The sequence below is a fragment of the Nyctereutes procyonoides genome, unplaced genomic scaffold (assembly GCF_905146905.1).
Source record: "Nyctereutes procyonoides isolate TBG_1078 unplaced genomic scaffold, NYPRO_anot_genome, whole genome shotgun sequence".
In the NCBI taxonomy this organism is placed as follows: Eukaryota; Metazoa; Chordata; class Mammalia; order Carnivora; family Canidae; genus Nyctereutes; species Nyctereutes procyonoides.
Genome location: NW_026575133.1, coordinates 48,410,736 through 48,482,824, shown reverse-complemented (window position 1 = coordinate 48,482,824; position 72,089 = coordinate 48,410,736). Strand labels below are relative to the sequence as shown.

The window sequence follows — 72,089 nt, the reverse complement described above, 5'->3', positions numbered from 1 at the left end:
TGTGTTCACTCCAGTTTTGTTCTAAGTAGTTTCAGAATTCTTCAACAAACTTCTTTGCATTTGAAGTCTCATTGTTTTTATCATAATCCCTAAAGGTGTTATATTTAAATGGATGGAAGCAGTGCTGCTCTGGGAGACCTCGAAAGCCAGAGGCCTGGGACAACGTTGCTTTGAAGTAGGGTTCAAAAGGAAGAAGAACAGATCGAACTCAGAAAAGAGACTGGGCTCCGGGACCCAGCTCTCTCTCTGAGAGCCTGCTGATCTGAGACAAGCAGCACACCCACCTCTTAGTGGCTGGTAGATCCTTGTCCTTCCTTTCATTCATCTAGCACCATTACTGAGGACCTACAATGTGCCAGATGCTTTCCAGGTGCTAGCAAGGTAATCATAAGTGACAAAGAAATCGCCTTTGTGGACAGAATGCTTTGAAAAGCTCAAAACCTGTGTATAAATATGAGGTGTCATTGCAGCAACCTCAAGCATGAAGGAAGCAAGGATAGTCTGAGGATTTCAGACCAGGAACCCATGTCTTCAGGGAGCACTCACCTATGAGCAACTGACTATTCACTTAACTTGTCCTTGTCCCCCTTACAGAGAGATCGTGGCTTTGAGGAAAATTTCTTGGCAATCAGCTCATGCATGATTTACAAATTTATGGTTCTGGGAGGCATCTGAACGTTGGGGCATAGATCTCAGTAATTAATCCTAGGAGGTCCCTAATGACAGAGGAGACTTTGCTGTGTGAAAGTTGCTTCAATACTAAACAGCTTGTGTTATCTAACAAATGAGAACATTTCACACCCAATAAACGTCACTTTTGATAGTGCTACTAGCGGTCATAAATCTAACAAATAACACACATGCAAAATCTCACCCACACTTGCCCTTCCCCTGGTCATCTTCTACAGGGTGCTCTCACTCTGGGTTCTCTGAGAAGGGCAGGGCCAGAGCCCACCTCTGTTCCCACGGTAACCATGGAGCTTTGGCAGGGGTGGGGGGCATGTCAGGACCCACAGCCAGTTTCTCCTTCATGCCAACAGCACAGCACCTGCATCCAGTAGAAGCCTTGCAGTTGCCTGGAAAATTTAGGTCATTTTAAGTGCAAAAGTGGATAATTCACACAGATAAATAAAGCAAAACAAACCAAAACAAAAAGCTCCTGCCCCTGTTTCTTCTCAGTTCTCTTTTCAGGACACATTAGAAATTGTTGGGAGTTGGCCTAAATGATAAAAAATCACCCCTAGCTCATCATCAAAAAGCATTTAAGTGATTAAATGTGTTTTACTGAATCAAGGAAACTGCAAAGATCCAATCTTTCTCCTCTGGGGTAACAGTGGATCTATCCTACTTGCTAAGTAGAGAAGATTTTACTTTTATCTTGCACATCACTGCCTCTCAATTATACGAATGGGCCCCTGTGACCATGACAGGACAGAGGCTTCTGGGTTTCATCACTCTGGGATGAAGGTAGCAGCCAAACTAAACAGAATCAGAACAGAATTGCTAAAAGAGAAAGTCCTATATGATTCCAAATCCATGGTAATTTAAGAAAGGCTCTAAAATTATGGAGACAGTAAAAGGATCAGTAGTTTCCAGGGGTTAGGGGTGGGGAGGGATGAATAGGTGAAGCACAGGGTTTTTTAGGGCAGGGAAACTCTTCTGTATGATGCTGTAATGGTGGATGCATGTCATTATACATTTGTATTATAGAATGCACAATTCAAAAAATGAATCTTAATGTAGACTATGGACCTTAATTATTAATAATGTATCAATATTGGCTCATTAATTGTAGCAAATGCATTCCAGTAATGCAAGATGTTAATAATAAGGGATATTTGGGGTTGGGGCAGGGGGATAAATGGAAACTCTCTGTACTTTCTGCTCAATTTTTCTGCAAACCTAAAATTGCTCTAAAAAGTAAATTATATTAATTTAAAGGTGAGAGAGAGAGAAGTTGCATGACTCTTGGGCTCAGGACCACAAGATTTCCTGAATATACTCATAATGTTCACCTTTAGGGAACGTGGTCCTCCATGAGCACAGGCTATCAGGGGCATAACCAGACCCCCTTGTCACCATGATGGCGGAGATCCAGATGGCTCACACATGATTTTTGGTAGGTGATCTCCTAACCCACTGACCACTTTCTCCATTTTCTCTTTCCACTTGTGCCTCTTCACACCTTACATGCTTCATTCCCCTGCTAGAGTGTGAGCTCTATGAAAGCAAAGTAGATTTGGTCTATTCTATTAATTACTGTATCATTAATGTCTGGAACTCTGCCTGGAACAGAGTAGATACTCATTAAATAACTGTAGAATTAATGACTATAACCATATGTCCACTCCATCACCAAATATCTCTCAAGTTGCTCTGATACAGTATCCCAGGAACGGTAGAGAAAATGCATATTATAAAACACAGTCTCTATATTTAAGAGACTTAGAATCTATTGGAAAGAGATCATCTGATTCTAAATCACAGTTCTAGGCAATACATGGCAATCCTTCTAGGAGTCACAGTCTACTACTCTCTGCCTGATATCTTGATACACCTCTGATTGCATAAAGTGTCTGCCAATGCCTGGCAAGTGGAGGTCCCCACAAATGTTTAGCAATTTCCTATTCTAAAATTGCCAACAACAAATTGATTATTAAACCCTATTTTCATGATAGAATCCTGCCATATTGGCTCCACCCTCGATAAATAACAGTAAGAACAACATCTTTTTAATTGCACAGAATCTTACAGTTTCCAAATTTAAGGTACTTTCATATACATAATATGTAATACAATTTCATATATATAAAAATTATGTATATTTACTATATGTATCTCTATATGTTACCTATACTATGCATATATTACATGTCATTATATGACATGAATTCCCAGCCCTGGATATTAGGCTGATAGGGAATTGCTTATTTGGGATCTAGAGTCATTTCAAGAGGAGAAGAAGCACTAAGAGTGTCAAGGACTGTGCTGAGTGCTTCATGCAGCTCTCCCACATGTCCCTCACAATGCAACACTAGAAAGGTGTCCAAGCTACTGAAAGGGAACTAAAACCCTGAGGAAATAAGACACATTGAGCTACTAAGCAGCAAGCCTGGGATTAAAATTCAGGTTACTCTGATTTCAAAAATCAGACTCTTTTCAGAGACTGATATATTGGCTCTAATCTAAATGATCGAATGTCTCTAAAAATCTAGAGGTTCCAGGACTTCTTCTAAGGAAGGAGGATTAGAATTTGAATTGTATACCAAAGACCAATTGTTTCATGCTTCTACTTCCTTTAAGTAATGAGATGTCCCTGATAGCCTCCAAGACTGCCCCCCGAAGTGCTTAATGTGCAGTAAGCACTTTAAATGTATTTTCTCATCTTGTTTTCATAACAATTATATGATCTTGATAGTATTAGTATCTCCGTTTTACAGATGAATTAACTAAGACTTAGAAAACCTAAGTAACTTGCCTAATTTCATAGGATTTAGGAGACGCTGAGCTGACACTGAACCCAGATTCCTTAACTTCAACAACTAAATGCAAGAGCCTCTATGGGGAATGGTTTTTCTCAAGGTCTCCGTTTATACTAGTCAATATTACTATTACTATTACTATTACTATTATTATTACTATTACTATTACTATTACTATTACTATGAGTAAGCTCAGGTTGCCATAACAAAACACATAGACAAAATATTTCTGCCAAGTTCTATAGGCTAGAGAGGTCTGATACCAGAATTCCAGTATGGTTGAGTTCCATCTGTGCTACAGACTGACTATTTGTCTTTCTCCAAAATTCACATGTTGAATCCCTAATGCCTAATGTGATATGTGGAGATGAGGCCTTTGGGAGGTAAATAGGTCAGAGGGGTAAAGGCCTCATGATGGGATTAGTTCCTTTATAAGAAAAGATACAAGAAAGTTTGCTTCCTTTTTCTCTGCTCTCTGCCAAATAAGGATTCAAGATGGCCATTTATGACTCAGGAACCGGGTCCTCACCAGACACCAGTCAGCACCCTGATCTCAGACTTCCAGCGTTCAAACTATGATAAATAAATTTCTGTTGTTTAAGACACTAGGTGTATGTAATTTTTGTTATAGTAGCCCAAAGGGATCTCACCTTCATGACCTCATTGAAACTTAATCACCTTCCAAAGGCCCCACCTCCAAATACCTTGAAATTTAGGGCTTCAACCTATGAATTTTGAGGGGACACAGTTCAGTCCATAGCACCTACCATTGGCTTAATCTCAGTATCCCTTGCTGCAAAACGAGGTCATTCTCTTTCCAGCCCATTTTTTAGTGGAGCCAAGAACAGCCACTTAAGTTAGGCTCAGTGTTGCGCTGAGCCAAGCCTGGAGCCTGACTCATTAGGCATTTGCAGTCTTAAAAGAATCAACTCAGATTATTAACAGGAGGAGACTATTGCCTTTTATTTTTTTTCCCCTCTTTTATTCTGAAAGGGAAGAGTAACAAGTTGGCTTCTGTTGTCAGAATAACAACAAGGGCATTTTCTGGCAGTAATTTCATAAGGAAATTTGTCTTGTAATTGGAGCTTCAGAGGCTCACTCAGCATTGATGGCATCCATGGTATAAATTAGCCTCCTCTCTACATTTACAAATGTTATTGCAATTATTGCAGCTAAAATGCATATAGTCTGGCCAAATTCTTCATTTAAAATCTAACCATAGCCAGCAGGGTATCTCTAACCCCAGGGACAGAGCAGGCCTCAGTGCCCTACTGACTCACAGTAAAACAGTGCTGTGAGAGAACTAGTCCATCCAGCACAGTGTTAATACAAGCCTGGTGGCAGGCTTCTCTATGAACCTGCAAAAGCCCTTTCCCTGCCCCAGCCAGTGGCTTCTGGACTGACTTCTGGCTCCTCCAGACTTCCCTCAGTGCAGAACATACGCCGGCCCATCTTTTGCTTTCCCTCCACAACACACCACAAAGGACCTACAATGCAGCAACTTGCAATCTCTCCAGTTTCAGATTTTTGGCTCCCTCAAGGCCCCGCCCAGAGCTGCCAGTTCCTTCCTTTCTTCTCAGGGCCAGTGATCCCAAGGGAAGCCAAGGTCCTATAGCATCAGGAGCAGGTCTGTCCTGCCAACTGAGGACTCTGGCTCAGATGCTCCTGGACCTCAGCAATGGTCTGGCAAAGAATCCAGTGCTGGCAACGTGCAACAAGAAACTCTCTTGAAGGAATGACTAAAATTAGTAACTCAAGAAACAACAGATGTTGATGAGGATGCCGAGAAAGGGGAACCTTCTTACTTTGTTGAAAGGAATGCAAACTGGCTCAGCCACTCTGGAAAACAGCGTGGAGGTTCCTCAAAAAGTTAAAAATAGAGCTACCCTATGACCCAGCAATTGTACTACTAGGTATTTACTGTAAAGATACAAATATAGTGATCCAAACAGGCACCTGCACCCCAATGTTTATAGCAGCAATGTCCACAAAAGCCAAAATATGGGAAGAGCCCAAATGTCCACTGACAAATAAATGGATAAAGAAGATGTGGCATATACACGCAACGGAATATTACTCAGCCATTAAAAAAATGAAATCTTGGGCAGCCCTGGTGGCCCAGCAGTTTAGTGCTGCCTTTGGCCCAGGGTGTGATCATGGGGACCCGGGGGATCCCTGGGTGGAAAAGGAAAGCCGTATATGTTCATGGAACATTCCAGGAAATTGAAAGCAATTAAGTATCGCTGTTATATAGAAAATAAAGAGGAGGGCAGCCTGGGTGGCTCAGCGGTTTGGCACCACCTTCAGCCCAGGGCGTGATCCTGGGGTCCCAGGATGGAGTCCCTCATCGGGCTCCCTGCATGGAGCCTGCTTCTCCCTCTGCCTGTGTCTCTGCCTCTCTCTCTCTCTCTCTCTCTCTCTCTCTCTCTCTCTGTCTGTCTCTCATGAATAAATAAATAAAATCTTTTTTAAAAAATGAAATCTTGCCATTTACAATGATGTGGATAGAACTAAAGGGTATTATGCTAAGTGAAGTAAGTTAGAGAAAGACAAATACCATATGATTTCACTCATGTGGAATTTAAGAAACAAAACAGATGAACACAGGGGAAGCGAAAGAAAAATAAAATAAGATAAAAACAGAGAGGGAGGCAAATGATAAGAGACTCTTAACTCTAGGAAACAAAGTGAGACTTGCTGGAGGGGAGGTGGATCAGGGGATGGGACAATTGGGTGAAGGGCATTAAAGAAGGCACTTGATGTGCTAAGCACTGGGTGTTATATGCAACTTATGAATCACTAAATTCTATCCCTCATACTCTATATATTAACTAAATTTGAATTTAAATCATTTATTTATTTATTTTAAAGATTTATTTATTTATTCATGAGAGACACAGAGAAAGAGGGGCAGAGACATAGGCATAGGGAGAAGTAGGCTCTTCATAGGAGCCCGATGCAGGACTCCATCCCGGACCCTGGGATTACGACCTGAGCCAAAGGCAAGTGCTAAGCACCCAAGAGTCCCTAAATATTTTTTTTTAAAGAAATTCTTTTAAAAGAAAGACATGTGACCAAGAAACCCTTTTGGAATCCTAGGAGCAGAGTCTGCTGGCCCTCAGGCAAGCAAGCAGGCAGGCAGTCAGGGAATTCTCATCCCAGAATGGTAGTACTCGAAAGAAACCAAAAGATTAGCTTGTCTAACCTTTGCCTTACACAGAGAAGAAATCTCAGGAAAGAACAGGAAGTGACAGGTTATACAGTCAAACAGAGTAATACCCAGCTGTACTAAGCCCGTGGCCAGGCTATTTCCCCTACAATCTACAGAGCCACAGAGACCAGGCCAGGGAGTGAGAGGCCATGTCTGAACGCATACGGACATGGAACATCCTGAGCTAAGCTATGTGGGAACTCAGGTTTCCTGCCTCCAGCTCCATGTACTTCCTTAAACCTCTCTCTCTCTAGAGTTTTTGTTTTTTTGTGTTTTTTTTTTCTCTCTCTCTCTTTCTTCTTTCCTATTTCCTCCTCGCTTTCAGATGAAAAGCTGAAATCAGGGTTGGAGAATTGGCTTCCCTGGACTTTCCTAAGAAGATAAAATTGCTTTCAGATTTGGCTCTCTTTAGTAGAACTAACTTGCTTTTAGCATAAGGCTTGGGAGGGGCGAGAAAAAAAGCAGAAAGGTAGGTCTTTCCAAAACTCATTACCCCCCACCCCTTTCTCTCTGTCTCTGTCTCTGTCTATATCTCCATCTCTCTGTGTTTCACTCTGTTTCCAAATGGGCCTGATTTGGGCTTCATATCACCCTCCACTCCATTTCAAACAGCTTAAACCCCATTCTGGCAGCAATGAAGTTCTTACTAATAAATGCAACCCTGGCTCCATCGTTCATCTCTGAAGGGAAGGACGCCTTTCCTGTTCTAAATTCCAGGCTATTGTGCTGTCTGTGTTTTGTTATATAAAGTCTTGGGCTTGTTAACAGCTTCGGTATCCTATGCAGTTAAAGCCCGGACAATGGAATGAAGATGGGCAAGGATAGGCTCTGGACTGATGAAAATTGAAACTGAGAAGATATTAGACTGTAAGAGTCAGGAAAAATATAAGAAAAAAGAATCTCCCACATAAATTGGGGCAGTGCTGCTCTGCCAGGAATGCTACTATTTACCAAAGTGAAACCACGTATGTAAATTTTAGTGCTGGCTAATGCTATGGCCCCACAGCCTTCTTTTTGAAAAGAGCCACATAGTAATCATAGCTAACACTACTGAGCACTTACTGTGTGGCAAGAACTGCTGAGAGCTTTACATGCAGTATCTCCTTCAGTTATTATAGCAACCCTATCCTGGAGGGGCTGTTATAACACCCATTTCACAGATGAGTTAACTGAGGCTTTGGGATTTTAAGAAACTAGTTTGGTTCACAGAGCCAATAAGTGGTAGGTCTCAGCTTTGAGAATCCAGTTATCCTGACAAAACGGGCTAACCCCTTGATTCTTTGTTTGATTTCTCTATGTAAATTTTCTGCTCCAGTGCCTGGAGAAAAGGCTAGGAAGATGCTCTGGACCTAGGATGGGTAGAACAAGGCAGCAAGAAGAAGCGAATAAAAAACGCAGTAATTTTGTCATTCCATTTCAAGCTGTGGGCTCTAGTAATAACACTGTCCTCCCTGCAAACCAGTTTCCATATATGTAAATGAAAGAGGCTGGTTGGAGGGTCTCCCTTCCACCCTCAGTCGTTTCCATTTCTGGTCAAGGAGGGAGTCATATAAAAATAATATTTAGGCAAGAGCGTGAAGCTGGCGATATCTACCAGGCCACTTGCTACCCCAGGCCACTTCATTCAGCTGCATAAAGTGAATAAGAACTCTACACGAAAAGGAGTAAAGCAGAACATAAAGAGTTTCTCCTACTTCACATATTTAAGAATATTAAAGTGTAGAAAGCTTTCAGTAACAAGGTTCTTTTTTTTTCATACTCATTGTTGATTAATTCCATGTTTTCCCAGGAACAGTAGTACAATATCGCTCAAAATGCAGATGGGAGGACACAGCAGGGAAAGCATGAATGAGGAGCTCATGTCTCAGGGGTCTGATGACTCAAGCTTTGTTCTCATGGTTACTCTGATGTCAGAGAAGCCCTGGTGGGTGTGAATAGCCTGGAAAACAAAATATCTGCCCAGGACCTCTTAACCTTCTGGATACATAATTTTACTAATCTTACAGGATCGACACCTAGCTGGTTTACGTAGAATAGGGAAAGCTAGACAGAACAGCTGTTGTGTTGGCAACATGAAGACTTCGTAACGGTATCACATACTGGATGATGGAACTCTCCAGTAGACAGGTCACAAAGGAACTTCTACTGTTCAGTGCCTCCAAGGAGCCCTTGGAAGATGGAAAGTTTGATGACTTGATTTCCAAGCTCATGAGCTGAATGTTTGAAATTAGATTTAGGGAGGTAAATGGAAATCTGTGGTCTCTAAATGGAAGGTCTGCATTTTAGGGCAGTATTTCCCACCTGAGATGATTGGAATTATGAACATTTGTCTCAATTGTCATAGAATCACTGGTCTGCTAATTTTGCCAACAGAGTAGACAAGCCTTTTTTGTCATGTATGATGGAGGCACCATAATCTCCCAGCCTTGGAGGTGAAGAGTCTCAAAGTGGTGAAGCACGGATACAATTAAGGAAAGACTGACTGAAGCAGCAGAGAGCTGAGGAATTCCAGGGTAAAGAGGGAAATGGAGTGAACACACTGCATGTATCACAGCATAATTATAAATTCATTGAGATTCATTCATTTGTTCATTCATTCATTCATTGATTCTCTGACTCATCATTACTATTTTGTATCAGTCACTCTGAAAGGGACTTGAGGCCACAGCAGAGAATTTTATAGGTGCCATCAACCCCTGCCATCATAAAGCTCAGAGTCTGGACAAGGGTACAGACAAAGAGGGAAACAGCAGGCAGACAATTAAGTCTGTTGTGATGTTACTGGAAGGAGAAATGGAGGGTCTAGTGGTGCTACCTACACCCGAAAGAGATGTTATCAGGAAGACACAATCCCACGCTGCCACCACACCCTCCTCACCACCCCCTCAATTTGTTTCTCCAGTATCTCTTGACCACACCTTCTATTCTTTTGCCTCCCACTTACTCCTCCTCAGTGCTCCCTGCCTCCTTTCTATTCCTCAAACATGTCAGGCACTCTTAGAGCCTTTGCACTTATTATTTCTCTGCCTGGAACACTCTTCCTAGATAAGCTGAGTGGTTTGCCCCTCATCTTTTCCAGACCTTGTCATAAATATCCTCTCATGAGGTCTCCCCGGTCAATCTACTTAAATTGCCAAGTGCCCACTCCCTATCTCCTTTCTTGTTTTATTTTCCTCACTGGTACTTTTCACCATCTGCCATGTGTATATATTGACCTACCTCTCTTGTTGGCTGTTTACCTCTCTTAAGCACAAAATTTTGTGAGAGTAGGGATTTTGTCTATTTTATTTACTGCTAAGAACTGTGTTTGGTAGATACTCAATAACTATTTGAATGCTGAATAAATGCTGATTTAAGGAAAACTAAAGAATAAGTAGGTGTTATCCTTGCAAAGGGACTGAGGGATGAGAAGGTAGAAGTAAAGGAATGTGATGGGGGAAGAGTTCAGGAAGATGGAATCACAGGGGCCAAGGTCTAGAGGCAGAGAAAGTGTGGCACATGTGAGAATGTGCTCTGCTCTCTCCTGTTCTGCTCAAACTGGTTGAAAGGCAGAATGGGCCAGAGTAGAAAAGTTTGAGGCAAGAAATGAGGCATAAATTTGAACTGAGGCCAGATCGATACCTTCTTATAGAGCATGGACTTAATCCTCTGGTAAATGGGCAAATATTGAGGCTATATTATTTTATTATATATTTACACATTTGTTATTTTATTAAAATATGTTAAATATAAGCATAAAATTATCAGATTTATGTTGTGGAAAGATCACTTTGGATATACATGACAAGTGAAATAAAGTAGGCCATCAAGGGCAGGAAGGCCAGTTACGAGGCCATTGCAGAGGTTCTAGCAAGACATGATGGCAGCATAACTAGGGTGGTGTCAGAAATGTAGTGATATGAGTCTGTGTTCAAGAGATATTTAGGACACAGAACTGATAAGCTTAATAACATATTGGCTATGAGGGACGAGACATGGGGAGGAGCCTTCATTCTATCACAGACCTTGGGTTGGATAGCAATGGTATTCATTGAGCCAAATCAGAAGAAACACAGACACCTGACAGAGTCAGAGTTGAAGTCCCAGTGTGGCATTCGGTGGAGATATCTGGTAGAAGTTTGGTCACAGTGGCAAGCAGTTCTAGGAGAGTTATAGGCTGTAAGCAAATATTTGAGAATTGGTACATACATAGGGAATGAAGTCCTGAGAGTAAGTGAGACCATCAGAGGGCAAAGGACTAACCCTGGACTATACCTTAGGGTTGGGTCTGAGGGATGTTTCCCCACACAACCACCAGAGAAAGTCACTAGTCAGGATTCACAGGGTTCTCAGAGACTAAAATATTTTCTTATGGTAGCGAAGTCTGACACTGTTGGGTAAGAAGCCAGAGTTGAATAGAAGGAAGAATTAAGGCAGGTAAAAAGTATTGACCTTGACCTTGGAGAGACACAGTCCTGACTTCAAATCTCTATCCTACTGATTATGCCCTTAACAGCTCCATGTTCCAGGTTCCCTATGGAAAAATAGGGATCATGGTGCTTTCTTCATAAAGATAACATTGGACTTGAATGAGAAAATGGAAATATACATGAAGGTGTAGTGTCTGAGCCTATGCAAGTTTACTCAGCAATTCATTTAGTAAATATTTGCTGCAGACAAATGAAGAGTCAGGCACCAAGGAGGCCATGATCCAAGCAGACACAGGCCATCCTCAGGGCACTCACAGTCTAGAGAAATTCAATAAGAGCTTTTTTCTTCCTTAGAATTTAAGGAAGGTACTGAATAGTTCTTGGCCAGGTTGATGGCTCCAGACAACAGAGTGATATGGGAAACGATCTGCCTTCACTTTCTGGTTGTTCTAGGGGTGTTGTGCTAGACTCCATCAGTCACTCTTCCAGGCCTCCCACCATGCAGCAAAGCTTGCATTTTCCTGACCACCTCCTGTCCCAGGAGCCAAATTCTCTAACTTCTTGGCCTGACCCTATTTCTTTTTTTCAAAGCTTTACTGACTGATGGAATGAATCTACTTATTATAATCTGGCCTTGTGAGGATAGGGTTTTTTTGGTTGTTGTTTTTTTTTAATTGATAAAATAGGTGTTTATTCTGAAGGCATAATGCCAGGAATAAACCCAATGAAACCAGATTAGGAGTGGGTGAAAACTGTTGCCCCTCAGCACTTCTCTGCATCCCAGTCTTTCAGGGAAGTCTGGGGCAGAGCTCATGAGTGAGTTCTGTGAAGCCAGAGGATTTTGTTTTCTTCTGTTTTTATGTATTGACTGCAGTTTACCTAGTACCTTGTTTTGGGCATAGGGTAGGCACCCAAGGAATTCTTGAATCACTGAATGTCTTATCCATATCAAGGAATTGAATAAGTGAAAACTTAGATGGTTTGCATAGCAACCAAGGAGTGAGAGACCTGAGTAATCAGTCCTGGGATCAAGAAGTCAGTTAAAGGATGTGCTCTGAAAGGGGACCCTCCAACTCCTGACAAACATAGCTGCTTTCTACCTGTGAACAATGCCTATATGTGCACCCAGGCTGAGTCAAATGCAGTGAAGGCAAAGAAGCACTAGTGGGAGTTTGAAGGTTAGAGAGTGTCATGACTGCCTGTGATTTCCTCTCCCTACTTCTGGCTTCACTTAAACAAAGGCCATGACTTGGATAACAGTCTTTGAGCCCCCAGGGTGCGCTCTCTGACTTCTATTTACTTCTTAGGAGACTATACCATCACTCTCTCAGACAATTAGGATCTTACTTTAGGAAGGACAAGGAGTTGGAAAGCAAGAGCAAGGCTGATCTTCTGGCACACTGGATAGAAATTCAGCTCTGCCACTGACCAGTTGTGTGACCTAGAGCAGCCCACAACTGCCCTGGGCCTCAGTTTCACAAGTTTTCAAAGGCAAAGGATTGCTTTGAGAATTAACTAACGTTGCATGTTTGACAGTGAATATGAAGTCGATGACTGGAATAACACATGTGTACCTCTTGTCCACATACCAGATCCAATGGAAGATGTCCTGTGGTACAAATAATCTGTAGCTGTTAATTTTTGCAAAATTACCTCATTGGTATTTGCCTCTTTCAATGTTATAAAGCCAACAGAATTTAGGATTCAAGATAGCCATATTTGTATCTGACATAAAATAAGTACTCAATGAATATGTTAAAAGATTAAATGAATGCATAAATGAATGCATGGCCTCATAGTACTTTTCTGATTTTATCTCTTAATGCTCCTTCACCCAGACTTTTAGACCCAGAAACACTGTCTACTTACTTCTCCATGTTCATATCTATTTCAAGGCTACCTCCATGATTGTATTTCCCATGAACCAAACAATAAATATCTAATACGCTCCTATATTATGTTCAGCACTTTTGTCCACAGGGGGTTCACAGGTAATAAAAAGAATAACGTGGTCCTATCCCAAGGAACTTATAATTTGGTTGGGGTGAAAACTGCCAAGTGAACAAGGCAAACAATACGTGGAGGAGGAGAACTAAGGTGAATGGGGGTTTCTTGAAGGTTGTGGTATTTGAGCGGAGTCTGGAATGACATATGGCCTGAGGCTCCCCAAGCAAATGTTACCTTAAAATGAGACTTTCTTTCTTTGGTCAGCTAATTGTCCCTAAAATAGTTGAAGCCTGTCAGCTTTAAATATAAAGCTAAGTGGTGCAATTTAGTGATAATACACAGTTTGAATTTAGGAATTATGGCAGAGTCTACTCACTGCCTGCCCAATATCTATTTTTGCTTTTTTCTTTAGTGGTAGAAGCACAGTTCTGTTTGATGGTGGCAATGTGCCTGAGTAAAGGTAGTCAATTTTCCACACTTCCTCCCCAGCAAGGGTATCTATGTGATATAGTTCTGGACAAAAAGATAAATCAGAAGTTACTGGTTGGAGCTTTTAAGCAGAGGTAATATTCAAAGTAAGAAACAACCAATTTAAAAAGCATACTTAATGTAACCTGCTGGTATATATAGCTCTATTTCCAGAAAAGTTCTGTAAAAGGAACGGTCTCAATGGTATGTGCTTTGCCACTTTACTCTTCCCTTCTTCCTGCCTGGAACATGATCCAATGCCTGAAGGTATAGTAGCCATTTTGCAATGACAAAGACAAAAGCTAAAGATGCTAATAACTGAGAGTATAGGCAGAGAGAGAAGTCTGGTTCTTAAATGGTCTTTTTGACTTTCAGCTGCACTTGAAGATTGCCTATTTCCAGAGCACATGTTGAATTTAATAAAGTAATCCCTTACCTATTTAAGCCACCCTTAGTCATATTTTCTGCTATTTTCACCTGAATGGAATTCTAACTGATACTAGCACCAGACCATGTTTAAATGTAAGAATGTGATTGACTTTTAATCGGAATATTGTAAAAGGAGTTGTGACTTACTTGGGCTTGGATGCTCAGCTCCCCAGTGTCTGGCTTGTCTTAGTAAAAATAGTCTCAACACCCAGATGACCACAAAACAGCATATACATAGTCTAGGGCCTAGCATATACATAGTCTAGGTGGTTACTGATGCATTTTTTAAGTGCCACTGACAAGTGTGCAATCCTGTCCCAACAAGACAAGGAAAGATGTTATTTCATTGATGAGCCGCAGACTATCAGAGTAAAATATCCCCTCTCTACTTTCAGGATATGCCAAACCCTGCCTTGAATAGTGAGAAATTATAACTTTTAACTCTCTTCTTTGGTCAGAAACCTGTTTTTTTTTTCTTCCCTGGATCATTTTTTTTAAAGATTTTATTTATTTATTCATGAGAAACAGAGAGGGGGGGAGAGAGAGAGAAAGAGAGAGGGAGAGACACAGGCAGAGAGAGAAGCAGGCTCCATGCAGGGAGCCCAACATGGGACTTGATCCCAGGTCCCCAGGATCATGCCCTGGGCCGGAGGCAGCGCTGAACCACTAAGCCACCCGGGCTGCCCTCTTCACTGGATCTTAAAAGGCCAGCAAGCAGTTTGTTTGGACTATATTGTGTTCTGTCCATTCTCTGTGAGCCTATGTCTCTGTGCAAAGACCTTTTTAGTTGAGGATAAACCAACCTAGAGAATTAGCTCTGGAACTGGAAATCATTCTCAGTTCAATTCTTACTCTGGGACAAAGTTCAGGGAGCTGAGAAAAGGACAAAGGTACTTGATGGTCAATAATTAAAAGCATAGAAGCATGGAAAGATTTAGATTTCTGCATGGGATCTTAAGTAGAACAGATATCTAGGGTGGAATGGACACTATGGGGCAACTGAGGAAACAGCTGGGAAGATAAGGTAGGTGCACCATTGGATGCTGGGCTAAAAAGACTGGGTCTTATCGCATAGTAATAAGAAAAAGACAAGGTAAAATAATAGAATTCTTCTCAGGTTTCAAAATGCTTTCACATATTTAGGGTCATATGATCCCCACAACAATCACTGAGATATGTGTAATACTGATTTATCTTTGAGGGAAAAGACCTAAAGAAGTTAAATGTTGTCCAATGACCCACAAATAGAATCAGTAGATTGAGACTCTAAATTGGATTGAGTTTTTAGCTTCTTAATCTAGTGTTCTTTTCACTCTACCCCACTGAGAATGGGAAAGACATGGTTTGTGTAACCATGCATTTATGCAGACAATAAGGGGTAAGTGTGGAGGCAGAGTGACCAGCAAGGATGCTTTTGTAATATAGTTCAGTGTTAGGTAAAAGGAGTTGAATTAAACTTGTGTCAAGAACGTGATAAAAGAAAAAAAAAGAATGTGATAAAAGAAGAGAGGATTCAAGAGGGCAGTGTAGGAAGATCACACACACACACCTTCTCCCAAAGACCTAGCACAACTACAACCACATATGGAATAATTCCCTCTGAAATTAGATGAACAGAGCCTCCACAGCAAGGGACAGCACCAGGATGGATAGAAGAGGCAGAGATATTGTCCATTAAGGGGAAAAAACACACCCAGGCACAGCATTCCATAGTCATAAGGGAGCTCAGTAGTACACAACTGTCCTCTGAGGAGAAAGAGATTCAGGCTCTACATCAAGCACCAATCCTTAGATCCTGCATAGGCAAGGCAAGCCCCCAAAACACTCGGCTCTGAAAAATAACAAGGAGTACATTCAAGAAAACTACAGAACTATAGGGAAAGGGAAATCTTTTTTTAAAGTCTTGTACACAGACTTATTCCACCTGGCACAAAAATACCAGATCAAAAAGTATATAGACCATAGGTGAAAAAGACTCACTACTCTTTTAGCACCTGCCTAAAAAGAAAGACATAGCTGGGATATCCCCCTGGGGACTGAGACACTGGTATTAACCATTTTTGCTATCTTGTTCTTCTATGATGATTCCAGTACTGATGGATTCCACTTGGAAATCCTCCCTCTAATCTGTCCCCACACCATTCACCTTGGCTGGGCCTTGCAGCTGACAAGAGGATCACCCCAACCAGGAGTACACTCACAGTAGTTGCTGCCAGGCCTCACAGACCTGGCTCCACTAACACCCACACCCACAGCAATCACAGCTAGCTGGATTGGGACCCACCCCACCCCTACTTACCAGCATGCCTGGGGCAGTCACACCTAGGCCTTCCAGCCAGCCAGGCTAGGGGCCTCCCCACCCACCAGTGCACCTGCAGCAGTAGCAGCCCCATGAGGGTACATGCTTCCCACAAAGGGGATATCCCTAGAATACCTGGCTCTGATGTCCAGAAAAAAAAATATCTTTTGCAGACCTACAGGACATCTTTAACATAGGCCACTTTTTCAAGACTGAGAGACATAGCTGAACTACATTATACATAGAACCAGACTCAAGCAAATCAAGGAGACAGAAGAATATTTTCCAAATGGAAGAACATGACAAACCCTCAGAAAAAGAATAAACACCATGGAGACAGGCAATCTAGCCAATAGAGAGTTCAAAACAATGGTTATAAAGATGTTTACTGAACACAAGAGGAGAATGGGTGAACACAGTGAGAATTTAAACAAAGAGAAATTATAAGAAAGTACCAGTTAGAACTGAAGAATACAATAACAGAAATGAAAAATATACTACAGGCAATAAAAGAGATTTGTAACACAAAATGTCAAGTCAGTGATATCTAAACCAGCTTTGCCGGAAATATTAAAGGGACTTCTTTAAGTGGAAAAGTAAAGGCTGTAATTATAAGTAAGAATAAAGAAGAAAATATATGAAAGAAAAAATATCACTGGTACCAAGGCAAACATATAGTAAAGGTAGTTGATCAAACATTTATAAAGCTAGTATTAAGGTTAAAAGATAAAAGTAATAAAATCAATGATAACTATATTTGTAATAAGTTAAGGGATATGCAGAATGAAAGTACATAAAATATGACATAAAAAAACAGAAAACATGAAGAGAGGAAGTAATATAGTGCCTTTAGAATGCATTTGAGCTTAAAATAGACTGCTGTATACATAGATTGCTATATATAAAACACATGGTAACCACAAACCAAAAATACCTAGATACACAGAGAGAGGGGATTTTAAACAAAACACTAAGAAAGTCCACAAATAATAAGCAAAGATAAGAAAGAAGAAAGGAACGGAGAAGGACTATAAAAACAACCAGAAAACAATGAACAAAATGGCAATAAATATGCACCAATCAATAATTACTTTAAATGTAAATGGTCTAAATGCTCGATCAAAAGACATGGCATGGCTGAATCCATTAAAAAAATAATAAGCAAGGTCTATCTATCTGCTGCCTACAAAAGACTCATTTCAGAGCTAAAGACACACACAGAGACTGAAAATGAACTGATAAAAAAAGATATCCCAAGAAAACAGAAATGAAAAGAAAATTGAGGTAGTAATACTTACATCGGATAAAATAACTTTAAACGCCGGGACACCTGCACCCCGATGTTTCTAGCAGCCATGTCCACAATAGCCAAACTGTGGAAGGAGCCTCGGTGCCCATCGAAAGATGGATGGATAAAGAAGATGTGGTTTATGTATACAATGGAATATTCCTCAGCCATTAGAAACGACAAATACCCAACATTTGCTTCAACGTGGATGGAACTGGAGGGTATTATGCTGAGTGAAGTAAGTCAATCGGAGAAGGACAAACAGTGTATGTTCTCATTCATTTGGGGAATATGAATAATAGTGAAGGGGAATATAAGGGAAGGGAGAAGAAATGTGTGGGAGATATCAGAAAGGGAGACAGAACATAAAGACTTCTAACTCTGGGAAATGAACTAGGGGTGGTGGAAGGGGAGGAGGGCGGGGGGTGGGGGTGGGGGTGAATGGGTGACGGGCACTGGGGGGGGACACTTGACGGGATGAGCACTGGGTGTTATTCTGTATGTTGGTAAATTGAACACCAATAAAAATTAATTTATTAAAAAAAATTAAAATAGTGGTTGTATTAAGAGAAGGGCATTACATAATGATAAAGGGATCAATCAAACAAGATAAAATTTGTAAATATTTATGCATCTATGTACAACAATTAGCAGATAGAAGGGGAGAAAATGACAGTAATACAATAATAGTAGGGCACTTTAACATCCTGCTTACATCAATGGACAGATTAGTCAGAATGAAAATTAATAAAGAAACATTGACCTTAAATGATATATTAGATCAGATGGACTTAACAGAAATATACACAACATTCCACCCAAAAACAGTAGAATGCACATTCTTCTCAAGTGCATATGAAACATTATTTAGGATAAACCACAGGTTAGGCCACAAAACAAGTCTTAATAAATTTAAGAAAACTAAAATCATATCAAACATCTTCCCTTACCATTATAATATGAAACCAGATATCAATTACAAGAAGCAATTTGAAAAAACACAAACATGTGGATACTAAACAACATGTTACACTAAAGCAAATGGGCCAACCAAGAAATAAGAAGGAAATCAAAAAAAGTACCTTGAGGCAAATGAAAATGAGTGCACAATGTTCCATAATCTATAGGATGCAGCAAAAGCAGCTCTAAGAGGGAAGTTTATAATGATACAAGCCAACATCAAGTAACAAGAAAAATATCAAATAACTGATCTAATCTTGTACCTACAGGAACTAGAAAAAGAAAAATTAAAAAAGCCCAAAGTTAGTAAAAAGAAGGAAATAATAAAGATCAGAGTGGAAATAAACAAAACTAAGAAAAGATCAATGAAACTAAGAACTTATTTTTAAAAAGATAAAATGATAAGCTTTTAGCCAGATTCATCAAGAAAAAGAGAATTCTCAAATTAATAAAATCAGGGGAAAAATTACAACTAGTTCGACAGAAATACAAAGGAACATAAGGGATTACCATGAAAAAGCATATGTCAACAAGTTGGACAACCTAGAAGAAACAGGTAAATTTACAGAAACTTAACATGATTCAGGACTAAATCAGGAAGAAATAGAAAATCTGAACAGACTGATTACAAATAACAAAACTGATGCAGTAATCAAACATTTCTCAAAAAAATGTCCAGAATTAGATGGCTTCGCAGGTGAATTAAACCAAACATTTAGGGATCCCTGGGTGGCGCAGCGGTTTGGCGCCTGCCTTTGGCCCAGGGCGCGATCCTGGAGAACCGGGATGGAATCCCACGTCGGGCTCCCAGTGCGTGGAGCCTGCCTATGTCCCTCTGCCTGTGTCTCTGCCTCTCTCTCTCTCTCTCTCTCTCTGTGTGTGTGTGTGTGTGTGTGTGTGACTATCATAAATAAATAAAAAAATTAAAAAAAAAACCATTTAAAAAAATAATAAACCAAACATTTAAAGATGTTTAAACATCTTGGTTGAACATTTTTACCTATCCTTCAAAAACTATTTCAACAAGTGAAAGAGGAATGAATACTTCCAAAATCATTCTGTGATGGCACTATTACTCTGATACGAAAACCAAAGACACTACAAAAAAGAAAAAAGAAAAAGAAAAAGAAAATTATAGGCCAATATCTCTGATGAATATAGTGTAAAAACTCAACAAAATATTAGCAAACCGAATACAATAAATACATTAAAAGGATCATACACCATGATCAAGTGGGATTTATTCCAAGGATTCAAGGATGGTTCAATATCCACAAATCAATCAATGTGACATACCACATTAACAAAATGAAGGAGAAAAATTACACAATAATCATAATAAATGCAGAAGAAGCATTTGATGAAATTCAACATTCACTTGTGATAAAAATTCAGCAGAGTGTGCATTCAAAGAATGTATCTCAACATAATAAAGGTCATATATGACAAACTCACAGCTCACATCATAGTTAATGATAAAAATCTGAAAGCTTTTCCTCTGAGATCAGGAAGGAGACAAGGATTCCCACTTTCATCACTTTTATTCAACATAGTATTGGAAATCCTAACCACAGTAATTAGGCAAGAAAAGTTAATAAAAGGCATTCAAAATGGAAAGGAATAAGCAAAAATATTACTATTTGCAGAAGACATGATACTAGATAGAGAGCCCAAAAGCCTCCACCAAAAAAACTATTAGAACTGACAGATGAATTCAGTAAAGATGCAGGATATAAAGTCAATATATAGAAATCAGTTGCATTTCTATACACTAATAATTAATTATCAGAGAAATTAAGAAAACAATTCCATTTACATTTGCATAAAAAAGAATAAAATACCTAGGAATAAATTTAACCAAGAAGGCGAAAAACTTATACTCTGAGAACTGTAAGACATATATGAAAGAAATTGAAGGTGACACAAATAAATGGAAAGATATTCCATGTTCATGGATTGGAAGAATTAATATTTTTTAAATGTCCATACCACCCAAAGCAATCTACAGATTAAATGCAATTGCTATCAAAATATCATTGAAATTTTTCACAGAACTAGAACAAATTTTTATGAAACCACAAAAGAACCTGAATAGCCAAAGCAATCTTGAGAAAGAAGAATGAACTGGAAGTATCATACTCCCAATTTACAAACTATATTACAAAGCCATAGTTATCAAAATAATATGGTACTGGCACAAAAACAAAACAGACACATAGATCAAAGGAACAGAATAGAGAACACATAAATCAACCCACACTTATATGGCAAATTTGTCTATGACAAAATAAGCAAGAACATACAGTGGAGAAAAAAATAGTCTCTTTAATAAATGGTACTGAGAAAATGAGACAGCTACATGCAAAAGAATAAAACAGGACCATTTTCTTACTCCATGTACAAAAATAAACCCAAAATGAATTGAAACCTTATATATAAGACATTAAACCATTAAATTCCTACAAGAAAACATAGGCAACAAGCTCTCTGACATTGGTCTTAGTGACATTTTTTTTTTAATCTGTCTCTTCAGGTAAGGACAACAAAAGCAAAAATAAACAAATAGGACCACATCAAACTAAACAGCTTTTTCACAATTATGGAAACCATTAACAAAATGAAAAGGCAACCTACTGACTAGGAGAAGATATTCATAAATGATGTACCTGATGCAGGGTTAACATCCAAAATATATAAAGAACTCACACAATTTAATAACAACAAATTAATAATGTACTTAATAGATATTTTTAAAAGAGTAAAAGAAGAGTTAAACTGAATTTTTTTAAAGACATACTTTGATCAATAGGCCTATGAAAATATGCTCAATATCACTACCATCAGGAAAATGCAAATCAAAACCACAATGAGATATCACCTCCCACCTGTCAAAATATCCATTATCCAAAAAAAAAAAAAAAAAAAACAAGAAAATTTTTAAAAAGACAAGAAACAACAAGTGTTGCTAAGGACATAGAGAACCCATGTGTGTTGTTAGTAGAAATATAAATTGGTACAGCCAATATGGAAAACAGAATGGAAGTTCTTCTAAAAATTGAAAATGGAATTATCATATGATCCAACAATTTCACTTCTTGATATTTATCTGAAGAAAACAAAAATACTAATTTGAAAAAAAAAATCTGTATGCTAATGTTCACTGCAGCACTATTTGCAATAGTCAAGATAGGGAAGCAACCTAAATGTCCAAAGAAAATGTGTGTGTATGTATATATATAGAGAGAGTGCATATATATTTGTATATATAGAATATATATGTGTGTGTACATAGGTATATATGTGTAAATGTAAATATATATATTATTGTGTGTATATATTATTGTTAATATATATATATATTCCACTTTTCTGTGATATCTAAACACAAAACAAATGAACAAAATAAAACAGAAACTGACTTTTACATACAGAGAACAAACTGATGGTTGCCAGAGGGGAGGAGATTGGGGAACAGATGAAATAGGTGAAGGGTTTAGGAGGTACAATCTTCCAGTTATAAAATAAATAAGACACAGGGGTATAATATTCAGCAGAGGGAATATAGTCAATAATATTTCAACAACTTAGTATGATGACAGATGGTAACTTGGAGTTATTGTGGTGACCATTTTGCAATGTATACAAATATTAAATCACTATGTTGTACACTTGAAACTAATACAATATTGTATGTCAATTGTTCTTCAATTTAAAAAAAAAAGGAATGCAGTGAAAGAGGGGGAAGAAGGCAAGAGTTCTGTCAGGGAGGAATCAGCAGTACGGGGGAAATTTTCTTACTCAATTCACTCAACCAACTCTCCAGATGGACCAATGTTCTTCATCTTCCCTGTAAAACAAAACATTTGATGCCTACAGCAAAGTGAATGCTCGTGATGAGTAGATAAGTGACTGTGGTTCACTATGCCTTCTGCTCCCACCAGATGAATTTGTTGCTCAGCCTGTTTATTCCAGTTATTTTTGTTATTGTAATGATATAACTTAATTAAATATTACGAGTATTGTTGTTATATAAACCAACAAGGCAAATGCTTCAGGAATAGTCAATAAAGATAAGTCACTAAAGTGAACTGTTTAGATTCTCTTGCAAAGTCTTTAGTGCTTGCTCTGCTTTAAGGAAATCTGAAAATCTTAGCTCATACATTAAAGATGTGGTTTATCTTTTTCGCATAAACATGCAACTTTTTCAATTGTCATAGAAATCCAACAGATTCATACTCAAGGAAAAGCCTTGACCCATATCAAAAGATTGAATTTCCTTCATTAAAATAAAGTTTCAAGGATATAAGTAGCATTTCTCAATTTTAATTGATTCTTTCCTCAATTAATTGACTATTAATATGGTTCTGTGGAACAAGAGGGCTTCTTCTATGGTTAGAATCCATAAAGCTGAAAGGAATTTGGAAACCAACTATCTAAGGGTTCTGTAACCTTTGTGCATATCAGAATCAGCTGAAGGACTTGGTAAATAGAAACTGTTGGGTCTTGACCAAGCATTCTGATTCAATGGTTTAGGGTAGGGCCTGATAATTTGCTATTCTAACACGTTTTCAGGTGAAGCTGATGTTGGTGGGCCAGAGACCCACTTGGAGAACCACTGAACCCACCTATCACTGAGTTAAATTCTAAAGTTTGGTGATTATAGAGTTCCCTCAAGCTCACATGGTGGGCTAACAGAAAAGCTGAGACCAGAACCCAGGTGCCCTGGATGTCAGTCCAGAGATCTTCCCATTATATTCTGCTGTCAAAGTTAAAAGTATATTTTTGATAAATTATGGATAGCCACAATTTTCTCACAACTGTTTCTTTCCAGAGGTGACATCTACATCCCCTCCCATGATCTGGGCTCGTTCTGTGATTGCATGACCAGAACCATATGCAGAAGTGATGCTGCACCTGATTTGAGACTCAGTCTTAAGACATTTGTGGCTTCCACATACTGATGCTTGGAACTTTTGTTCTGGGAGCTCTGAGCTCCCATTTAAGAAGTCTGACCACGTTGCACTCTGGTTGATAGTTCTTTTTTTTTTTTAATTGGAGTTCAGTTTGCCAACATATAGCATAACACCCAGTGCTCATCCCATCAAGTGCCCCCCCTCAGTGCCCATCACCCAGTCACCCCCACCCCCCGCCCACCTCCCTTTCCACCATCCCTTGTTCGTTTCCCAGAGTTAGGAGTCTCTCACGTTCTGTCTCCCTCTCTGATATTTCCCACTCATTTTCTCTCCTTTCCCCTTTATTCCCTTTCACTATTTTTTTATATTCCCCAAATGACTGAGACCATATAATGTTTGTCCTGCTCTGATTGACTTATTTCACTCAGCATAATACCCTCCAGTTCCATCCACATCGAAGCAAATGTTGGGTATTTGTAATTTCTAATGGCTGAGGAATATTCCATTGTATACACAGACCACATCTTCTTTATCCATTCATCTTTCGATGCACACCGAGGCTCCTTCCACAGTTTGGCTATTGTGGACATGGCTGCTAGAAACATCGGGGTGCAGGTGTCCCGGTGTTTCACTGCATCTGTATCTTTGTAGTAAATCCCCACCAGTGCAATTGCTGGATCGTAGGGCAGATCTATTTTTAGCTCTTTGAGGAACCTCCACACAGTTTTCCAGAGGGGCTGAACCCACCAATTCACATTCCCACCAACAGTGCAAGAGGGTTCCCCTTTTTCCACAACCTCTCCAACATTTGTTGTTTCCTGCCTTGTTAATTTTCCCCATTCTCACTGGTGTGAGGTGGTATCTCATTGTGGCTTTGATTTGTATTTCCCTGATGGCAAGTGATGCGGAAGCATTTCCTCATGTGCTTGTTGGCCATGTCTATGTCTTACTCTGTGAAATTTCTATTCATGTCTTTTGCTCACTTTGTGATTGGATTGTTTGTTTCTTTGTTGTTGAGTTTAATAAGTTCTTTATAGATCTTGGATACTAGGCCTTTATCTGACACGTCATTTGCAAATATCTTCTCCCATCCTGTAGGTTGTCTTTTAGTTTTGTTGACTGTTTCTTTTGCCGTGCAGAAGCTTCTTATCTTGATGAAGTTCCAATAATTCATTTTTGCTTTTGTTTCTCTTGCCTTCATGGATGTATCTTGTAAGAAATTGCTGTGGCCAAGTTCAAAAAGGATGTTGCCTGTGTTCTCCTCTAGGATTTTGATGGAATCTTGTCTCACATTTAGATCTTTCATCTGAGTCCTATCTTTTAGCCATCCCCGAAGAGAAGACAGACATAAGAGAGCACAATCTTGCATTTTCCAGACTTGCCAACACTCCAGTGAATACTAGTAAAATGACCTCAGTTGATACTGTGTGAAACAGAATAATCACTTGGCTCAGATGCCTGACCCACAAAATCATGAGGCATATTAAAATGGCTGTGGCTTTAAGCCACTAAGTTCTGGGGTAGTTTGTTACACAGCCATAGATAACTGGAACAATATTGGAAAAGACAAAAGCTGTGAGGATCTGGGGTTCTATTTTCAGGCTGAACTTAGAGACAGAAGCAATCTGTGTGAAATGTAATAATGGGAGGCTGATTACACAAAGGCATCAGTGCAAGCGAGAAGGCAAACTTGACTGGATTTTTTGCTCTGAAAACTATGAGTACACTTGGTGATATGTACCAAAATAAGTATCATGAGGTACGGCTAATTTTTAGAGGAGATCTGGGGAGTAGAGAAGTTGAAATGGGTAGTGAAATCGTGAGTTACAATATTAGACACTTTAAGTCCTCCAGCCAGAATGTCCAATCTCCCACTCCCATTCCCTGAAGTCTCTTGGGGACCCTCTCAGTTTGCACATCTGGCCTTTCACACTGCTCATTTCCCACTCACATGCTTCTCTCCCTAAATTCTGGTAGTTCTTCTCATCTGGGTGGCTCATTTCTATACTGTTTCATGGACTTTTTTGCATTATTACTTGATTTTTTTTTCATATGATTCCATCAAACGTAGTTGTAAACTCATGATGAACACGATTTGCCTTTTACCTTCTCCTCAATGCTGAACGCAGTCCTGTGGAAACTGTTGGTGTCCCTGAAACTCCTGCCAAGTGGAAATTTTGTAGATTGGCTCATGTTACAACAGCAGGAAATGAAAGGGGTGGGTTGGAGTGGGAGCACCAAGGGTTGGGATCTTCTCAATGCTAATGGTGTGTTTAGTGGCAGCCTCGGTGAAGTAGATCTCTGGAGGTGACTATTTTGAAGAGTAGCTCTCATCTCAGTATGCTACATTTTAGGTGATTTGTGAAAATACCACTATCACGTATGGCTATAAACATACATACCTTTAAACACTTACTATTTTGTCTTTTTTGGCAATTCGGTTAATGTTTTCTTGTTTTAATTTTCAGAATTGCTCCCTAAGTTCAAATTTCAAACCGAGTCTTCTTTCTACCACTTTAATATTGACAATCCCATAGGACCCTGAGAGCCCTTTTAACCCTATTAAATTAGTCAATCAGCAAATGTTTTTAATTTCCCTACTTTGTCAAGCACTATCCTTTGGACAAAGCAAGAGAAATACAATGTTCTGTGGAAGATTGAAAAGAAGAAAGTCTACTTTCAACCAAGGCTCAAATCAGGGCATGCTTCATAGAGGAGGCAGTATTTGAAATTAACCTGTAAAAATGAATAAAACTTAGACAAAAATGATGGGGGTAGAGATCTGACATTACAAGGAGCATTTATCCTTAGATCAAAGGAATGTGAGTTAATCTAGGTTAGCAGGAGCATAGAGCATGTGTAGAAATGTGGGTTGGAGCTGTTTACATGAGGCCTGGGATACAAAGCCAATGAGTCCAGCTTGAATTTTGTAAAAAGTGAGTTTTGAGGGTTAGAGACACAAGATTTTATTCAAATTTTATATTCTCCATAGTCACTAATATTATGCTTTACATGTGGTAGGCAATTATCAAATATTTGTTAATTGACCAATGAACTGCCAAAGCCATTTGGATGCATTGCGGTATCTGAATCTTTCAGAAATTTAATTTTCCCCCTTTTTTTCTTCTCCAGTGTTCAGGCAACATTTATTCTAGGAAATGGCTCTAGCTTTAAAGACAAAGGAGAAGAAAAACTCCCAGTAACACAGAAATTGTCAAAGCAGAGCCATTTTTAAGTGAAATGATTTCTCCCTACCCAAACTTTACTGCAAGACCCCATTAAAAAACTGCAGAGGCCCAGCACGAAAGAACTATAAATTATGAGACTCCAGACCTCAGGGACAGAGAGTCACAATTCCCACAGGAGTTTGCTGTACATTTCTCCTTGCAAAGCATCCAAAGCAGATTGAAATCCTGGCTGAGAAACTTGTGGAGAGAGAGAGCTGAGGCAAAGGGCAAAGGCATTAAATAATATATAGATTTTCACAAAAGATCATTTCTGCTTAAATAGCTGACTACTCATGCTGGTGGCCAGGTTCAGAAAGGATGGAGCCTGGCACTGCTGACAGTGGAAGGTGTAGGGCTGATGCAATCAATAGTGGCACAATGACTATGTTTAATGGGCTTTTAAGTGCCCCAAATTGAAAGTCCAAATTTCTAGGAGGGCTGTATGGTAAAGACAATTTGTCCTTGTTTTATTAATCCACATGAAAGCACTTCTCTCTGCTTTAAGATATAATCATCTATCTAGTAGAAGTTAAAATTCCAGACACACCCACCCCAGCCCAGGAAGACTTTCCCACCTCCCAAGATTTCAAAAACAAGCTCTTCAGTGAGATTCTCCTACCATGCAAAAGCTCCCATTCTCCACCTTCTTCAAGAACACCATACCCATCAATCTGCCAGTACTAGTGCCTTCCCACTGAATGGGAACCCTGGCCAGCATAGGGAGAGAAGGACCACAGGCAGCACCCATACCAGCGGCATGATTTGATTCAGCCTTGCAAATAACTACCTGCCCATTCACCCAAGGCAAGCACTGATTTATGCTGAATGCTAAGTGAGTGGGAAAGAATGATGACTCACTTTCACTGCATGACCTTTCTACTTTCATAAGGAGAAAGCAGACAGTTTAAAAAGAAAAGCAATTTGTCTTCTACTGATTTTCTCTTGTATGAAGTCTGAATTCCTCTGCCTAATGTTCAAGGACCTACCTTCCAATACATGTCTTAACACTCGCTGAGTCCACACTCTTTGGTGTCCTCTTCCACCTCCAATACATCATGCTTACTTTTATTTCTTTCCTCATAAAGTTCTCCTCTCCTCTCTGCTTTCCAAATGTATCTCACTAGAGAACATGGTCAAGCCACACCTCTTCTATGAATCCTTCGACTGTTACTCTCCCCATGAACATTCACAGACTCAACAAAGAAACACAGAATGCTGTCAGGCATTTATTTTCCTCTCATTGTTTGGAGAGCTTACACTTTTTATTTCTCTCTAAATCATAATTTTTTGAGGGGGGAACCCTGCCTTTTTAGTGAGCGCTGTTCCTTGCACAACGGAGGGCTCAATGAACATTTGTTAATAGCAAGACCAACCCTTGCAGAAGCCAACAGATAGTTAAGGGGAACATCGATTCATTTGAAGATTTAAGAGTTTTTAAACTAAGAATGTACTAACCACCTCCATCTTTCTTCTTTATTTCATTGCTGTTGCTGCTGTTTCTGTGACTATTCCTTTATTTGCTGCTGCTGCTGCTTTGATAATGATGATGATGATGGAGAAGGACAAAAACAAGATGACAACTTAATATTTACTGGAGTGTATTAAATACCAAGCACTGTTTTTATCAGTTAACTCATATTGTCTCATTTAATTTTCATTGAGTTACAGCAGAAAGTATTTCCATTTTAATACTGAGGAAACTGAGGAAGGGACCATTAGTAACCTGCCCAAGATCATTCCTATAGAAAGGGCACAATTAAAATTTAGATCCCAGCAGCTCAACTTTAGAGCTTGAGCTTTGAGTGATACATCATTCCTCATACTTTCTTTCACCTAGCTTGTACAGCACTTAAAATGACAGAAAAGTCATAACCCTTTTCCCAAAGACATTAAAAATTATTTAGCACTTTATTTTTTCTAAGCACTTTCACCTGCATTAACTCATTTGCTCTTGACAAGAGATCTCTGTAGGTTAACCACTTCTATACTTATGAATAGAGAGGGAAATGGATTTCTTGCCCAAAGTACAAGTGGGTCAGTGGAGTCAGGAAGTCATTAGAGCAGAATCACAAAATGCTAGAGAAGAGGCAAGAGTCAAGATCATACAACCTGCCATTCATTCTATAGCAAAACAACTGGGGCACCCAGAGGCAACTAGCTTGGGATAAACATCAAATGAGGGAAAAGCAGGTCTAGAATAGGACTGTGTGACTTCTCATCTGTGGTCTTCCATTGCAGTACTATGGCTTTGAGCACATTCTCCAAAATGAATGATGAGGGGCACCTGGATGGCTCAGTTGGTTGAACGTCTGACTTTGACTTATGTCATGATCTCAGGATCAGGATCGTGGGATTGAGCCCCAAATCGGCCTCCTGATTCAGTGGGGAGTCTCTGGTCCCTTTGCTCCTCCCCCTACTTGTTCTCTCTCTCTCCCCCACTTCTCTCTCTCTCAAATAAATAAATAAAATATTTTAAAAATAATGATGTAAAGGGAGCCCTGGTCAAATATGCTGGGACCTGTTGCAGGCCATGTCTTCCTCTTGGAGAGCCACAGTACACAGTCTTTGAAAAATTATGCAAAACACTTCATAAACTCACTTAACCAAATAAAAAAAAAAAAACAAAACAAAAAACAAAAAAAAAACACCTTCCATTAACACCCCTTTGCAGAACTTGTATTCTATGGAAGTCGGTTTGGGAAATGATATATAACAGATATATTGGGATATGAGCATAAAGATAAATGTAATTCCTTTTTTTTCTGCTATTGGGCCCAGATGTGAAAAGAAAAGAAAAATAATTAATTTTCCTTTCTTCTCATCTCCAGAACCTCCCCTCCCATAACTACCAAAAATCTATGCATCACACTCTTCTACTCTACATTAAAACATATATGGGAAAACATTTCATCCACTTAGATGAAACATAATGGAAAATTAACACTCTCCAAAGAACGAACACCTGTACTCTTGCCTGTATACACATCACATACACATACATGCCTTGAATTCTAGTTTTATTTTTGTTGTTTTATTTCTTCAGTTTCTTAGAGTTGTTATGTTATTGATTTTGCATATGTGAAGATCAATTATATCCCTCGTGTTCCCTTGGGAATTGTTTGTTTATAAAAGATTAGCCTGTTCAGGCTGCCACAGATTGAGAGACTTAAACAACAGAAATTTATTTCTCACTTTTTTGGAGGCTGAAAGTCAAAAAGATCAAGGTACTAGCAAAGTAGGTTTCATTCTGAAGCCTCTTTTTTTTTTTTTTTTTTTTTACTTATAGGTGGCTATCAGTTCACTGTGTGCTCACATGACCTCTTCTTGGGGTGGAACGACATGGAAAGAGAGAGGGAGAGGAGAGGTTGGGGAGGGGGAGAGAGAGTGTGTGTATGATTGAGAGCTGTCTGGTATCTCTTCTTGTAATGACACTAATCCTATTGGATCTAGTCTCTACCCTTAAGACCTCATTTAGCCTTAATTACTTCCTTACATGCCCCACCTCCAAATATAGCAACACTAAGGGTTAGAGTTTCAACATATGGATTTTGAGAGAAACAATTCTGTCCATAACAAAGATGGGGGATATAATGATGACAGCAAAGGTTCTGTTTGTGGTGACCAGAGAGGTCTCAGAGATAGAGTTAATATTATTTTTAAAACTAAAGGAAGAAATTTGGAAAAGCTATCTGCACACTGCTGTCTCACATCCTTTTCACGCGTTGAGGGAAAAAATAAAAAACGTCAATGGATCATAACAGCTATGTCTGAAAACGTTAATCTCTTATGAGCTGAAGTAAGGTGGCAAATTTATATTAAGACATAAATAACTGACATTCTTCCTTCTGAGCACATCTCTGTGACAGAAGGGAAGTGGAAATCCGAAGTGGAGTAAGGACAGAACTGCCCTCCACACACCTGGTGTGCTACTGAGGAGGCCAACCGCAGTCTCTGTGGCCAGAGCCCCAGGACCACTACCTCTCCACACCATCCCCAACCTCCCAGGCCCCAGAGCCGGCAGCACTGTGGGCAACCACACCCACTCCCCTGGGATCCACCTGCCTCCCCCCAGCTCCCCACCATCTGCCAAAGGCAGCCAGCTGAGTAGAAGTGTAAGAGGTAGAGGAAAGGGAATGTGGGCTGGAAAGGGCACAACTCTCTGGGGGGCTGAGGGCGACATTCACAAGAAGGACCTCGCTGATCACTTCCTTCCTTATTATTTCAGGATTATTGTAATTTCATGCAAACACTCCTTCTTCCCCACGCAGCTTCTGATGGCCACGATTCTTGTTTGGTGCTGGCCCCCAGCAATGCTAATAAACGGCTTCCGGATCATTTTTATTCATTTTGCGCATTTCACTCACAGTACTTCATGTGACTTATGTAGCCCCTGCAGCTCATATTTCTATTTGAATTGCAGGGCAAGTAGTGAGTTTTAACATTCCAACTGCACACACATTCTTCTTTCCCTCGAAATGAAAGATCATTTGAACTTTGAATTGCATTAGCATGACATTTTTCTACTAAATTACCCTGGCTGCACTCAACAGCCTGAAAAGAAACAAACCTCTTTTAACTCTATAGGCTATGTGAGTGAATAAACACCAGAGGAAACGCCAACAGAGAGGAGGAGGGAGGACAACCAGCAAGGCTGGGCATTGCCCCTGCCTTGGGGCGCCCTTCTGTATGCTAGCCCGGCAGACTGGGGGTCACTGCTGTTCCACTCATGTCAGGCCCAGGTCAGGGCATTTGGATAGATGGAGGAGAAAGTTAATGGTTCTCAGCAGCTGTTGCTTTGTTAAAACAAAACAAAACAAAACAAAACACACACACACAAAAAAAAAACGAGGTGCAGCTTTTGATACCATTTTTTAAACGTAATAATGTTTGCTTTTCTTTGTATTATAATGGTGGAAAATGTTCATTGTGGGAAATCTGGAAAATACAAGAAGAATAAAGAAGAAAATGAAAACCGCCCATATTCTCACCACTTAGACAAACTATAGCTATTGGGAGTATAGTTTTCCAAATCCTTTTTAGGGAAGTGAGTAGAATTCTATTCAATATATGTGTGTAGCATCATTTTGTTAATTTTGTATAAATTAGGCTATACATATACATACATATAATTTGAATCATGTATATGATTTGAGTCTCTTCTTTTACACATTTGTGAACATTTTCCCATTTCTTTAAATATCATGATTTGCAATGGCTACATAATATTTTATCATAGGAGTATATTATAATTCAGTTAATCATGTCTTTTTTTAAGATTTACGTATTTATTTGAGAGAGAGAGAGAGAGGGAGTGGATATAGTGGGAAGAACAGAGGGAAAGAGAATCTCAGGCAGACACCCTGTTGAGCAAGGAGCCTCATGCAGGGCTCAACCCCACCACAACCCCACCCAGATCATGATCTGAGTGGAAATCAAGAGTCAGAGGCTCAACCAACTAAACCACCCAGGCGCCCAAATTAATCATGTCTTTATTGGCACACGTTGATGCCATGTTTACAATCAATGCTGTGATGAACGTCTTTTTGCACATAACAGATCTGATAACTGAGAGTAGCTCCCAATTCTTGAGCTCTTACTATATGCCAACTATGATAAAAGACCATTTCCAGAGAATATATTACATATATAGTATTAAAATAATATATAACAATTAAAAATCATAATACATAGCATGCAAGTCTTTGTGATCTCTCTTAGAGGTGGTCATTATTCTCCGTGTTTGATAGGCAAAGAAATTATAACTGACTGGTTGAAGCCATCAGGTAGTAAGGAACAATTCCAGGATTTGACCCTAGCATTTTCTGATTCTAATGTCTGTGCTCTTTCACCTGTGTTCTGGGGTGCTATGCACTCCCAACTCCCAGGGCTTTTCTCTGAAGTTTGCAAGAAAAGGTATTCAAGATCATCCACATAAGGGGCACCTGGGTGACTCAGTTGGTTAAGCATTTGCCTTCAGCTCAGGTCATGATCTCTGGGTCCTGGTATTGAGCCCCACACTGGGCTACCTGCTCAGCAAGGGAGTCTCTTTCTATCTCTCTCCCTCTGCCCCTCTCTACTGCTCATTTCTCTCTCTCATAAATAAATAAATAAATAAATAAATAAATAAATAAATAAATAAATAAATAGTAAATAAATAAATAAATGAATGAATATTTTTTTTCTTTTTTTTTATAAATTAATTTTTATTGGTGTTCAATTTACCAACATACAGAATAACACCCAGTGCTCATCCCGTCAAGTGTACCCCTCAGTGCCCGTCACCCATTCACCCCCACCCCCCACCCTCCTCCCCCTCCACCACCCCTAGTTCATTTCCCAGAGTTAGGAGTCTTTATGTTCTGTCTCCCTTTCTGATATTTCTCACACATTTCTTCTCCCTTCCCTTATATTCCCTTTCGCTATTATTCATATTCCCCAAATGAATGAGAACATACACTGTTTGTCCTTCTCCGGTTACTGTGGCCAAGTTAAAAAAGGGTGTTGCCTGAGTTCTTCTCTGGGATTTTGATGGAATCTTGTCTCACGTTTAGATCTTTCATCTATTTTGAGTTTATCTTTGTGTATGGTGCAAGAGAGTGGTCCAGTTTCATTCTTCTGCATGTGGATGTCCAATTTTCCCAGCACCATTTATTGAAGAGACTGTCTTTCTTCTAGTGGATCGTCTTTCCTCCTTTATCGTATATTAGTTGAGCATAAAGTTCAGGGTCCACTTCTGGGTTCTCTGTTCTGTTCCATTGATCTATATGTCTGTTTTTGTGCCAGTACCACACTGTCTTGATGAACACAGCTTTGTAGTACAACCTGAAATCTGGCATTGTGATGCCCCCAGATATGGTTTTCTTTTTTTAAAATTCCCCTGGCTGTTTGGGGTCTTTTCTGATTCCACACAAATCTTAAAATAATTTGTTCTAAGTCTCTGAAGAAAGTCCATGGTATTTTGATAGGGATTGCATTATACGTGTAAATTGCCCTGGGTAACATTGACATTTTCACAATATTAATTCTGCCAATCCATGAGCATGGAATATTTTTCCATCTCTTTGTGTCTTCCTCAATTTCTTTCAGAAGTGTTCTGTAGTTTTTAGGGTATATTTTGAGAACCATTTGAATGGTAAATGGTTCTCCAACCTTTTATTTTCAGGTTGTAGGTGTCCTTCTGTCTAAAATGAGTCTCTTGTAGACAGCAAATAGATGGGTCCTGTTTTTTTATCCAGTCTGAAACTCTGCGCCTTTTGATGGGGTCATTAAGCCCATTCACGTTCAGAGTTACTTGAACTTCTTCTTAAAGGGGAGTTTTAAGAGTCCCCCTTAAAATTTCTTGCAGAGCTGGTTTGGAGGTCACATATTCTTTCAGTTCCTGCCTGTCTTGGAAGCTCTTTATCTCTCCTTCCATTTTGAATGAGAGCCTTGCTGGATAAAGTATTCTTGGTTGCATGTTCTTCTCATTTAGGACCCTGAATATATCCTGCCAGCCCTTTCTGGCCTGCCAGGTCTCTGTGGAGAGGTCTGCTGTTACCCTAATATTCCTCCCCATGAAAGTCAGGGACTTCTTGTCTCTTGCTGCTTTAAGGATCTTCTCTTTATCTTTGGAATTTGCAAGCTTCACTATTAGATGTCGAGGTGTTGAACGGTTTTTATTGATTTTAGGGGGGGATCTCTCTATTTCCTGGATCTGAATGCCTGTTTCCCTTCCCAGATTGGGAAAGTTTTCAGCTAGGATTTGTTCAAATACATATTCTGGCCCTCTGTCCCTTTCGGCGCCCTCGGGAACCCCAATTAAACGTAGGTTTTTCTTCCTCAGACTGTCATTTATTTGCCTTAATCTGTCTTCATGGTCCCTTAATTGTTTGTCTCTTTTTTCCTCAGTTTCCCTCTTTGCCATTAACTTGTCTTCTATGTCACTCACTCGTTCTTCCACCTCGTTAACCCTCGTCGTTAGGACTTCTAGTTTGGATTGCATCTCATTCAATTGATTTTTAATTTCTGCCTGATTGGATCTAAATTCTGCAGTCATGAAGTCTCGTGAGGCCTTAATGCTTTTTTCTAGAGCCACCAGTAGCTGTAGAATAGTGCTTCTGAATTGGCTTTCTGACATTGAAGTGTAATCCAGATTTTGTAACTCTGTGGGAGAGAGGGCTGTTTCTGATTCTTTCTTTTGAGTGAGGTTTTCCTTCTAGTCATTTTGCTCAGTGCAGAGTGGCCAAAAACAAGTTGTATTGGAACACGGGGGAGTATCACTGGTCCGTCCAGCTGGTCTTCTGGGGGAGGGGCCTGCTGTGCTGATTTTCAGGTGTTAGCACTTGGGGGAGCTGCTCTGCCCCTGCCTGCTGCAGGGCTCAGCGGGGGTTGTTTACCCCGTGGGGCCCCAGGAGGAACAGTCGCAGTTGCTATGGCAACTCTGGAAGCCTGGATTCAGCCTCCGCAGGAACTACGGGGCTCGGGGCTCTCGGCTCTCCGTCCGCAGGGCCTGGAGGCTCCGGGGCGGGGCCGCTGATCTGCTCAGCTCGGGGCAGGAGCGTCCTCGCTGTCCTGGGCCCTCCCGGCCTCTGCCTGTCCCGGGGGAGGCCGGATCCTGGGCTGTGTCCCGGCGCCCTGTGCTCCGGGGCCTGCGCTGTGGGATTCGCGCTCCCGCCCCGCAGCTCCCTCCCTGGAGCCGCTCCCGAGCCCCTCCGAGCTGCTCCGGTCCCTCCGTGCGCGCTGCAGCCCTTAGGGAGCTCGGAGCACTCTCCCGGGGCGCAGGTGTCTGTTAGTGTCCCCGGGAGCCCGAGGGCATCCCCGCCCTCCTGGGTCCTGCTCCAACTCCCTGCGAGCCCCTTTCCGCCCGCCCGGGAAGGTTGGTGCAGCTCCTGCTCCTCCGGGACGGGACGGGACGGGGCTCTCCTGTCCTGGGGACACTCGCCCCGGCCTCAGCCCGGCTCCTCGCGGGGCCCCTCCCCCTCGGAGGCCTTTTGTTCCTTTATCTCTTTTTCCCCGTCTTCCTACCTTGATAGAAGCATGAACTCCTCTCACTGTAGCGTTCCAGCTGGTCTCTCTTTACATCTCAGGCCGAATTCGTAAATTTTCAGGATGGTTTGAAGGTTATCTAGGTAATTTGGTGGGGACAGGTGATTTGGGGACCCTGCTCTTCCGCCATCTTGCCCCTCCCCTCCAATAAATATTTTTTTAAAAATAAAAGATCACCTATGTAAAAATTTAACTCCGCCTCAGAAATCTATATCCACACAGGTCAGAATCCTAGGAGGTCCGCAGAGTTTGAGGTTTTCCTCCATCAGGAAACAGGCATTTCTTTTTTTTTTTAATAAATTAATTTTTATTGGTATTCAATTTACCAACATACAGAATAACACCCAGTGCTCATCCGTCAAGTGTCCCCCTCCGTGCCCGTCACCCATTCACCCCCACCCCCCACCCTCCTCCCCTTCCACCACCCCTAGTTCATTTCCCAGAGTTAGGAGTCTTTATGTTCTGTGTCCCTTTCTGATATTTCCCACACATTTCTTCTCCCTTCCCTTATATTCCCTTTCACTATTATTCATATTCCCCAAATGAATGAGAACATACACTGTTTGTCCTTCTCCGATTGACTTACTTCACTCAGCATAATACCCTCCAGTTCCCTCCACGTTGAAGCAAATGGTGGGTATTTGTCGTTTCTAATGGCTGAGGAATATTCCATTGTATACATAAACCACATCTTCTTTGTCCATTCATCTGTCGATGGACACCGAGGCTCCTTCCACAGTTTGGCTATTGTGGACATTGCTGCTAGAAACATCGGGGTGCAGGTGTCCTGGCGTTTCATTGCATCTGAATCTTTGGGGTAAATCCCCAGCAGTGCAATTGCTGGGTCGTAGGGCAGGTCTATTTTTAACTCTTTGAGGAACCTCCACACAGTTTTCCAGAGTGGCTGCACCAGTTCACATTCCCACCAACAGTGCAGGAGGGTACCCCTTTCTCCACATCCTCTCCAACATTTGTGGTTTCCTGCCTTGTTAATTTTCCCCATTCTCACTGGTGTGAGGTGGGATCTCATTGTGGTTTTGATTTGTATTTCCCTGATGGCAAGTGATGCGCAGCATTTTCTCATGTGCATGTTGGCCGTGTCTGTGTCTTCCTCTGTGAGATTTCTCTTCATGTCCTTTGCCCATTTCATGATTGGATTGAAACAGGCATTTCTTGAGGCAGGTTAGGAGAGTAGAGATTCCTCTTTGGACAAAACTCAGACACAGGATTCCTAAGTGGCTCACTGTCTGCAGCAGGGGCTTGATTTGATAAAGGACGTCACAGCCTGTAGAAGCCACCTGGACCGAGGCTTCAGACCACACTAACTGCTGGGTGTGGGGCAAAGGTGGGCACCAAAAGTGGGAAAATTGAAAAAAATAGATCATATCTTCTCCATGCTTATTAGCACAAAAACCCAGTGATATGTTTGGCATTTTCTGGTTAAAGAGATCATATGGATCTCCTTGTAGGTGACACATAAGTGCACTATTCTTACTGAATGAGTTGCTGGTGATTAGCAAGTATCTGATTGAATATATTACAATTACTCTGGTTATGGCACACAGATCCATGTACACTCACAAACCCCCACGACCAAACCATTGGTCTCAGCACTCTCCTCCTCTCCAGAATCTATACAAGGAAGCCTAGGCCACTGTGATAGAAACAGAGCCCACAGGTCTACCCATGTCTTTATCAGCCCCGAAAGGTGAGGTCTTGGTCTGAGCTCCAAGGCTGCATACAGTGTAATGGTATAGGCATTAGACATGGGATCAGCAGGTGCTCTCATAACTCATAGACTGTGGGCAGGACACCAGAATAGCTCAACTATATCTCAGCCTCTGGTTTCAGGCTATTTCAGGGTGCCTCTTTATTCCTGTCCCAAATTTTATGAGAAAGGAAGCAACATCTGGCACAGAAACATAAGCTTCTCCTAAGCTTATGGAAACCTTTCTTGAGAAGTTACCACAGTGATTGGAGCAGAAAGACACAGAGAGAAGCATCCTGACCCTGCCAGTTATTAGTCACATGGCCTTAGGAAGTCAGTGAACTTCTCTGAACCCATTTCTTCATCTACAAAATTCACTCATTCATCAAATTAACTTGTTCACTTAATGTCACTTATTAACTACCTGCTGTGTTAATAAGTAATACCTATTAAGTGATCACTACATGCTGGCACCATGATAAGTGCCCTTTAACAAGGGGCAATGAAGTAGGCATGGTGTCTTCCTTCAGTGAATTTGCTATCCAGTAGGAGGTCACTGAGAAAGCATGTGTGAGCAAGTAGGCATATAAAACAAAATGAGGTGAGCAAAATACCCGCAAAATACCTGACGTTATTAGTACACAAACAATAAATGATAGTTGTGATGATGATTATTATTATTATTAACCTGATGTCACCTGGACATTGAAATCTTCTGCCCCTTGAAATCTTCTTACGGAAAACCCAAATTCCATTCTTTATGGACATCTAAAATCCAAAATGCCTGCAAAATCTGTGAGGGAAATTTCTCTGACCATCTCAGCTCTGTGCTCTTGTTCACTCAGTTTATGGATCATCCATTTCACACATGTTCCTTTTGTAATCCTCCACATTGACCCAGATGGGAAATCCAACCCCTACCTTGATTTTTATCATAAATAAGTAAATGACTGAATAACACTTAGACACAACAATTTGTGTATTTAGTGGTTACTGAAGGTGTAGTAGAAGAGGGATTTAATGAGAGCAAAGCAAAGAACTTAAAACTGAATTCTAGGCTCTTTCATTCTAAATGGTTCTTAGACCTTTCATGGGCCACTTGATTGCATGTACATTACAGCTTACTATCAACTTACTTTTCAGGAATAAAATCCATTTTTCTCTTTGATTGTCCTTGTAACTATTACTATCCATGTTCCCAGAATTTCAGCTTTTACCCTATCAAGATTCTCTCAAAGGCATCATTCTCTCAAAGAAAAATTCTGCTGAAAGCTAATAAAATTTTAGATATTTTCACCTCTGCTTCATTATTATTGTCATGATTAGGGTCATTATTAGTATTAATAGTAGTATTAGTATTAGTATTAGGGTTAGTATTAGGGTTAGTATTAAGGTTAGTATTAAGTCTGACCTCTTAGGAAAGGCTTTCACAGATGTAGACTCCAAAAATCCATTTCCTTGAAGTATAAGGGTGATGTCACCTAAGATCCAAGACACCTAAGTATGTCCTGGTGCAGACTATAGGCATCCATATTTCTAGTATGAATCTCTTCAGTATCCCACATATACCATAAAATGGAGAACAATGAAGTTATGCCTGCCTCACTGTGGCTCATCTCCACCACTGGTTCTCTCCAAGTTTGGCCACTTAAATAAAGGACCCAAAACTGTAGAGCTTGAGAATCCAATCTTCCTTACCCAGTCTCTGCTTTTTCCTTACCCCAAGTATTAGTCCTGATTTTTTTTCCTGAGAACTCAACAGTATATCAGTGTAGAACTTACTGCATCTTTTCTGATTCTAGAGCTTGCCAGAACTACTGGACAGGAATGCAGAAATAAAAATGAGCTCCAGATACACTGACTCCAGAGGTAATGGTGAATTTCACCCAACACCTGCCACTGTACTTCTGGAAAATGAATTCTTCAGAATTCTTTAGGACAGCAAAATTTGTCCAAATGTCCTGAAAACTGGAGGGTGAGGAGGGAGGGATCTGAGGGTAGGGGTCAAGGATTTGTTTTTTGTTTGTTTTCATTAAAAAAAAAAAAAACAAGAAAAAGGAGACAAATTTACTGAAAACTAAATCAAAATACACCTTCAGTTGTATTTGGGACTCTATTCTCTCCAAATAAGAGGTTAGATAGTATTACTTTTCACATGGCAACACCTTCCATAATGAGTCGCTGTCCACATGAATGAGTAGGTTTGCAAAGGTTTACAAGAAATACTCAATCCAAAATGGAACACTACCAGGCCTCCAGACCCAAGGCAATTTTAGCTAGTGAATTTTGTGGCAATAACTGAGCTACTTTACTGAGCAACAGCATATTCACTTTTATCCTAAAACATCATGGAATCTCCTTTCTTGACTAAAGCATGGAAAAATTTGGTGTGTTTTACCTTCTATCTTTTTGATGTGTGGTATTGTGCAATTTTTGTGTTCACCTCTGTTATAATTTTGAGTGTTCGTAGGAAACTTAGTGGCCAATATTTTGTGACGTCCCCTTTCAGATGGCATAGTCCCAATATTTATTTTTGGATATTATATATCATGACATAATGAACACCCCTGCACATCTTTAATCATGTTTAACTTTATCAAAATATAATTAACGTGCAATAAGCTGTACATATTTAAAGTGTACAACTCGGTAAGTTTTTACTTATCACTCAGGCACCCATGAAACCATTACCTCAATCAAGATAATAAATCTATCACTTCCAAAAGCTTCTTTCTTCCACTTTGTAATCCATTCCTCACACAATTTCCCATTCCTTTTGTCCCCAGGTAGCCACTGATCCTCTTTCTTTCACTGTAGGTCATTTTTCATTTCTAAAATTTTATGTAAAAGAAATCAAATAGCACATATTTTTGTGTTTCTGGCTTCTTTTGTACTGCATATCGCTTTGTAATTCATCCAAGTTGTAACTTGTATCAGTACTGTGCTCCTTTTCATGGTTAAATAGTATTCTGTTGAGTGAATATGCCATTGTTTGTTGCATTCATTCACTTGTTGATGGATAGTTGGGCTGTTTTCAGTTTTTGCCTATGACAAAATAAAGCTGCTATGAACATTTATGTACAAATTTTTGTATAGACATGTTTTCATTTCTCTTGAATAAATATCTGGAGTGGAATAGTTGGACCATATGACAGGTCTATAGTTAACTCTTTAAGCAACACCCAAACTGTTTTCCAAAGTGGTTGTGCTATTTTACATTCCTGCCAGTAGTTGAGAGTTCCAATTCCTCCACCTCCTTGGCAGTACTTAATATGGCCAGTCATTTTAATTCATAATATTCTAACAGATGTGCAATGACATCTCATTATGCTCTTATTTGCAGTTCTCTAATGTCTGACAATGTTAAGCATATTTCCATGTGTTTATTTGCCAACAGTATATTCTTTGGTGAAGTGCTAATCTGACCATTTTTTAACTGGGTTATTTGTATTTTTATTGTCGAGTTTTGATAATTTTCCATAAATTCTGGATATAAGTCATTTATCAGACTTCTGATGTGCAAAAAAATTCAGCAGTATCTTTCAAAGAGCAGAAATTCTCAATTCTTATTTGTCAAGTTTGTCTTTTATGGGTATTTTTTGCATTGTATCTAAGATATCATTCCCTAATTCAAAATCATGAAGATTTTCTTCTGTTTTCTTTGAGAAGTAATATAGTTTGGGAGTTTATATTTATATATATGATCCATGTAAAGATTTTTTTATGGTGCAAGAAATGAGTTTTTTGTTGTTGGGGTTTTGTTCCTTTCTTTGTCTATACATATCTACCTATTCCAGCACAATTTGTTTAAAAGACTACCTTTTTTTCCACCAACAAAATTGCTTTTGTTGAAAATCAATTAACCATTTATGGGTAGTTTATTTTCTGACTCATTCTGTTCCACTGATATATTTATCTATGTATATATCGTATTGTCTTAATTACTATTACCATGTAACTCCTAAAATCAGGTCGTGACAGTCCTCCAAATTTGTTTTTCTTTTTTTTAAAAAAATAAAAAATAAAAATTTGTTTTAGCCCTCATAGTTCCTTTGGACTTTTCTATGAATTTAAGAATATACATCAATTTTTACCAAAAGAAAAAAAAAGTCTTCTGGAATTTAATTGGGATTATGTTGAATCATTAGATCAATTTGGGGAAAATTAACATCTTAACAGTATTGAGTCTTCCTATTCAATGGCATGGCCTTATCTCTCAATTTATTTAGTCTTCATAACTATCCTTCAGCTCAGTTTTGTAATTTTTAGTGCACAGGTCAATTTTCCCAGAATTATCCTTAAGTATTTCATATTTATAATGCTTTTTAAAGTAGTATTTTATTATTTTTTTAAAAGTAGTATTTTTTAAAACATTATTTCAAGTTCTGGTTCCTTGTCACTAGTATATAGAAATAAGTTAGATTTTGTACATCAGTCCTACATCCTGTAATTTTTTTAGACTTTATTTATTTATTTGAGAGACTGAGAGCATGAGTGGGAGTAGGTGCAGAGGGAGAGGGAGAGAATTTCAAACAGACTCTGCACTGAAGAGGGAGCCCAACTTGGGGTTCGATCCCATGAGCCTGAGTTGAAACCAAGTTGGAGGTTTAACCTACTGAGCCACCCAGGTGCCCCAATCCTGTAAATTTTCTAAATATACTTTCATTTCCTTAGATTTTTAGTCGATTTCATAAAATTTTCTTGAAAGATAATTATGTTCTCTAAGAAATAAGATAGGCTTATTTCTTCCTTTCTGATCTTGGTGCTTTTTATTTCTTTTTCTTCTTTATTACCTTGGTTGAATTCTCCAAGTACAATGTTGAATAGAAGTGACAAAAGTACACCTCCTTGCTTTTTTTTTTTGATCTTAGAAGGAAAACATTCAGTTATTTGCCATTATATGTAATGTCTGTGGGTAGGCTTTTTCATAGATGTCTTTTATCAGGTTGAGAAAATTCCTTGCTATTCCTAGTTTGGTGGGAGTTTTACCAAGATTAAAATGCTGGACTTCCACCTTTTTTTTTGTATGTTCATCAAGATGATCATGTGTTTCTACTCTTTTAGTTAGTCAAAATGGGTAGTTATATTGGTTGATTTTTCAAATGTTAAACCAACCTTTCTTCTCATTATCAATTTTATTTTCCTGTTTCTCTGTATATAATTTTGTTTTTATTGGATACAAGACATTATGATATTTACTAAGTTGTTACTGGATTTCTTATATCTCTATTAAAGTTCTTGAGCTTTGCACTGAAATGCAGTTAATAGAAAGAATTTGATCCTTTGTATGTCTTGCCTTTAAATTTTGTTAAATGAGACCACAGCAGCATTAGGTATAGATTTAATTTTGCCCTACTACTAAATCAAAACTTTCTGACTACTCTACCCAAGGCCCCGTGAATTATGAAATTTTCACTCTGCTGCTGTGAATAACAATTCCCAGAGCTCTTTGCTCTCTGGCATATATTCCTCTAATACTTTTGGATGGTTCTTTCCTTGGCCTTGAGTACTTTTCCACACACACACTGATCAGTACTCACTAAAGCCTTCAGTGGAAACCTCTGCATATTTCTGGAGTCCTTACACTGAGCTTTCTATTCTCTGCACTCTACTCTGTCTACTCTCTTCTCAGTCTCCTCAGACTCCCAGCTTCATCCCCTCAACTCAAGATCTACCTGGATTCTCTTTCCCTGAGCTACCATCTGGCAAATCTCTCAAGCTAGAGCAATCACAGGGCTTACCTAGTTTTTATCCATCTCTCAGTGATCACTCTCATGTGTTGTCTGATGTCCAATGTATTGTTTCATATATTTTGTCTAGCTTTTAGTTATTTTAAGAGAAAAAAATAGTAATAGGGCATTGACCACACAGAAAGTTACTATAGCCAGTCAGTGACACACAGGAAGCAGCAATAGACAGTAGAAAGGGCAGAGACTATGTGAATACTGATGGGAGAACCACAGATCTGATCAACAAAGAAGAAAACAGCCAACACGCTAGACAATCATATGTATCGTTCTCCTTTTCCCCAACTCAATTCGAGTGAGTAAGTAGAGGGAAGACAGAGACAACCATAGATAGAGTAGCAGATAACCCCTTCCATTCCAAATTCCGGAGTCACACTCACTCAAGGAAAATAAAATGGGCTTTGAATCAAAACTTAAAGTATTTAAATAGACAAAACTAAGTCTTAACACCCAAAATGATACTGTTTTAAATGACTAAAAATTATGGAATTAGATTCAGATATATTAAGGGAGTCCACTGCCCATAGGGAAAAGGGATTTGGGGAAAACACAACTTAGCAACTATTGAAGAAATATAAGTATTTTATGACTACACCTCAAATTAAGATGTCTGTCAAACTGGTCATTCATATATTGGTTAAGATTCTTTTAAAAATAATATGACAGGGCAGCTCTGGTGGCCCAGGGCTTCAGCGCAGCCTTCAGTCCAGGGTGTGATCCTGGAGACCCAAAATTGAGTCCCACGTTAGGCTCCTTGCATGGAGCCTGCTTCTCCCTCTGCCTGTGTCTCTTCCTCTCTATCTGTGTCTCTCATGAATAAGTAAATAAAATCTTTAAAATAATAATAATAATAATAATATGACAACCAATATATCAAAAGCTATAAACAAGTTTATACACCTTGGTCAGTTTCTTGCTAGCAAGCCAGCTCTCCAGAAACAAAACTAAAAACAAAACAAACAAAAAAAGCCTGAATTTGCAGCCTTTGTCAATCTTTGTGGTGCAAATAGAGGTTCCTGAATACAGAGATTTGCAAAATGTGTTCTCACAAACCGGTATGACCCAGCTCCAGCACACCATTGCCTTTGATTCTTCTAAAAATTATTCCTAGAAAAAATAGTTTAAGCAAAAAAACTATATAAACAAAACTGTCATTGAATGGTTGCTTATGATAGCAAAAAATAATGTAAATAATTTAAATAGTTTGTTTATCCACTTGATGGAATATTATAAAGTTATTAAAAATAGAAAAAGAATAGAATAATATAGAGAAACACCGAATATAATGTGAAGTGAATAAAGAAGAAAAAGCAAAATTTTATGTTCACTATGATTGTATTAATGTAAAATATGTATAATTATGGCCCAAGTCTCCAAAATACACAAAAACAGAACTCATTTTGTTATAGTCCTGTGATAGAATTACTTTCTTTCATAGATGTACATAGAAAGTAATTCTATCACAAGAATTTGTTATTTATTACTCTTCTTTCAAAAGGCCTATAAAGTTATAATAATATTCTTTTTTATATATAACAAAACAAAATTAGCAGTAGTTTACTTAACCTATCTCTAAAGACATATTGGCACACTGGATTAAGGCTAAGAGCATCCAGGAAGTTGACTGGAGCACTATTTTAAAGGGCATTTCTCTAAAGAAAACATACAAATGGCCAACAGACACATGAAAAAATGTTCAACATCACTGAGCATCAGGGAAATACTAATCAAAACCACAATGAGGGGCACCTGGGTGGCTCAGTCAGTTACATATTTGCCTTAAGCTCAGATCATGATTCCAGGGTCCTGAGATGGAGTCCTGCACTGGGCTCCCTGCTCTGCAGGGAAACTCCTTCTCCCTCTCCCTCAGCCCCTCACCCCATCACTTGTGCATTCTCTTTCTCATTCTCTGTCTCAAAATGAAATAAATAAAATCTTAAAAAAAACCACACACACACAATGAGATACCACCTCACAGTCAAATGGCTAAAATTAACACATCAGGAAACAACAGATGTTGGTGAGGATGCAACAAAAGGGGGACCCTCTTACACTGCTGGTGGGAATGTAAGCTGGTACAGCCACTCTGGAAAACAGTATGAAGGTTCTTCAAAAAGTTAAAATAGAGCTACCCTACAACCCAGCAATTGCACTACTAGGTATTTACCCAAAGGATACAAACAGAGTGATCCAAATAGGCGTCGTATCCCAATGTTTAGAGCAGCAATGTCCATAATAGCTGAACTATGGAAAGAGCCCAGATGTCCATTGACAGATGAATGGAAAGAAGATGTAAAATATATATATATATATATATATACACACACATTATATTATATATATCATATATAATGGAATATATCATATATATACCATATATATATATAATGGGCTATTACTCAACCATCAAAAAAAAAAATGAAATCTTACCATTTGCAATGACATGGGTGGAACTAGAGGGCATTATGCTAAGTGAAATAAGTCAGTCAGAGAAAGGCAAATACCATCATATAATTTCACTCATATGTGGAATTTAAGAACTAAAACAGATGAACATAGGGTAAAAGAAGGAAAAATAAAATAAGACAGAATCAGAGACGGAGATAAACCATAAGAGACTCTTAACTATAGGAAACAAAGGAGAAAAAAAGAAAATAAACTGAGGGTTACTTAAGGAGGTGGGGGGATGGGGTAACTGAGAAGTGGGCATTAAAGAGGGCACATGATGTAATGAGACTGGGTGTTATATGCAACTGATGAATCACTGAACTCTACCTCTGAAACTAATAATATGCAATATGTTAATTAATTGATTTTTTTTTAAAAAAAAGCGATAAATAAATAAATAAGTGACATTAAAATAACTCTGGAAATCCAGTGACAAAAATATTTACCAGAACTCTTATGAAGGGAACCTCCAGGTTGAGAACCCTCAAAGGGCAAGCTGAAGTAACAATGGATTGTTCAAATGCCTCTAAGGTGGTTGAATCTGTTTAACTGCCAGTTTTTATGTAAAGGGGTTAGAAAATGAATGGGGGTTGTTCATCCTTAGAAGCCCTCTGCTCACTCAGCAATTCAATTTCTCTAAATAACTGCTGAGAAAACATTTAATAATATTATTTAAAGTAGTGCCAAATTGTTAGCTTTTCTGGGGCAGCCAGGTGTCTCTGGCTGTAAACATAACTCTACCAATTTCTGTCAATTCCATTCAAATCAGCAAAAGTTAAGTGAGTCCTGATTTACCACTAGACCCTGGCTAAACTTTGTGGACACACTAAGGGATAAAGACTCAATTCTACCTTTATGAAGCCTGGTTGTCACAGAACAAAATAACAGTACATTGGTATAAGTACTGCTACATATAGGGAGTTTACTAGAGCCTTCCTGGAGCCTCTCCCAAAGTGCCTAGTAAAACATGTTGAAGGGATCCCCTGGTGCCCATCAGTGAAGATTGTCCCAAGTCTATTAACCTCTCAAGCTTTCTTCTCCATCTGTGCTCCCTTTGCCCTTTGCCAAGATCTGGCCATTTCCTGCACCAACCTGTTCCAAGGCAAAGCTAGCCTAAAAGACTACAGCTTGCTCAGCTTGGCATCAGGTTGCCAGGTCAGCCTGCCAATTGGCAGGATCATCCTTGCCCTCCCTGCCCTTTTCTGTCTCCTCCAATCAGAACAGGTGGCAGAAACCTGGCAGCATGGAAGGCCCACATCATAAGCAGACCCAAAACTTGCCAGAAAGGCCCAGGTGCTTCTTGCAACCAGTGCAGTGAGTAGGAAGAGATAGAGCTTTGTTGGCTCCTGGAAGTCACTGGGACTCTCCAAATGAAACTTGCCGAATAGAAGAACATAAGCACTGATTCCTAGTACTGGAGGCTGGAGGCTAGAGGCTGGAGAAAGAAAAGGTATATTCGCATTTGAAGTATTTGGTTTTCTGAGTTGTGAGTCTGAGCGTCAATGATCTTCCTGCCTTATCTGAACAGCCCAGCCTAAGTCATACAGGAATCTTCCCAGTCCTGCAAGGCCTAGAAAATGTAAGTTGAAGAAAGGATTCTCTTTCTGAGGATAGGAAAATATGAAGATAATGGTTATCCAGCACTAGAAAACAAGACAGATTGAGATAAGAGAGTCCTTCTACATTCTTTTCTGAAGAAAGAACAAAGAAAGCAAGAGCTCTGCAGAAACATGGGGAAAACATCTTGAGTGGATAACAAGACAATGCATTGAACAGTGTCATTCAAATGCAATGCAATTAAATGGCCAAATCAAAGTTCCTAAAATGTGTGTGTTGCTCTCAGATACAAGTGAAGAAATGTGCTCTATGTCATCATCTTGCAACTCCTCTTTGCTATTTCTCCCCCCAGAAAGTTCACCAACCTGTGGTTCCTCAGAAAGACAACAGAATATCAGATCCTAGATACACAAGCTGCATAGAGTGTTTGGTGGAAACTGATCCTTTCACGTCTGAACTGCAAGTGAACCAAGTAAACAAAGAATTAATCCCAGCAAATTCAAGTGTGTACTCACTTGACAGAAGTTGACTGATGTTGCAAATGGTAAGTTACCCGCACTTGCGCTGAGCTTGGTAAACCAAATGAAGAACTCATTAGATGGTACTTAGAAAACTTTCAGACGTCAGTAAATGGATTTCAATTAGATGGAAGAGAAAGCAAAACTAGTTCCCATGGAAACCAGCTTTTATCTGTCTAGGTTATCTGAAGTCTGGGACACCAATCCTGATGGTTTTGAATGGCCCTAAATGGTACTACAAATGTGGATATAGTTAATGTTCTAAACATAAATGGACTTATTTTTACATTTGGGCCATAAAACATGTATTTTATAGCTGCTTTCAACAACAAGCAAGACATTAACTGGCGATATTTCAGGTAAATCAAAACCTGCTTTCCCACACCCCCTACAACTGTCGAATCATTGATCATGGTACCAACGTAAGGAATGTTCTCTCTTCAAGTGATTGTTTACATTGTTTTGTACATTTAAAGTAAAAAACATTCAATTTCTAGGCCAGAAATTAAACATTGTAATAATAACACAACATTTAATGAATTCGTGCTATGTACTATCTGCTTTCCATGCATTTTCTCAATTTATCTTTCTAAATACCCTATGAAATAAATTCTATTATTATTCTCCATTTGACATATAGAAAAAGAGAGGTTCAGTAATCTGCCCAATGTTTCATAGCTGATAAGTTGTGGAATTGCAAATTGAATTTAGGACTTTGTTATTCTGTTTCCTAGAACCCATAGATATTACTCATCTGCCCAAATAATTTTCCACATTTATTTTCACTATTTCTCCTCAATTCTTACTCCACAGCTCAAAAGATTGATTTAAGCCTCACTTTTTATTAAATTGTACATGTATTCAACAATAATATATTAAGTGCTTTCTCTTTGCTCAGAACTAAGTACATACAGAGAGAAGACGTGGTTCATGTCCTTGGCACACTTACAGTCTAATAAGAAGACAAATAGTAAATAAAAATTTTAATCTACTTTTCTTCCTTTGAAAATATTGGGCTACTGGGGTCAACTTACAAATGTCAATTTTTTTTTTCTGATGGGTAGCCCCATACTGTAGGTCAGTAATACTTATCACTAGCCAACGTGACAGGCACATACCCATAAGGACCTCCACCATGGTATCCAGGAGTGATAGCTAATAATGTCCAGAACTACAAATAATTAGTCCGCCTGGATTTCTAATCCTGCCTTCTTATACCTTCTTGTGGAAATAGGCTGGATCCAAGATTTCCATTATGTGATTATACATGGTCTCCATCAGTTTTCATTTTAACTTTGACCACCTCATCATACCTTACTGCTCTGCACTCTCACTGCATGTATTTTGAACCTGCCTCATCATTATAACCATCTTTCCTTTCATTCAGTCGTGTAGTTCTCATTTATTATTGGTTACATTATATGATTAAACTAATGACCAAGTTCCTACTTTCAAAGAGTAAACATAAATGAATACAAAAATAAAAATACCTAAATATTATGATAGAAATGATTCAGGTAAGGCTAATACAAAAACATATTCAGCAGAGTTTTATACTTTCCAGGGCACACGTTTTTCACCTCCTTGGTTAAATTTATTCCTAAATATTTTATTATTTTTTTATATTTTTTTATTTTATTTATTTATGATAGTCACAGAGAGAGAGAGAGAGGCAGAGACACAGGCAGAGGGAGAAGCAGGCTCCATGCACCGGGAGCCCGACGTGGGATTCGATCCCGGGTCTCCAGGATCGCGCCCTGGGCCAAAGGCAGGCGCCAAACCGCTGCGCCACCCAGGGATCCCCCTATTTTATTATTTTTGATGCTAAAATAAATGGAATTGTTTTCTTAATTTTTTTGATAGTTTATTGTTGGTATATAGAAATGCAACTGATTTTTGTATGCTTGATTTTGTATTCTGCAATTTTACTGAATTTGTTCATTTTAACAGTTTTTTTTATGGAGTCTTTGGGCTTTTCTATATATAAGATTGTGTCACTTGCCAATAGATAAACTTACATCTTTCTTTTCTGATTTTGATGCCTTTTATTTCTTTCTTTTGCCTAATTTACTTAGCTAGGACTTCTAGTATTATGCTGAATAAACGTAGCAAGAGTCGTCATCCTTGCCTTGTCTTATGTTTTTGGTTTTTTTTTTGTTTTGTTTTGTTTAAAGATCTTATTTATTTACTCATAAGAGACACAGAGAGAGACAGAGAGACAGAGACAGAGAGAGAAGCTCCTCGCAGGGAGCAAGATATGGGACTCAATCCCCAGACCCTGGATCGTGCCGTGAGCCGAAGGCAGATGCTCAACTCTGAGCCACCCAAGCATCCCTGGGTATTATGTTTTTATCACAAATAACAGTAATAATAAATAAGGGGACTGGAAAGGGGATGAAAAACCTAAAAGTGATAATAAATAAGGAGGACAGAAGAAAATTTTGGAGGTGATTGATGTGTTTATGGCATAGGAGATGATGGTTTCATGGATATATTATTATCTTCAAGTTCATCAAGTTGTATACAACAAATATGTACAGTTTTTTTAATGTCAGTCATACCTCAATAAATTGGTTTAAACACACACAGACAGGATACCTTGGTGGGTGGTTCAGCGGTTGAGCATCTGCCTTCAGCTCAGGGCATTATCCCCAGCCTGGGATCGAGTCCCACATTGGGCTTCTTGCAGGGAGCCTACTTCTTCCTCTGCCTGTGTCTCTGCCTCTCTATGTCTCTCATGAATAAATAAATAAAATCTTTAAAAATAAATAAATAAATAGACACACACACACACACACACACACACACACACACTAGAATTTAGGTTTAAGTGACTAAACAGTACTAACTCTGGGAACACCTGCTTTTTAAAAGAAGACTGTGGAAAGAAAACCATCTTTAACCCAAGAGGAAGAATTCTCAGTATTATAGTAACTAGGTATCATTGAACTGTGGACATGATTTAGAAGACACTTAGAGAGACCAACCTTCCTAATAATAGCCAGCTTAGACAATGTAAATGACTACATTCTTTAGCAGTTAGTCTACTAACAATCACAAATACTTTCATTCTCTTTCTTCCTCTCAACTAGCCTGAGAAGTATCCCACATCCAGTTGAGGAACAAGAGAGGTACTTTGTCCCTGGGTCAAATGAAAGGTCTCTTCTGCCCCAAAGCCTCCAAGCACGAGCTTCACTGCACATTCCATCCTCCACGCTGGCCCGTTCTTAAACCTACTTCCACATGGTACAAGGTCTCTTTCCCCTGATCCTATTTCCAGGCCCAGGTGCTTGCTCTTTGGTCATCACAAATGACTTAAACCCAAGAGAGCAGCTTCAGTAATTGGCCTGAGCAGAACACCACCTGTGGCCTATATATTCTTTGGTCTCCATCTGCATCCCCCACTTTTCAGGCCTCTCATTTGAAATTGATTTCTGAACCACCCCTTAGCCGGCTGCAAAGCCCAGGAGTTGGAGGGGGCAGGGAGCACAGGCAGCAGTCATCCCTTTCTCCCTCTTCCCAGCCATATGCCACTGCTCCTGCCTCCTCTCCCTGTATTACTTCTGAAACTCCAACTGGGCTCTTGCTCAGCTCAGACTCCCCACTTGCCAGCCTCACTGCCCTCCCCCACTCTATACTTCTTCCTCATTTATAAGCATTTCCATCTAAAAAGGGGAGTTTTTTTCTTTAAAAAAAATCTGAGTTGGGAACACTGCCGATTGTAACTATAGTGATGCATCAATCACGTCGCAATAATTGCACAGCACAGGGTTTCCTGTTAGTGCCGAGCTACCTGCCAGAAAATGGCAGCAATCAGGCTATTGGCAGCAGACAATCAGGCATCATTTGTAATTCTTTCTGGCTGCATGTTTCCCAGTCCAGGAATTGGATGCTAATCAATCAGTTGTCATGGCAACCCAGCATCACACAGCTATCAATACAGGAAAAAGATGGGAGAAATTATGAGGGCAGTGAGCACCGTAATTCCTGGAAGGCAGTGCCAAGTGACCTTACCAGGTGCCAATACATGAAAAGCAGTACCATGATAAAGCAGGAGACCCCAAGGGTAAACTGTCATAACCAGTCCAGGGAAGAGCTGTTGTCTTAGTCACAAGAGTAGAAGCAGGTGGGCAATTTTTGGGTCACCTCATTGTCCTTGGATACCAGCTGAGTTTCCAGGGCCAGGCAATATAGAAGCGGTTTGAGAAAAAAAGACAAGCACTAGTGATAGAGGAGAGAGATCAGTTATTCAATCAGCCAGCAAATGTTTATGGAGTACCCAATACACATGAGGCCCTTCATGTGGCAAATAATTACTGGTCTGGGCCACCCAACATAAACAGCAAGAGCCAACTGGTACTCACACCACTATCTGAGGTGCCAAAAGAGTAGTACAATCTTTGAGTAACACCGTAGAGGAGATCAAAATAGAAACAACCAGTGTGACCCAACATGGTGAAGGCAATGGATCAAAGCTATATGCCGGGACAGACCAAACATATTCACTTACCTCATATTGAATTCTAACAACATGAGAGGTAGGTTTCACTCTATCTTACCACCGAGGAAACCTCAGCATAGAATGTTGAGTAAACTGTCCGACTTCACACATTTAGAAGGGCTGGGACAAGACCCAATGAAAGCTCAGGCCTAACCTTCACTCAAAACCATATGGACAGTGGCCACTCTGTAGCTGGCAGTCTGGGAAGGTCAGATTCATTCAGATTCTCAGGAGCCCTGATGGCCACATAGTCCAAAGACAAGATTTAGTACAAGATAGATGTATAAATGGCTTTGCTAGCAATTCAGAAACATCCTCCAGAGATATCAGCTCATCTCAGTGTAACCCTAGAGAAGTCATTTTATTTCTCATGTCTTCAACTTCCTTTTCTGCAAAATGAGAATAAGAACTCCTATGAAGAATAGTGATATTTAAATGAGAAGGTGTCCATGAGTACTCTTAAGATAGTTCCTGGCCTCAGCAGCTTCTTCATTCTTTTTCTCCTCCCTCAACTCTAGGGTGACAGGGGTATCCTAGATCCTGTGGTACAGATAAGCAGTCTCCTTGAGCAGGGTTAAGAGTTTGTTCTAAAAAGCTTTCTAAGCTTTCCAGAGTGTCACCAGAGCAAGCTGAGAATTTGTTAGCTTCTACATTCTTAGTCTCTGGCCTGTATTAATTTCAGGGTTCCAGAGAAATAGAACCAATAGGAATATATATGAAGAGACTGATCATAAAGAATTAGCTCACAAAATTATACAGGCTGAGAAGTCCCATGATCTGCTGTATGTAAGCTGGAGACCCAGAAAAGCCAGTGCTGTGATCCAGTCTGAGTGAGAAACCCTGAGAATCATGCAGGCTGAGAACAGCATAAGATCAATGCTATAGCTCAAGCAATCAAGTAGGAAAGTAGAATTTCTCCTTCCTCTACCTTTTGTTCTAAACCCAGGTCCTCAACAAATTGGGTGATGCTCACCCACATTGCAGAGGGTGATCTACTTTACTGAATTCACCAATTCAAGTGCTAATTTCATCTGGAAACACCCTCACAGGTATATCCAGAAATGACATTCAGCCTAATATCCCAGCACCTTTTGATCTAGTCATATAAAATAAACCATCACAAGCTTCCCCTACCTGCTCTGTCTTAATCTTTAATCTTTAGGGAGGCTTGGAAAGAGAAAATCAAATGGTCCCACACAACATGAGCCACCCCTCAGGACCCAGTGCCAAGCCCCCCTCATTTCCATCACAGCAGTAATGTTGTGATGGGATTTTGGCTCATCAAACAACTCCTGGCATAATGCTGTGGCATCGCAGAAATGACACTTAAAACACTGTGAGCACGAATCTAGTTACTAACCAATTAATTTACCAAAATGTTCTTATTAAAGTAATTGCATACTTCAAATGCATTCCTTTAAGCCAGATAATATCCAGGTTTATTTTATGATGCACAGCTTTCTTGCTAAACTCTTTGAACTTCGGTGAAAACGTTTCACAGCCTAAGAAGGGGCTTCCATAAGCAGTGTGGTAGAAAATGCATAGGTCTTTAGTTCTAGTAGTCTTGTTTCTCCTACTAATTGCTAGCTCTATTACCTTGTGCAAATGAGTCCCTGTCTCTGAGCCTCAGACCCCTCGTCTCCACAGTGAACAAGCAGCACTTCCAAGACAGCTTCCTCAGAGCATTTACTACATATTCATATAACATCAGCATATACTTATGTACAGTATAAGTAGGTGATTTGGGAAGAATGTATTCAGAGTGAAATGGTCAAAAACAAGTTTGAGAAACTGGGTGAAGCCATGTTTTTCAGGTTTTCTTACTGAATGAGTTCCTAGAGCTTTTTATAGGCTATTGGCATGGGAGATCTAAATGCTAGAGCACCTGGCTGGCTGGGGTGGTAGAGTGTATGACTGCTGATCTCAGGGTCATGAGTTTGAGCCTCACATTGGGGGTAGATATTACTTTAAAAAGTAAAATCTCAAGGGGAGGAGTTAAGGTGATGGAGTAGGGGCACCCTACACTTGCCTCATCCCTGGAACACAACTAGATAGTTATCAAATCATTCTGAATACACAAGAAATCAATCTGAAGACTGAGAGAACAAAACTTCAAGTCTCCAAGTAGAAAGGTGACCACCTTCTGGAAGCTAGGGGGTACAGAGAATTGATTTGGGAGAGATAAGAACTATGGGTACTGTAGAGGTGAAGAAGCCCTGATTATAGAAACTACCACAAGATATTATAAGCAGTGAAGTGCAAAATCTGAAGTTTTAATTTAGGAGTATGCCACCACTGGGGCTGTGCCAGGATTAAAGGTGCTCCAGTGGGGAACGAGGGTGGAGATCCAGGAGTAGAGTGCATGTTTGGAGGATCCTCTGGGCAGCAAGAAGAACAGATAGGACTAATGTGCTGCACTGTTCCCAGGCATAGGAGCAGGGACTCCAGCTGAGGGCAGCAAGCCTGGGTGCCAGCTCTCTGCTCCACCTTATCATAAACTCTAAAATGCTGTGCAGTTGTGCAACCACTTTCCAGGCACCAGCCATCAAACACCAAAAATGCAGCAAGTCCTCCCCAAGAGGACTGGCATGGATCCATAAACCAGAATTCCTTAAAATTTGGAATTTTGCAACCCTGCTGCATGCCTAGATAAAATAGCTTGAACAAAGGCAAAGTGAAGGCAGAGATCTGATGGAAGTTGGGAGCAGAAGGGGGGCAATTGTTTGCTCTTCTACAGTGGGCTCTAGGGCTAGAGAGTTGCTCTGCCATTTTCACCCTGCCCATCAGCATTCAAAGTCTTCAGGGAGCAAAACAGCAACATGTAGTGGAGATGAGAGCCCTCACACCAGCACCCCATCCCTCCCCTGCACCCTTTGCATCTCCACTAGGTCAAGTCCACCTGAGAATCAGTGTAACAAGCCCCTTCCCCAGAAAAGGAGCACAAACCTCTTCACATGCACCAAGTCTTCTGATCATAGAGTATTGCAATTAAAGGAGATAAGATCTAACTTCCTTTTGATTTTTATTCTTATTTTTGTTTTTTATTATTCATTTATTTATTTTTATATAATTTATTTTTTATTATTTCTTAAACTTTTATTTATATATATTTGTATATTTTTAGGTTTTTTTAATTTTTATTTTTTTCTTTTATTTAGATCTAGCTTCTTTTGACAAGCAGACCAAAACACACGCAAGATCCAGTTTTTTTTTTATTGTGTTGTTGTTGTTGTTGTTGCTGTTGTTTGTTGGGTTTTCTTCTGGATAAAATAATAAGACAGGAATTTACCCCAAAAGAAAGAACAGGAAATAGAACTAATGGCCAGGGATTTAATCAATACAGATATAAACAAGATGTCTGATCTAGAATTTAAAACAGTTATAAAGGTAATAGCTGGGCTTTAACAAAGCATAGAAGACACCAGAGAATCCATTACTGCAGATATAAAAGAACTAAAATCTAGTCAGGCTTAAATTAAAAATGATAAAACCAAGATGCAAACCCAAATGAATGCCATAACAATGAGGATTCACAAAACAGAGGAATGAATCAGTGATACAGAATATAAAATTATAGAAAATAATGAAGCTGAAAAGAAGAGGGAAAGAAAAGTAATGGATCATGAAGGTAGACTTACAAAGCTCAGCAGCTTATTAAAACAGAATAACATTCAGATTATAGGAGTCCCAGAGGATGAAGAGAGAGAAAAGGAAGCAGAAGGTTTATTTAAGCAAATTATAGCTGAAAACTTCCCCAATCTGGGGAAGGACACAGGCATTAAAAATCCAGAAAGCACAGATAACTCCCATTAAATTCAGCCAAGTTATATCACAGTCAAATTTTAAAAATGCACAAATAAGAAAAGAATCCTGAAAGTGGTAAGAGAAAAAAAAGTCCTTAACCTACAAGGGAAGACAGATCAGGTTCATGGCAGATCTGTCCACAGAAACTTAGCAGACCAGAAGAGGGGGCAGGATATATTGACATGCTGAGTGGGAAAAATATGCAGCCAAGTAGATTTTATCCATAAGGTTATCATTCAGAATAGAGAGATAAAGAGTTCTCCAGACAAACAAAAGTGAGGAGTTTGTGACCACTAAACCAACCCTAAAAGAAATATTAAGGGAGATTCTTTGAGTAGGGGGAAAAAGACCAAAAACAACAAAGACTATAAAGGACCAGAGAATATCACCAGAAACACCAACTCTACAGCAAACGCAATGTCACTAAATTCATATCTTTCAATAACTGGTGAAAGTAAATGGACTAAATGCTTCAAACAAAAGACTTAGAGTATCAGAATGGGTTTTAAAATAAAAAAAAGCAAGATTTATCTCTATACTTCCTATAAAAGACTCATTTTAGACCTAAAGACACCAGCTGATTGAAGGTGAGGGGAAGGATAACCACCTATTATGCTAATGGATAGCAAAAGAAACCTGGAGGAGCCATACTTATATTAGACAAACATGATTTTAAAGCAAAGATTGCGGAATCCCTGGGTGGCACAGCGGTTTAGCACCTGCCTTTGGCCCAGGGCGCGATCCTGGAGACCCGGGATCGAATCCCATGTCGGGCTCCCGGTGCATGGAGCCTGCTTCTCCCTCTGCCTATGTCTCTGCCTCTTTCTCTCTCTGTGTGACTATCATAAATAAATAAAAATTAAAAAAATTTAAAAATAAAGCAAAGATTGCAACAAGAGATAAAGAAGGGCATTAGACCATAATTCAGTGGTCCATCCCTTAAGATTTAACAATTGTAAATATTTATGCCACCAACTTAGAAATACACAAATATATAAATCAATTAATAAACATAAAGAAACTCATTGGTAATAATACAATAACAGTAGGGGACTCTAACAATGTGCTTACAACAATGAACAGATTCTCTAAGCAGAAAATCAACAAGGAAATAATGACTTTGAATGACACAATGTATCAGATAGACTTAACAGACATATTCAGAACATTTCATCCTAAAGCAACAGAATACATATTATTTTCAAGTGTACATATCACATTCTCCAGAATGTGACCACATACTGGGTCGCAAATCAGCCCTCAAAAGTACAAAAAGATCAAGATCATACCATGCATATTTTCTGATCACAATGCTATGAAACTTGAAGTCAACCACAAGAAAATATTTGGAAAGACCACAAGTACATGGAGGTTAAAGAACATCTTATAAAAAAATGGATGGGTTAACAAAGGAATTAAAGAAGAAATTAAAAAGTACAAAGAAGCAAATGAAAAAGAAAACACGAAAGTCCAAAACCTTTGGGATGCACAAAGGCAATCCTAAGAGAGAAGTATATTGCAATGCAGGCCTATCTTAAGAAGCAAGAAAAGTCTCAAAAACATAATCTAACCTTACACCTAAAGGAGCTATAAAAGGAACAACAAATAAAGCCTAGAGTCAGCAGAAGAAGGGAAGTAATTAAGATTAGAGCAGAAATAAATGATAATAGAAACAATAAAATGGAAGAACAGATCAATGAAAGTAAGAGCTGATTCTTTGAAAGAATTAATAAAATTGATAAACCCCTAGCCAGATTTATCAAAAAGAGAATGGCTTCAAATACATAAAATCATGAATGAAAGAGGAGAGCTCACAACCAACAACCACAGAAAAACAAATAATCATAAGAGAATGTTATGGAAATATTATATGCCAAAAAATTGGTCAATCTGGAAGAAATGAGAAAATTCTCTGAACATAAAAACTATCAAAACTGAAACAGGAAGAAATAGAAAAATTGAACAGACTCATAACCAGCAAAGAAATTGAATCAGCAATTAAAAATCTCCCAATAAACAAAAGTCCAGGGCCAGATGCCTTCTCAGGGCATTTCTACAAGACATTTAAAGAAGGATTAATATCTATCCTTATCAAACTTTTCCAAAAGAGAGAAAGAGAGAGAGAGAGAGAGAGAGAGAGAGAGAGAGATGGAAGGAAACTTCCATATTCCTTCTATGAGGCCAGCATTTTCTTGATTCCAAAATCAGACAAAGACTCCACACACACACACACACACAAAAGAACTACAGGCCAATATCCCTGATGAACATGGATGCAAAAATTCTCAACAAGATACTAGCAAATTGAATCCAACAATCATTAAAATAATTATTTACCAAAATCAAGTGGGATTTATTCCTGGCCTGCAGAGGTATTCGTTATTTGCAAATCAGTCAGTGTGATATGTCACATTAATAAAAGAAAGGACAAAAACCACATGTCCTCTCAATAGATGCAGAAAAAGCATCTATTTGACAAAATACAGCATTCATTCTTGATAAAAATCCTCAACAAGGTAGGGATAGTGGGAACATCCCTCAACATCGTAAACATCATATATGAAAGATCCACAGCTAATATCATCCTCAATGGGGAAAAACAGAGCTTTTCCTCTGCAGTCAGGAACAACATAGGGATTCCACTCTCACCATTACTATTTAACATAGCACCAGAAGTCTTAGCCTCAGCAATCAGACAATAAAACAAAAATAAATAAATAAATAAATAAATAAATAAATAAATAAATAAATAAATAAAAGGTATCCAAATCAGCAAGGAATGAGTCAAACTTTCACTATATGCAGATGACAAAGTACTCTATGTAGGAAACCCAAAATACTTTATCAAAAAATTGCCAGAACTCATACGTGAATTCAGCAAAGTCACAGGATATAAAATGAATGTACAGAAATCTGTTGCATTTGTATACACAAATAATGAAACAGCAGAAAGAGAACTCAAGGAATCAATCTCATTTATAAGTGCTCCAAAAACTTAGGAATAAACCTTACCAAAGAGGTTTAAAACAAAGCAAAACAAAACACCCTGTACTCTGAAAACTACAGAACGCTTATGAAAGAAATTGAAGAGGACACAAAGAAATGGAAAAACATTCCATGTTCACAGATTGGAAGAATAAACATTGTGAAAATGTCTATGCTACCCAAAGCAATTTACACATTTAATGCAACCTCTATCAAAATATCCTAACATTTCTCACAAAGCTAGAATAAACAACCCTAAAATTTGTATAGGACAACAAAAGACCCTGAATTGCCAAAGCAATCCTGAAAAAGAAAAAGAAAAACCAGAGGCATCATAATTCCCGACTTCAAACTATATTACAAAGCTGTAATCATCAAGATAATATGGTACTGCACAAAAATAGGCACATAGATCAACGGAACAATATAGAGAACCCAGAAATGGATTAGTTAACCAATAGTTAACTTATATGGTTAACTATTCATCAGCAAAGCAAGAAAGAATATCCAATGGAAAAAAAGACATTCTCTTTAGCAAATGGTGTTGGGAAAACTGGACAGCCATATACAGAAGAATGAAACTGGACCACTTTCTTACACCATACACAAAACATTAATTCAAAATGAGTGAAAAACCTAAATGTCAGACAGGAAAATCATCAAAACCCTAGAGGAAAACACAGGCAGCAACCTCTTTGACCTTGGCTGTAGGAACTTCTTACTAGACATGCCGCTGGAGGCAAGGAAAACAAAAGCAAAAATTAACTCTTAGGATCTCACCAAGCTTCTGCACAGTGAAGGAAACAAAATAACCAGCAAAACCAAAAGGCAGCATATGGAATGAGAGAAGATATTTGCAAATGCCTTATTGGATAAAGAGTTAGTATACAAAATCTATAAAGAACTTATCAGATTCAACACCCAAAAAACCCACAAATAATCCAGTTAAGAAATGGGCAAAATAAAAAAAAAAAAGAAATGGGCAAAATATATGAACAGACACTTTCCTAAATAGGACATCCAGACGGCCAATAGACACATGAAAAGATACTCACCATCACTCATCATAAGGGAAATACAAATTAAACCCACAATGAGATATCACCTCACACTTATCAGAATGGCTAAAATTAACAACACAAGAAATAACAAATATTGGAGAGGTGTGGAGAAAGAAAAACCCTCTTACACTGTTGGTGGGAATGCAAATGGGTACAGCCACTGTGGGAAACAGTATGGAGCTTCCTTAAAAAGTTGAAAATATAACTATCCTATGATCCAGCAATTGTGCTACTAGAATACAAAAATACAGATTTAAAGGGGTACATAAATCCCAATGTTTATAGTGGCATTATCAAGAATAATAGTCAAACTATGGAGAGATGACTGATGAATGGTGGTAGGTGATAGATGATGATGATGATGATGATAGATAGATAGATAGATAGATAGATAGATAGATAGATAGATAGATAATGGAATATTACTCAGCCATCAAAAAGAATGAAATCTTACCACTCTAAAACCGTGGATGGAGCTAGAGCATATTATCCTAAGCAAGATAAATCAGTCAGAAAGACAAATACCATATGATTTCATTCATATGTGGAATTTAAGAAACAAAACAGATCAGCATATGGGAAGAGGGGAGAGGAAAACAAACTATAAGAGTTCTTAACGATAGAGAGCAAACTGAGGGGTAATGGAGGGAGATAGGTGGGGAATAAGTGATGAGTGATGGGTATTAAGTAGGGCACTTGGTGTGATTAATACTGGGTATTGAACGTAAGTGATGAATCACTGAAACCAATATTGCACTCTATGTTAACTAATTAGAATTTAAGTTAAATTTTGAAGAAGTCCTCAAAGTAACAGTAAATAAATAAAATAAAATGCAGTGCTTTCCATATGTGTCTGCTCTCTAAACGTTTTTTTTTTTTTTGTCACTAAACATCTTTAAAGGCTTGTGTTCCAAGGATCAAACTTTAGAAAACACTGAATTAAAGGCTCTCTGAGAAGCATCGTTTGCAGCAGCAACAAGATAGAAATAAGCTGGGTGGCCACTGCTGTTTGCCTTTCCTTCAGGGAATGCTAGGCAGCCCTATGAAGAACAGGGAAGATCCACATGTGTTAACATGGAAAATTTCCAACTTGTTTTATTAAATGCAAAAGGCGAGATGGAAACTTTATAAACTGTTCCCATTGATGTGTGTGTGCTTGAGTGCTGGTGGAGGTGACTTGGTACAAAGGTAAATGTGAATGTATAATTATGCATAGCAAATTTCTCAGCACATAGATAAGACACCACAAAGGATCCCTTCCAGAATGGCACTGAGGGTGGGGATAAAGGGCATTTTTAGTTTTCATTATATACCATTAAGTATCGTTCAACTTTATTTTTACCAACTTGTGTGTTATTTTTATAATTTTTTTTAAAAAACAGTAATTTTAAAAGCTCTCTAGAAATATTTTAGGTCAACATTTGTAATTTTGTGGTTTCTTAAGCCCTAAATTGAGGTTAAGTCTGTCTTCTGGATGAGAAATGGTCAAGGCTTTCGACCCTTGGGTCCACCAGAATGCCAATGCTTCTGTATTTTTCCACCCTGAGACTGTAGGCAAATTGGATGCCTGAGCACCCTGAGGAGTAACTGGCCCCTCTGTTTGGGGGGCCCACACTCTGGGCTGCATCTAGATTTCCAGAAGACCAAAGGACCCAGCCACAGAGGCAAGAATGGAACACTGAAACCCATTGTAGGCAAATATTAACAGGCAAATCATGACTAAGCACAGAATCCCAAAGTCTAAAAACATCTAAGCTGGAAGGATCTTTCTACAGAGGAGAAACCTGACACCCAAAGGAGAAAAACCGAAGACCATACTAAAGATCTCAGATCCAAAATTTCTGACTCTGAATCTGGGAGAATTTACACCATGCAATGTTCCCTTTCCAAAATGGGAAGGACATGCCCCTTCCCCACTTCTGAGCCCTCCACATGGAGACAGGAGAATGTTCCTTGCTTGAAGGCTTTAAAATGGACCAAAACGGGGGGAAAAAATGGTCAAAACTAGACACAGTGAACTGAAGAAAAAAATCCAATCAGAAAAGGCAGAACCAAAAATGCAGAGAAGGCAGATTTGTTGAGCTCATTTAGCTAATCCTCAAGTTGATGAAAATCTGGAGAAGGCACCAAAGTAAAGAAAGAGAGTGCTCATTTCAACAGCACATAAACTAAAATTGGAACGATACAGAGATTAGCATGACCCCTGTGTACAGATTACATGAAAATTTGTGAAGCAGTCCATATTTTTTTTAAAAGAAAAGAAACAGAAACAGACCCAAATCAAAAGATCAAGACAAATTGGTGCTGATGAAGGTAACTGGTAAGAACAAATTCACCAGTTGCTTTTGGCATCAATTCTACATATCTGAGAGGAATTAGCTTCTCAACTAGTTATACATGTTGTAAACTTAGTGGTAACTGTGAAACGCAGTGATAGCATAGGTGGAGAATGAGCTTTTCTGTCTAATGAATTATCCTCAGGATGGAAAGTCTGTTTTCCAATGCTAGAACTTCTGTATATTTTTACAATGTTTATGGGGGGGGGAGGAAAAAAAAGAAAAAAATTTTATGGAAATCTTTATAAAAAGGACTATATGTTTCCCAGACTTTTTAAGCAGAATCTACTGCACACCATTTAGACTTTTCCATAAGTTTTTTATTTATTTGTCTGCTTTTACATTTGAAAAAGAAATCCTTTTTCTGAGTTTTTGTACAGGGAGGCCCTTCAACCATTTGAGGTATAAGGGTTCTGCCCTTTGGTTTTTGCTCCGTACTATGAATTCTCTTAGGTTTTACAAAGCACTCGTAGATCTGAAGGGATATATTCCACTCTAGTAGCAGTGAGGAATAAGATGGGAGCGGCCCAAAGACAAGGGATATATGAGGAAGTAGAGTAGTTTCTCTTTTGACTTTGCATACTTCTGAATCATCCCATTTTTTTTCTCTTTACAAGAAGAAAGTTGTTTTCATAATAAACAAGTTTATTATTTTTGTATCAAGCAAGCAAATAATAGGCCAAGTAAGTAAAAATGAGAAAATAGCACCTTGACCCCCTATTCCCTCATTTGATAGGAGTCCAGGGATATTTGAGGTCATTATTATTGCTATTTTACAGGTGAGAAAACTGAGGTCCCAAAGAGGTTTCACAGACTTGTCCAAGGCTGCCCAGTGAGTTATTGGTAGAACTCAACTGTGAATCTTGCTGTTTGGGTTCCTAGGCCCTCATACTACCCTTCATTTGGCATGTAAGCCCCTGGCAAAATGCAGCCTACCCTAAATGCCAACCTCAGTGTGTCCTTCACTAAGAGTCAGTCAATCCATCCATCTGTCTATCTTTTTCTTCCCACTGTCATTAAACCTGGTCCCAGAAACCTCTGCTCCCTTCTAATTGGCTGTTTTTACTGTATAATGGACTGGAAAGGCAAAAGGAAATAAGTATCCCTCTGTGTGTAGGATTGATAAAGACATAGGCTTAGTCCATGGTCACTGGGGTGATACTGCCTGTTCTGGAAACCTTCCCTTCCTTCCCCATTCCTGCCCATGTTCCAGGTAGTTGATACAAATTTTATGATACACAGAGAGTCTGCCTCTGTAGCCAGAGTACTCAAAAGCAAACCTAGATGAAAATACATTGTTTTTGTGATGATCTTAGCCAGTATAAGAGAGAGTAAAGAAAAGGTGAAAGGAAGAAAGGAGGTAAAAAAGATGAAATTTGGAGAAACTTGGTTTATAATATTAAGCCATAAGAGCAGAGGTGACATTAGCGAGAGATCTAGGCAGGTGGCATGGGCAGATGGCACGGAGTGGTAGGTGAAACTCTGGTGTTTGCTCCCTATAATTTTTATCAGACCCCTAGGCTACCCCTAACCAGCATACAAGCCAAGTACAAATAATGTGCTGCTATAAAACATGGTTTCTAGGGAAGGACTCTAGCACTCTCTTCAAAATATTGTCACCTCTAAGTCCCTCTTCCATAAAAATTCTGGAATCTCCAGCATTCAGGAAATCTGCTGGTCTGTCCTAACTTCCCAGCCATTCTCAGAGTGGATCTTTCAAGGAGAAGTCAAGTGATCATGATGGGTGAAGGCTGCCCAAGGGCTTCCCAGTGCTGGAGGGAGCTCACTTCTTACCTTGCCTGATAAACCTGGACCCCCAGCAAATAAACACCAGAACCTATGGAAGTCAATCAATCCTCCTTTGTAGTCTGAGTCACAGACATGTGCACAGACACACACACACACACACACACACACACACACACACACACACACTCCCACATGTCCTTTAGCCCAAGGCCCAAGGAAAAGAAAGGCATCTGTGCAGCCCAGGGAGCCAACTTCTCCAGGCTGTAGTAATATTCACAAGGGGTGGGACTAATAGGAGATGCCTGTGTGCTATGCAGTTAAAAAGATAAAATGACTTGTAAGGCTGGTAAAACCATCCCTGTGAAGATAGACAAGCCACACTGAAGCCATCGTGCTAGGAAAAAGGAACGATTGCTCCTACCATCTTATAGTCAGTGTCCCCCCTGGTCACAGGAATCTTAGGCATGTTTGGTAATCTACTTGGGCTAGCTGGGGCTGGTCAGAAAAAGAATGGGGCCAGTTTTATGGGTTTATTTCAGCTCAGGCAGGCATCCAGTTGGTATTAGGCAGTGTGGCATGGTGGTTCCCAAGGTAGTGTGCTTCAGAACTACCCAGAGGACTTTCATACAAAGATACATCCTAGGGCTCTAGTGATACTTGCAGAATCAGAATCAGATGTCTGTGATGGTTTTTAAGCTCCCCAGGTAATTCTGTTGCAGTTTGTCCAGGGACTGGCATTTAGAAACCACTGCAGTGGGGGATAAAATAGAAGTATATAAGATGCAGTTTGTCCTTGTGGAATTTATCATACAAGCAAAGATGTAGGACTTATTCATAGGAAAGGGATTTAATTATTCCCTCAACAATGTTCAAATAGTACTTTTATATATCTCTCTATATAGTGCTTTTGTTTCCTTAGATTGGAAATGTTCATTAATTCTCTCATTTACAAGCATTCTGTAACTATTTGAAGGCAGGGTTCTGTTTATTCACTGTGGATACATTTATTCACACAATCATCTAACCACTTGTTCATCCCGTTACTTCAACAAATATTGAGTCTCCAGGGTGCCAGGCACTGTCCTAGGCGCTGGCAATGCAGCAGACTGACAAATCACTAACTTCCTGGAACTTATATTCTAGAAGGGGTGAGAGTGGGGAGCCATAAAATAAGCCAATGAATGAAATGAGTGCGACAAAGAAATTAAAACAAAGCCATGGGAAAGAGATGAATCAGGAGGCAACATTTAATAATACAGTCATGGGAGGCTTCTCGAGCTAATCCCCAAATGACGATGACACAGAATTAGCAGAATGAACATCTGGAAAGAACAAGGCAGAAACAGAAAGTGCAAAGTCTCAGCAGCTCAAACGAATTGGGGTTTTGCAGAAATGGAAAGCAGGCAGGGGATGCTGATCCCAGTGCCTGGCAGGAGAGAAGCAGGATGTGGCCAGAGAAGTGGGCAGAGGATGAACAGCAAGAAGGCTTATACCCTGTGGGGGCAGGAGGTTCCATTTTATTTCCTATTTCCCTGTGATCCTAAGTGCAATAGAACATTACTGGATGGTTTTATTTTTATTTTTTATTTTTTTAAGTGTATTTTTTATTGGTGTTCAATTTACCAACATACAGAATAACACCCAGTGCTCATCCCGTCAAGTGCCCCCTTCAGTGCCCGTAACCCAGTCACCCCCAACCCCCACCCACCTCCCCTTCCCTCACCCCTAGTTGGTTTCCCAGAGTTAGGAGTCTCTCATGTTCTGTCTCCCTTTCTGATATTTCTCACTCATTTTTTCTGCTTTCCCCTTTATTCCCTTTCACTATTTTTATATTCCCCAAATGAATGAGATACTGGATAGTTTTAACCAAGGTGATTAAACAATAAGATTTGATTTCCTCTAAAATTCACTCCGTTTTGTGGAAAATGGATTGCATAGGATCAGGAATGAAGTGGGAAACCAGTTTCAGAAGAATGAACAGGAGACAGTGGGGAGGGCAGAAGGAACACGGGTGCAAAGAAGTAGCTGGCCCAGTACACATTTTGGGGTGAAGAGAAAGGAATCAGGGATGACTCCTAGATTAATGAATAAGCCCGATATCTGGAACATAATAAGCATTCAATGAGTAATTACTGAAGAGCTGGATAAATGAATATAAAACAACTCGACATCAGCATCTCAAACATAATTGCATGCCAGTATGTCTGGTGCAGGCAAAGCACTCTCGGCCATCAAGAAAGATGTCACTACAGGCGCACGGAATTCCACACTGATTGCAAGGATGCCTGACACCTTTTCTCTGGGCGCCCCCCTTCATTGGCCTGAACTGGCTCACGCCAACTCTGTGGTCTTCTAGTACCATACTCACTGATGGTCTCCCAACAGCGCTGTGAGCTTCAAGATGGGAAAGACTTAGCCTTGTTCAACCTTACATCCTCTGCTTAGACTGAGCTAGTACAAAATAAATATATGAGGAAGGAGAATCAATCTGTAAATCTCAATGTTTGTACCTCATTCTTAAATTCTAAATATTTTGAGATTTTGCATATTGTAATTTTAAGACATTTATCCAAAAATTATTTTAATATCCTACTTTAATCTTACTATTGAATGCTTATCAATAAACTGTTTCTGAAACTAAAAAAAAAAAAAAGAAAAAAAAGAAAGATGTCACTGTGGATTCAGATTTTCCAGGAAGTGGGATTTGAAATTTGACTCAAAGATGAGTAGCATTGGGATAGAGAAGCAATCTCTGAAGGAGATTCTAGACCAGAACATAACAATAAGCCTGATATGTTTTGTTTTTTCAGGGGTGAGAGGGGGTTGTTTCTTTTTTTGGATCTGGAATTTCTTAAGGGGTAAGAGGTTCAGGGGCAGTATAAAGACAACTGCATTGGCAAAACAGAGGATAGAGATACAGTTGGATATGAAAACAGGAAAAGAATATGAAGCCTCTTGAAAACTAGACTAGTTTGGATTCAAAAAGCAATAGAGATCCATCATGGGTTCTTGTGTAGGGAAGCAGCATGCTGGCAGCAGGTGATTTATGCCTTGAATTTAGATGGCCTGGGACTGGAAGTCAGTGACACATTACCATGAGACAGCAGGTCAGATAGAATTATAGTAATCTAAGCACTGGGTCCACTGAACTATCCTTTCTGGAAAACAAAACAAAAACAAAAACAAACAAAAAAGCATAATGTTCCAAGCCTGGGCATAGAGACCATATAGACATATAGAACCAGAGGTCCTTGGAGCTTGCAAGGGGGGGTCAGGGCAGGAGAAGAGGTGGGAGGTGGTCAGTGGGAAAAAGTAAGTCAGCCCTGAGCCAATAAAGAAGCCCTCACTACAGCTTGAAGAGAACACAGGAGTTTTTAGTTAGCTGCAGGTGGTTACATACCCTGAGCCAATTTGTGTACTTTCCTTCTTCAGATTCCAAATCTAAGTAAAATTCTTGGACCTCCCCAGGGCATTTGCAGCTGCCATGAGTGGGCCATGTCGATGAAGAACATCTTCCTTGGCGATCAGAGATTCAAAGACCAGCCATGACCCAACCCCAGCCTCCTGACCCTTGCAAACTGTGTAGAGATCACTCCATAGAGAGTGGAAGAGGGAGAAATTAGACTTTTTATTTTTGCATTCAAGAGCTGCTGGAACATGGATATATATATATATATATACAAATCTAAGAATTTGAGGACCTTGCCTCATGCCCCAGCAGGTCAGTGAATTATGCCTGGTCACTTGGAAGTGGAGACCACAGAAAAGAATGGAGGACTATGGAGTCAGGCCTCCTAAATGGAAAGGAAATGACAAAATGAAAGAGAATAGCAGCAGCAGCCCATGGTGGAAACTTGTCATATTACAGCCTGGAAGTTGTCTGGCTTCCCCAACACAGGAACTTGGGGGAAGCAGGCTCAACATCCAGTTAGGCAAGAATACAAAGCCAGATTCTGCTAAAGAGGCTGGAATGGTTCCAAATGATAACCATCTGCTCTGGGGTCCAGTGGAGCCTGGTTGGTTGGAAATTATTCATGGTCAGGCCACACTGGGCCACTTGGACAATCATGCACCAGTCTTCCCCGTGGTTCAGCACAGATGGCAGCTTCTACTCGCCTATTTGTTTTTGAAACACAGCAACTAGTATCCAGGACGCAGTCGACTGACACAGAGCCAGGAACCCAGCATGTTCTTTCCCACCTCAGTTTCCTGGCCTGTACTGCCTGTACTGTAAGAGTGCCACATGTGTGTACATGCACTCATCAATCATGCAACAGATATTTCTATTTTTTTTAAGATTTTATTTATTTATGTGACAGAGAGACAGAGAGAGAGAGAATAGTAGGGGAGAGGCAGAGAGAGTAGCAGGTTCCCCCTCTGAGCAGGGAGCCCAACTTGGGGCTCCATCCCAGGACCCTGGGATCATGACCTGAGCTGAAGGCAAAAGCTTAACTGACTGAGCCACCCAGGCACCCCTCAACAGATATTTCTTGAGCATCGAATACATGTCACATGCGATGCTAGGACTTGATACAGTAGATAAATATGACAGGGTCCCTTACCTCCAGGGGAAGACAGCGTGGGACACAGGTCACACTCTGTAGAATACCGCCAACATTGTTACAAAGAGTGCAGTCCAGGTCAGGTGGCCGTAGTTAGAGAAATTTGATCCGAGACAGTGTCTTTGTTCTGTCTGTTGTAGGAAAGGATTTTTCCCTATCAAAAAATAGTGAAAAAGAAACTCCCAGAAGATGAAGCATGTAAAACGTACAATATCTTGAAGGAGTCCAGGGGAAGGACCAGGGATAACAAGAGGTTTCCTGTGACTAGCAGTAATGCCAGAGAAAATGTAAGTGCCTCAATCAGCTGGGGACAGATTATGAAAGGCCTTTGCTAAGGGGTCTGGATTCCTGAGCAAGATAGAGACCTAATCAACAGTGCATTAGAAACGAACAGATGCTGACATCTGGTGCCCAAGGACTTAGGAATGCCTAATTGTCTCCAGCAGATCACATGTCCTCCCCATGACATTTTCAAAGGCACTTGCATACACGTAGCATGATTATTGGTTGTGCAAGCCCTATGTTATTCTGATATCAGAAGTTTCAAGGCAACATGAGGCTTAGGCTCAAAGACCTATGTAGGATCTTCTGTTCTCTCTGGACCAAACACATGGGTATGTCTGTGGGCACAGAGTAAGAGAGAAAGAAGGGAATTATGTGAGCAGGCTCTGTCTTAATCCTCAATCCCCAAGCTTGTGCCCAAAATGCTGTGGCTAGATCGCCCTCTGGAGGCAGGAGGCAGAAGAGCAGCAAATCTGGGTGCAGAGTACCTCTGTGTGGTGACTGAGATTAAACATTATCCCGAGTACCACATTCGGGGTGACATTCTGCCCCTAGTTTTCCCCTGTGATCTGTCACTGGGATCTCTGAAAGAATCCTACATATAGACGAGGCTGTCTCTTCAGCACAGGAGCCTGTTGAGTGTGGTTCCCTTTACACCCCAAATGTGAACTACCCCAACCATATGTCTTTCAGTTGTTCCACTGTTCCAAATTTCCAAGGGATGTATAGTAGATGCACACCAATATCACTGCACCCCAGCACCCAACCTAGCTTCAAAATACAGAAGATTTAAACAAAACATTGGCATTTCCCAAACTAATTCCCACTTGGTTGCCAGTCTGAAATACAACTGGGTTGTATATACCTACAAAGGGAGGGGGAAAAAGGGAATCCTAAACTAATTTGGGAGAAACTTGCCATTGAGCCAACTTGGCCACCATATGCAAATTTTACAGAAACTCAAAGTTTTAATGGGTCAGGTGGCAGTAGAAGTCATTCCAGGATAGTGAACTTTAGCTAGTGATGTGACCCACTTGCACACAGGGAGTGAAGATTGGGGTGGGGAGGGACCGAGCAAGTGGACCCTGGCTTACGAGATCAGCAATTCTTCAGAGCATTTCCAAAGGCCAAATGAGAAAGCTTTCCTCAAACTTTCTAGTCCCAGGACATTGAGCTACATTTCCCCAGTTGCAGCCCAAATATCTTCTTCTATCACCAGGTTCCCTCTTGCAACAAGGCTTGACTTCCCCCAAAAAATAATATGACAAGTCAAATATCTCTCCCCATGACATCTTCCCTGGTCCTTCTAGCTGTGGATAACCTCTGTTCTCACTTAGAACTCACCTGGCCCTTATCTGTGCCTTTCTTGTAAGTGTGTGTGTGCGTATGTGTGTGTGTGTGTGTGTGTGTGTGTGTAAATATAACTTCTCTATTCTATTAGAAGATTATAAACTCTTTGAGGACGGAACTAGGAACAATAAAAGTTGGAATTTTTCCCCTTCTTTATAAGGGAAAGAGAGACTCCACAGAGGTCTCCCTTAGAATCCAGGGTTATTTCGTAGCTCCCACTGCTCTCAGTGTGACCCCAATCAACCGTGGGGGTAAGACACAGCTGGCAGAACTGGTCATACACATGCAGAGCAGGAAGTGTCTTGGATGGTGTGCTTTGGGGAATGCAAGGAATTTCCCAATTTTGTCCCCAAACCTCCCACCTCCAATACCTGAAATTCTACCAATTAGTAATACATTCCTTTCAGTCTTTGAGGTTTTCCTCTTTTGCAATCCCCTCTTGAGCAAACCCTAAATACCCCATAGAAAAAGAACATCATAACCTCTACCGTGCAATGACTTAGCAAGGGAGTGACTGCCTATTAGAGGTAAGCAAAGTTGACAGGAGTGTGTGACTCTGTGAGTATTTCAAAGGCCAGACATTATAGCAGGGAACAAAGACTATGAAAATACACGACGGGGAAGTCTTGTTTGTTTTGTTTACTTCTGTAACCCCAGCACTGCTTATGGTGCCGAAATACAGAAGGTGCTCAGTGGATGTTGTTGAAAATGAATGAAAGAGCAAGGATGATGGAAGAGAAGTCCAGAAAACAGATATTCTCCAGGGAGAGGTTATAAGGCCAGAAAACGAATTACCTGGGGAAAGGATTGATTCCTTATTCTTCTCATGTGACCTCATAGTATTTCGGACAACATAAGAAGTGCTGAAAAAACACTGCAACTGATGTATCCTTGCTCTCTGAGTTTGGTGCCACACAGCAATAGCCAGCTTTGCCAGTCAAAAATCAGTCTTGCCACCAGGGGGCAATGCAGACCAAATACCAGGGGTTTTTGGTCTAAACCCTCAGTGGCTAACAGCAGGGGGTCCCCAAATGCCATTTGGGACCACCAAATACAGCATACCCCTCCTTGCACACTCATTAATATCAAAATCCCATCTAAGCAGCTTTGCTTCTCAGACTTGTAACAGAGACAATAGTTCAAAAGTCATACTGAAATCAATCAATAAAAATTGTGGCCTATATTGGGGGACAAGAAGAAGAAAAAGAAAGTTGGTACTAAGCTCACTGTTAAGAACAGTGAACAACAATAAGGTATTATTCCTATGGAACTTGAAGGATCCCACAGATGATTCATTTTTTTTTTTAATATTTTATTTATTTACTAATGACAGACACAGAGAGAGAGGCAGAGATGCAAGCAGAGGGAGAAGTAGGCTTCCTGCAAGGAGCTCAATGTGGGACTCGATCCCGGATCCCGGGATCATGCCCTGAGCCAAAGGCAGACACTCAACCACTGAGCCACCCAGGTGTCCCGATGATTCATATTTAATTGATAATTAATATGCAGCGAGTATCACATAATATCTATGAAAGGCATACAGAAACTTTCTCAGGATTGATGCCAAGCACTAGACTATTATCTAGCATTTAGAATCAAACTGGGTCAGGATCTTAGATAGTAGTCTGGCCCTTTCATTGTTAACCTGTAAAAAGAGGTTGAAAGTAGGTAAAAGACATGCCCAAGTCAAAGAAAGAAGCAAAAAGGAAATATTTATTGACCTCGATATTTGTATCCTATTGGGCTTATATAGGACAATACTTACGTAACCTCTACCAGGCTAGCACCCATTTTCTCAAATGAGAAAGCAGACATAGAGAAGGA

General features: G+C 39.6%; 1 non-coding gene across 1 annotated transcript; it reads left to right on the top strand.

Moving 5' to 3' along the window:
• Nucleotides 1–62,130: 62,130 nt before the first annotated feature.
• Nucleotides 62,131–62,234, top strand: LOC129494015 (U6 spliceosomal RNA). Its single transcript, XR_008661274.1, has one exon. It is a non-coding gene; the product is annotated as a U6 spliceosomal RNA (small nuclear RNA).
• Nucleotides 62,235–72,089: the final 9,855 nt, after the last annotated feature.